The sequence below is a fragment of the Scyliorhinus canicula genome, chromosome 18 (genome assembly GCF_902713615.1).
Source record: "Scyliorhinus canicula chromosome 18, sScyCan1.1, whole genome shotgun sequence".
In the NCBI taxonomy this organism is placed as follows: domain Eukaryota; kingdom Metazoa; phylum Chordata; class Chondrichthyes; order Carcharhiniformes; family Scyliorhinidae; genus Scyliorhinus; species Scyliorhinus canicula.
In genome coordinates, this window is record NC_052163.1 from 116,614,694 (window position 1) to 116,686,296 (window position 71,603).

Sequence of the window (71,603 nt, forward strand, 5' to 3'; positions counted from 1 at the left end):
CTCTGCGCCAGTGTAAGGTACGGGTGATAGCAGTGGCGCCTCACTGGTGATCTCCACTCAACTCACTTCCAAGGTGATCTCTTGGGTGGCAGAGGGGGTACAACTCTGGGTTATCCGGCCTCATCAGGTGCAGATCCTGCGAGACATTGGACACCGTGGGCAGTGAGAGGGAAGGATCATTTTGTCTGACATGAACAACTCATTTGAGACGGATCATCTGGGTGAAGGGGCAATGGAGAAGGGTTAGCACTGCTGCCTCACAGCGCCAGGGATCCGGGTTCATTACCGGCCTTGGGTGAGCATCTGTGTGGCGCTTGTACGCTCTCCCAGTGTCTGCGTGGGTTTCCTCCGGGTGCTCCGGTTTCCTCTCATAGTCCAAAAGATGTGCAGGTTAGGTGAGGTTACGGGGAGAGGGTAGGGAAGTAGGCCTGGCTGAGGCGCTCCTTTGGATGGTCAGTGCAGACCTGATGGGCTGAATGGCCTCCTTCTGCATTGTACAGATTCTATGGATTCTACGGATCCTCATCTCTCTGGAGCTGGCCGACCTCGCTGCCGGTGACTGCTCTCTCCTCGGGCAACCTCACCATTTCCAGGGGCCGTTCCCCATAGGTGGTGCCGGGATTCCACCTGGGCCCTTTCTCATTTAGTTTGGGCTATCTTCTCCTGCGGGGACATAAAGAGGGCAATGTGATACCCATGCTTGATGGGTCAGGTGGCATGTGGGGGCACCGCACCTGGACATGAAGGGGTTGTGCTGCTGGGTGCCAGGGGGTTCTGAGGAACAAACATGAAGGCCGGACGTGGGGAGGGTGTGAGGTGTCAGCCAGTCGATTGGGGGGTGGGGGTGGGGGTAGAAGTGGGTTTGGGAATATGAGGGGTAGCAGGTGGAACTGATGCCAGGGGAGAGGTGGTCATTGGTCTTCACCCTACATTGGACGGCAGTCCTCCTGGTCACGCTGCCCGCACTGACGGCCGCTGCCACCCAGGCGGCATTGCTAACCCTGCTGCTGGTTCTCTGACCGCCTCGGGGGAACAGGGTGCCCCGCCTCTCATCCGCAGCGTTGAGGGGCCTGCCCAGGTCGGCATTCTCAAAGCGAGGAGCAGGTCTACGTGCTGCCATGCTTGTGTGTTGACTGGGAGTGAGTGGTGAGTGAACAGTAATGATACGTATAGCCCAAGTATAGTAAAGCGTTAAAACAATGATGTTCATGTATATCAGCACTAGATGGCACCACTGAGTGATCTCATAAAAGGCTGCGTCTCTAGGCATGCTGGGAGAAGCTGATGGAGATTTCGATGTAGAAGGATAGTGTGAGGTTGAGTATAGTTTATAAATTAGAGAGATTATTAATTACTGTATCACAGATTCAGTACTATTATTTTATTATCTGTTACTCAGTATGAGTGTACGAACCAAATCAAGTTAAGCAGTGTAAAATAAATTAGTTTTGATTCAAACATCTAGTTTTATGTTCTTTGTCAACATTACATCTTTGGCTATCTTGGAGAACAAGTCAAGGAACATAACAGGAACGTTTAAAAGCAGCTCCCCCTTGTTAGCGGCTGAGGCGCGAGTCGGGCGACTCAGACAGCGAGGCAACCATGTCGAGTATCTTGCGGAAGTTCATTTTTGGCACTAAGTGCCGTTGCATACGGGCTGCGATTCCGCCAACGGGTTGTGATTCTGTCATTTGAGTACGCTGAATTGCGCCCTACGTTTACGAACGAGGAGTATGTGAAATGAATCTGTGATAGACAGCAGCGTTGGGAATCACGTTGATAGCCATGGGTTGGGTACAGTTCAGTTTGATCTCCTGTCAGGAGGATTTTAATTCAAACACAGGTTTCTGTCAGTGAAGACAAATAAGTTTCATCCAGGATTGCGGAGCTGTTTTCACCCGTGAGTGCGTCCCAATAAGTGGATTCTTCGGGCTGGACTAGTAACTCCTCGCGACCTGCTTCGACCTGAGCCAGGAGAATTGATGTTGTGGAGCTTCTGCTTTTCAGCATGGGCCGGTTGCTCTGCGAAACAGGAACCTGCGGATAAGGAAGCAGGAGGAGAGTGAGACGAGGATGGAGTGCCGTCTCCACAATAAAGGAGTGTGTCAGGAATGGCGAATTGAGGGACGGTGGGGTGAAGAAAGAAGGACTTGCATTTAGGTGACGCCATGGCCCCATCCCCGAACAACAAAATATTGTTTGGGATCTAGCCACTGCTGTAATGCAGGAAAAGGCACAGTAAGATCCCACAAACAGCAAAGTGATCACGGCTAGCTCACCTGTTCCAGATGTTGGTTGAGGGATAAATATTGACCAGGGTGCCCTTTGGAATTGTGCTCCTAAAATTAATATGCATTCCTAGCAGAGCTAAGGACCCTGGACCCGACAGCCAGTTTTACCGTACATTTATGGATGGTGAAGTGGTCTCCCGAAAATCGATCTTCGCCTCAAGATCCATGACTATTTCACCTCGTCGCCAGTTTCGTCTTTCCACTGTTGTGTTTTAAGGGGTTTTACTTTTACTTCACAGTAGAGACAGAAGCATAACCAGGTTCCCACAGGTTACTTAGCCAGTTACCAAGGTTTATCTACAGAGTGTTTCTTGCTCTTATTCTGAGATGGAAGAGAGGGAAGATCTCCCAAGTGTCTCTGACGATGTCCCATGTAATCATGTGACGCACTACACAGAGGGCATTGGTTACAATGCACGACACACATCTCATCCAAAAGGCAGCACATCTGACAGTGCGGCAGTCCCTCCACACTGCACTCAAGTCTCAGCCCAGATTTGTGACAGGCTTCTTGTTTGTATGCACCATGTTGGAATCAGCTGTGAGGCAGTGATTCGCACTCATGTCTCAGTGACTGACCCCAACTCGAGTACCGGAGCACAAAGGTTCTGGCCGATGCTCCAGTGCTGTGCTGAGGGACTGCTACACTGTTCAAAGTGCTGTCTTTCAGACGGGGCTTTAATCTGAGGTCCTGTCAGTGCTCTCGTGTGGATGTCAATGATCCGGTGGCATTATTTCATAGAAGGCGAGGGAATACTCTCCCTGTGTTTTGGCCAATAGTTACCTCTCAATCAACACCACGATAAATATATTGTTTTGTCACATTGCTGTTAGTGGGAGCTTGCTGTGCACAAATTGGCTGCTTTGTTTCCTATATTACAGCAGTGACTACCCTTCATAACTGCTCCATTGCCCCAACGCACTTTGGGGTGTCCGCTGTTCATGAAAGGCACTACAGAAAGTCAGCCGTTCTTGTTTTGGTGGGAGAGATTTCCATAGGGTCAGTAACGAGGTGATCGTCTACATTTTGTGTCGATTGCATCAGGTGAATTGAAGAATTTATGATCAGCAGATCCATTGAAGAGATAGACACCCCTCCCCGACACCCCTCCCTCACACCTTTCCCCTCTTCCCCACCCCTACACGATTCGCCTAAACCCTGTAACTACACCCACATAGACCCCTACCCCTAGACCCCCACCCCTACACCCCTACCCTAAACTCCCACAACGACACCCCTCCCCTACACCCTCGTCCCTACACCCTGCCCCTTTCCTACACCCTTCCCCTATAACCTGCCCTTACACCCATCCCATACACTCCATCCCTACCTGACACCCCACCACTACTCCCCTCCCCTACACCCCTCCCCTACACTCCTACCTCCTGAGGAGGTTGGTCAAGGAGACAGGGCCGATATTGTTGGCCCCCCTCTGTTACGGTCAATTTAATATTGTTCAAACTTACCTCTCTGCTTTTCAATTGCTCAGTCTCCTCAGAAACTGCCTCCATTTTTGAAAGATCCCACCAGAGTAGACCTTTGGCAATCTCTTCTCTCTTAGTTGGCCCTAAGAAAATTAGAAACAATCATCAAATATCCATACTCACCTTTCATCGCCCTTTCCTCTGGTCTGAGGGATTTGACTTAGTTAAAACACACGCACATACAAACACACACACACACATATATATATACACACAAACAAACGCATATGCACACATGCACATGCACACAGACGCATCATGCATACATGCACACATATGCATCACGCATATATGCACACATACATGTAAACACGCTTGCAAACATGCATATATGCACGCACACACACATGCATACATACATGTACATGCACACATACATGCACGCACACACACACAGGCATGCACAGGGGGGATGGGACAGGAAAATCAGGGGTGGTAGGAAGATGCGGAGTGGAAGGCGGGATGGGGGGGTGCACAGGGTGGGAACGCGGGGGGGCGGGGGGGGGGGGGGGGGGGGACACCGAGGGAAACCTGGAGAGAACTGGGAAAATGCAAGGAGCACCGGGGGGGGGGGGGGGGGAGTGGCCAGGCCTGACCAACAGGAACTGGGGGGGAACCTTCAGAGCCACATAAATGTGTAGTGAATGTGGGCTTTGTGCATACGAGCACTCGAGAGTCTCAGTCCAGGTTCACATACTCACAGCCGACGGTGTTGTGGGCCATGTGCTGGACAAGCCTGTGCTATAATATACCTGTGAAGCACAGTGCGATCAGGTACCACACAAAAGGCTACTTCATAAGATAAGAACCCATGGTGTTGGGGGTACTATATTAGCATCGCGAGTGGATTGGTTCACTGATAGAAGACAGAGAGTTGGGATAAGAAGGGCATTTTCAGGATGGCAAGTTATAACTAGAGGAATGCCACAGGGATCAGTGCTGAGGCCACAATTATTTACAATATATATTAACGATTTGGACGAGGGAAGTGAATGTACTATTGTCAACTTTGCGGATGACACAAAAATAGGCAGGAAGTCAAGTGGTGAAGATGACAAACACGGGTCTACAGGGGCACCTAGACAGGTTAGGTGAGTGGGCAAATACTTGGCAGTTGGAATACAATAGCCGGGATTCTCTGCTGTCCGGCGGGGCGGGCCGTACCGGCGCCAAACAGTGGCGTGAACCACTCCGGCATCAGGCCGCACGGAAGGTGCGGAATCCTCAGCACCTTCAAGGGCTAGGCCGGCGGGATTGGCGCCGCTCCAACCGGCGCTGAAGGGCCTCCGCCAGCCGGTGCGAGTTGGAGCATGGGCGGGAGCGCCAGCTTGTTCTGGCGTGATACCAGCGCATGCACAGGGGGGGTTCTTCTCCACGCTGGGCATTGCGGACCGTTACAGCGGCCGGAGCAGAGGGAAAGAGTGCCCCCACGGCACAGGCCCGCCCGGGGATCGGTGGGCCCCGATCGCGGGCCAGGCCACCATGCCCCCCCCCCCCCCCCCCCCGGGCCAGATCCCCCCCCAGGCCCCCCTGAGGACCCCGCAGGCCGCCCGCAGAGCCAGGTCCCGCCGGTAAGGACCTTGTTTGATTTACGGCGGTGGGGCTGGGCGAAAATGGGCGGCCACTCGGCCCAACACAGAGCAGAGAATCGACAGGGGGGCCACTGCCAACAGCCCCCGACCAGCGCAACACGATTCCCGCCCCCGCTGAAAAACCAGCTCCGAAGAATCCGGCAGCCGCCGACGGGATGGAGGGGCGCAATTCACGCTGCCCTCCGGCGATTCTCCGGCCCAGCGGGGGGGGGGGTTGGAGAATCCCGCGCCCAATGTAGGAAAATGTGAAGTTATGCACTTTGGTAGGAAGAATAAGGGAGCAGAATATTATCTAAATGGAGAAAGACAGCAGGAAACTGCAGCATGGAGGGATTTGGGAGTCTGTGCATAAACCATAAAAGTGAGCATGCAGTCCAGCAGTAATTGGAAATGCAAATGGGATGTTGGCCTTTACTTCAAAGAGCATAGAGTGTAAAATAGGGAAGTCTTGCTAAAACTATCCAAGGGACTACACCAGGAATACTGTGAACAGCTTTTTTCTCCATATCTAACGAAAGATATACTGATCTTGGAGACAGCTCAGAGAAGGTTCACTGGGTTGATCCCGGGTATGGAGGGAGTTTCTTATTAGGAGAGGTTGAGTAGGTTGGGCCTATTCTCATTGAAGTTCAGAAGAATGAGAGGTGATCTTATTGAGATAGATAGGGTACTCAGGGAACATGACAGGGTAGATGCTGAGATTGATTCCCCATGTGGGAGAGTCTAGAACCAGAGGGCATCATCTCAGAGTACGCAATCACCCATTTAAGATAGAAATAAGGGGAAGTTTCTCCTCTCAGAGGGTAATGAATCAATGGAATTCTTTACCACAGAGAGCTGTAGAGGTTGGGTCGTTAAGTATGTTCAAGGCTGAGATAGACAGATTTTTAATCAGTAACAGTTATGGAGATTAGGCGGGAAAGTGGAGTTGAGGATTATCATATCAGATCAATCATGGAGCTCGTTGAATGACAGAGCGACTCGATGGGCCGAATGGCCCACTACTGCTCCAAAGTCTTACGGTCTCATGTTCCATAACTTTCGTTAGTGCAAAGCTTCCTGGGAGAGAGGACACTTTGCTTTAAAACCAAATCCATAGCTAGCATAGTTGAATTAAACTCTTCTGATGACTTAAAATCTCTTTCAGGTAAGAATTTAAACTGACAATGAACTTGACAGGTTCACCTCGTTGGGGGATGAAGATAGCGGAACCAAACACTGGCAGCCTAACTTCCACCAAAGTCCATCCCTCTCAGGCCCAATATAGATTAATGCAAGACTTCCTTTTTCATATTTTGTTTGAAAGTTTGCTAAAGGTTTGGGCCAGAATTCTCTGACCGTTGGGATTCCTGTTCTCTGTAGTGTCGGGTGGCTTGAACGGGAAATCCCATTGACAAGCGGTGGGAGGTGCGAATTCCCCCGCCACGGAATGGCGCACCGCCAAGAAACACGCAGCTAGGAGGACCGGAGAATCCCACCGCCAGGATTCAGAAAATAATAAAACTGTTTTATGACCAAAACCTTCTGGTCAGAATCCAGCCTGAAGCTCGACACAGATACCTGTTAAATAACTGACTCCAATTCCAACCACCACAGTGGTTAACGTTCCCAGAATTCCATAGTAAAGGTAAGACAAGGCATAGAACTCATCAGCGATGCCGGGCCTGCAAAGGAAATGACAGGAGAACAGTCAGAGGTATCATGGGGCCAAACGTGCAGCCTCCTCCCCTCCGGCTGAACCCAGATTGTTTCTCTGGGCTGGGTATTATGTGCTCCCCCCCCCTTCCCCCCCACCCCACCCCTAGGTGTGTGAATAGATGGGGGCCAACACCCCACCACAATGCAGCCCGCCAACCATGTTTAAAGAAATTATCAAGGGTCCACTGACCTTATTATGGGCTAGTAATCCGAAGACCCAGGTTAATGCTCTGGGACAGGCTTAAAATCGCACCCGAGCAGAAGGTGATATTGAATTCAATACAAATCTGGAATGAAAAGCCTTTCGATGATCATGCAACCATTGTCGATTCGGGTAAAATCCCATCTGGGGTTCACTAATGTCCTTTAGGGAAGGAAATCTGCCGTCCTTACCCGGTCTGGCCTACATGTAACTCCAGATTCACAGCAATGTGGTTGACTCTTAAATGCCCCCTGAAGGGCTGAGCAAATCACTCAGTTGAAGGGCCATTAGGGACGGGCAATAAATGCTGGTCCAGCCAGTGACACCCATGAACAAATAAAAAAAATTGAGCTTGTTAACAAGCTAATTGCCTGAATAATACAATGACCACTTCACTATACGGTTAACGTGGGCAATCTGACAGGAGTTGGTCGGCCATTTCACAAAAAGCTTTAAAAAAGGACAGGAAGGAAGGAGGGGGTATTTTATCTTTGGGGGGGTGGCCTTTGTCATCAAGGGGTTGCCCCCTAAGGTAATAACCCCCCCTTTCATCCTATCCATCCGCTTGCCAAAATCCATAATTCCAAAACCCTGCCCTTGTTCCCTAAACTTCCCCGCCCAATATCTAAGATAACCTTGCCCTGGGATCCATTGAGCCTTCTTCTTGGGACTGCTTGCAGTACTGTCAGCGGCCACTAATGAGGTATTGGTGCTGTGGAGACTGGTGGAGCATTGAGGCTGGAGGTCCCACTGGCAGGCAATATATACTGCCCGCACCGCCAGGCAGGCAGGCGTGCAACTAGTTGGCTTCCTGATGACCTTTCCTCTGGTGGGATTGGGTCAGACATCTGCCACCCACCCCTGCCTGCCAGCCCCCTGTAATATCCAGCCCTGAGGTTTTGCAGCCAATTCTGGATCTTGACTGAAAACAATTCCAAGTCTGGATTGGCTCGAGGGCAGAGTGAGGAAGGTGAGTAAGATACAAAGATGGCGGCGTGTGACTGGGGACATGTGCTAATGTCAACGTTATAGAGAGTGTGTTGAACTTTGTTATGTAGCGGAGTTCATTCTCACCTTGAGCCAGAGGTCGATGCTCCCATCTCAGGAAGCCAAGCACTGCCATTGACTGTGGCGTTGGAATTGGACAAAGGCTGACAGCTGCCTGTGTTGAATGGCAGGATTCCCATTATCTCAGGGCTGGGCGGGTACAGAATGCCCCCAACAGACACCCAGAGAGAAATTACAAATCCAGCTGCTAAGCCTGAAAATACACCCTGGAAAAGAGATGGCATGGATCGGGATTAATTAATCCAAATGAAACCCTGGTTAATGAACTTCAAGAAACACTTAAATAACAGGAGGCCAGTGACTTACTTTAGAGAAATGAAAGATTGACAGGTCAGTTTGAAGGAAGGACGGGATTCTCCAACCTTTTCCACCAATGGGGTCTTTCACTCTCACCAAAGTCAATGGCGATTTACATTCCTCGCCTGTGTCACCACCAAGGAGCCCACAGCCGGGGCCTACTTAAGATCATAGAATCATCGTGCTCAAGGATGCCATTCGGCCCATCGAGTTTGCACCGACTCTCTGAAGGACACTCGGGGCGGGATTCTGCGGGAATCGGCGGGTCGGGCAACTCCGGCGCCGAGGAGTGACGTGAACAGCCCAACTCCGGCGCCGAGGAGTGACGTGAACCGCTCCGGCGTTGGGCTGCCCCAAAAGGTGTGGAATCCGCCGCACCTTCAGGGTCTAGGCCGGCGTCGGGGTGGTTTGCGCCACGCCGGCCGGCGGGGAAGGGGCTTGGCGGCACACCAACCGGCGCCAAAGGGCCTCCGCCGGCCGGCGCGAGATGGCGCATGCGCGGGAGCGCCAGCATGTGCTGGTGTCATCCCAGCGCATGCGCTGAGGGCGGGTTCATCAACGCGTCGGCCATAGCGGAGGACCACAACGGCCGACGCGGAAGAATAGAGTGCCCCCACGGCACAGGCCCGCCCGCAGATCAGTGGGCCCAGATCAAGGGCCAGGCCACCGTGGGGGCACCTCCCAGAGCCAGATCCCCCCCGTTCCCCCTCCCCACCCCCTCCCCCCGAGGACCCCAGAGGCCACCCGCGCAGCCAGGTCCCGCTGGTAAGTACCTACTCCAATTTACGATGGCGGGACTGGCCGAAAATGGGCGGCCACATGGCCCTTTGAGGACCGGAGAATCGCCGGTGGGGGGGGGGGGGGGGGGGGGGGGCGCGCTGCTTGCGGCCGCCGGCCGGCGCGGCGTGATTCCCGCCCCCACCAAATCCCCGGTGCTGGAGAATTCGTCGTCAGCCAGTGGGGGCGGGATTCACGCCGCCTCCCCCTGGCGATTCCCGGCGGGGGACTCAGAGAATCCCACCCCCAATCACCGTAATCCCTTAACGCCATCTAACCTGCATATTTTGGACACGAACGGACAATTTAGCATGGCCAATCTACCTAACCTGCACATCTTTGGAAACAAGAGCACACAGTGAAAACCCACGTACACACGGGGAGGACGTGCAAACTTCGCACAGACTGTGACTCAAGGCCGGGATTAACCCCTGGCACTGTGATGCAACAGCGCTGACCACTGTGCCACCATGCCACCCACCACACTTCGCTGGGATCAGAAGATAGCGTCAACGGGAGTGGCTGGAGAATTCTGCCCATAGAATTGACAGAAACAGGCCATTCAGCCCAACTCGTCCATGCTGGTGTTTGACATGAGTCTCCTCCCACCCTTCCTCACCTCACCGTATTTGCAAATTCTTCTATTCCTTTTCCTACCTCGTGTTTACTTAGCCTCCCCTTAATCCTTCACATCGTTGATTTTGTTGGGTCTTCAACCTGAGTAAAACTCAAGCTTGAAGCTGCTCCTGCCTTCAAGTCGACAGGATTTCAGTCCAGTTTAAAACTGTGCCTCAGAGAGTGATGGTCGCACGGGATGGGAGGGGTGAGGCCATGGGAGAGATTAGTAAAAGAGGATGATTTAAAATTGAGGGGCCTGTGAACAGGGAACCAAAGCGGGTCATCAAACACAAGGGAGAAGTGGACCTGGTGTGATTTGGGTGGCAGAGCTATGAATGAGCTCACGTCTTTGGAATGTGTGCAAGCTGGGTGGCCAACGTTATCTGGAAATATAATGGGACTCGCCCTCATATAGACTTGCTGCAAGAGCTCCCACCAAAGGAACCTCCGAGCAGCTCAAGAACCAGATCATGATTCTGGTGGGTGTCTGAGCCATCTAGAAAAAAACAACTTGGCGAATAGTTTTAAATTGGACTTACCGTGGTGTTAGCAGCAGGTATAAATATGCCGAGAATAAATGCTCCCAATAAAGGGTTACTGATGACACTCATCACTGTGAAGGAACCCTAGAGAAAAGTTTGAATACTTGATGTTAGACTTTGTATGGAGACCAATTGTTGGGTCATTTTGAGTTTGAATGCTGGTATGAAGTGAATACTGTCTGATCAAATTAGCTTGGGATACTCGTTAAACATCTCTCTCAATTTTTGTTTCCCCTGGAAGGTGAAATCGGTCACGGTGTTCATCGCTAATAACATTAATACCGCCAATTTACAGTATTACCCCAAGTCAAAATTGGCTCCCGCCAGGTGTGAACATTTTTAAGCACCCTTCTCACCGCCATTCCTCCTTTCTCCTTCACATTCCCTGCCCATCCCTCACCTCCAACCTAACCCCTTTCCAAATCACTCCATCCCCATGTGCAACCTGCATACACAGAGAGCTGACTGCGTCACCCAGGCATTCACCTCTGAGCCTGGACGGCAAGTGTGGGCAAGTCAACTGAAAATGAAAAAAAAATGAAAATCGCTTATTGTCACGAGTAGGCTTTAATGAAGTTACTGTGAAAAGCCCCTAGTCGCTGCATTCCGGCGCCTGTCCGGGGAGGCTGGTACGGGAATCAAACCGTGCTGCTGGCCTACTTGGTCTGCTTTAAAAGTCAGATTTAGCCCAGTGAGCTAAACCAGCCCCAATGAAAATCACTTATTGTCACAAGTAGGCTTCAAATGAAGTTACTGTGAAAAGCCCCTAGTCGCCACATTCCGGCGCCTGTCCGGGGAGGCTGGTACGGGAATTGAACCGTGCTGCTGGCCTACTTTGGTCTGCTTTCAAAGCCAGCGATTTAGCCCAGTGAGCTAAACAGCCGCTGTGGTGGTGTGGTGGTGGTGGTGGTGGTGGTGGGAGGGGGGGAGGGGGGGGGGGGGGGGGTGAAATCATGTTCTCTCTGGATTGGCATTGACTATTTTCTAAATGGGGAAGTACTTCGGAAATCAGAAGCACAAAGGAGATTGCGAGTCCTTGTTCATGATTCTCTTAAAGTTAACATGCAGGTTCAGTCGGCAGTTAGGAATGTCAACATTCATGTCAAGAGCGCTAAAATACAGCACCAGGGATGTACTGTATAAGGCTCTGGTCAGACCCCATATGGAGTATTGTGAGCAGTTTTGGGCCCTGTATCTAAGGAAGGATGTACTGGCCTTGGAAAGGGTCCAGAGGAGGTTCACAAGAATGATTGTCGTATGAGGAATGGTTGAGGACTCTGAGTCTGTACACAGAGTTTAGAAGGATTCGGGGGGATCTTATTGAAACTTACAGGATTCTGCGAGGCCTGGATAGAGTGGACGTGGAGAGGATGTTTCCACTTGTAGGAAAAACTAGAACCTGAGGACACAATCTCAGACTAAAGGGACGATCCTTTAAACAAAAGATGGGGAGGAATTTCTACAGCCAGAGGGTGGTGAATCTCTGGAACTCTTTGCCACAAAAGGCTGTGGAGGCCAAATCACCGTGTCCATAAGACAGAGATAGATAGGTTCTTGATTAATAATGGGATCAGGGGTTATGGGGAGAAGGCAGGAGAATGGGGATGAGAAAGATATCAGCCATGATTGATTGGCGGAGCAGACTCGATGGGCCGAGTGGTCTAATTCTGCTCCAATGTCATGGTCTTATGATCCTGGATCCCATCCATCCAGCTTGCGAGGGCTCAGGAATGGAAACATTGACTCGAACATCAGCACTCAATGACTCCAGAAAAATTAATCATCTTCAGCACAGGTCCCTGGATTGGGCCCTAGTGTCTTTCCAGTTCTGTATAACTCACTAGCACACTGGACCCTGCAGGCATGTGCTAAAGCATTGGGAACCAAAACAACATCAAATCACACCAGTGCTGGGAGAAACAGGGGGCTGGATTGTCCGCTCCCCGATATCAAAGTCACGTTCGATGACGGGGCGGAGAATCGGTTTTTGCGGCGAAATCGGGAGCTGGCTTTTCGATTATCCGTCCCTGAAAATCGGCGTACTCTAGGTGTACGCCACGCCGTGTATCCACCCCCTCAGGCCATTGCCTGAGACCCGCCCCGCGATGCTCTGTCCCCAATCAACCAAATTTCCGACGGCGTGGGACTCTCACGGTCCAGCTGTTCGGGAACCTCGCGAGGCGACTGCGGGCTCAGTCCGGGGCCGCCAGAGTCGGGGAGAGCCGATCGGCGGGCAGGGGGGCTTCATTCAGGGCTGGAGGCAATTTGATCAGGCTGTCCAGGGCGCGCGAGCGGCCAATGCGGGGCACTATTTCAACGGTCCAGGTCCGTGGGCAGAATCCACCATGGAGCACGGCGCCGTCGTTGCAGGCCGATCTGCAGCCGATCTGCGCATGCGCGGCCTCTGACCTGGAGGTGCTGGGGGCCCTAACAGCAGCTAGAGATGCGAGATCTATGATGGCTCCATGCTAGCCCCAAGCAAAACGGGAAATCTATGGCCTATTGACACGAGTTTTCCTGGCGTAAAAGACCTCCGTTTTCCCGACAGCGCGGGGACTTAGTCTCCAAAACAGAGAATGCAGCCCAGGGTTAACAGATGGCAATAATAATAATAATCACTTATTGTCACAAGTCGGCATCACAGTTACTGTGAAAAGCCCCTAGTCGCCACATTCCGGCACCTGTTCGGGGAGGCCGGAATGGGAATTGAACCGGCACTGCTGCCTTGTTCTGCATTACAAGCCAGCTGTTTAGTTCACTGTGCTAAACCAGCCCCCTGTGCCAAATCAACTCCCTGTGTGGGAGAGCTTGCAACATTTGAGTTTATATCGAGCACAGAGGCATTCGGAACTCCACACCTGACTCTCCCCCCCCCCCCCCCACCCCCAAATTGACAACCTCCCTCCCCCACCTCCAGCCAAATCTGAAGCTGTCCCATCTCCAATAATGGCGGCACATCCCTGACCCACATTGATGGCAACGTACCTGCAAGACCCCTCCTCCAAGCAGGGAGGCCAATGCGGCAAATATAACACAGGCGGTGCCATACAGCAGGGCTGCACAAAACACAGAGAAGGTGTTGACAACAATAATAACAACAAGTTGCATTTATTTAGCACCCTTAATGTCGTTGAAAAAATACCAAGCGGCTTTAGAGGAGCATTGCCCAATAAAATGTAACTTTAAGCCACAAAAGGAACTATTAAGACAGCTGAGCAAAAGCTTGGCCACAGGTGAAGACTGAAGGAGTGTCTCTCAGGAGGGGAAAGAGGTAAAGAGGCTGAGGAGGGAATTGTAGAGATTTGGACTTGGAAAGCTGATCAACACCATTGCGATTGGTGGAGTGATTAAAACTGGGGATGCTCAGGATTCTCGAATTGGAGAAGTGCATAGATCCTGGAGGGTTTTCAGGCTGGAGGAAGTTACAGAGATAGGGAGGGGCAGAACCAGAAGACAGGGTCCCACCTCATTAAATTAGACTGATTTTTTTTTTTCTTATTCCTTAATGGGCATCATTGGCAAGGAATTCATTTATTGCCCATCTCTAATTGCCCTTGAGAAGATGGTGATTCACCACATTCCTGAGTTGCTGCAGTCCATACGGTGTAGATACACCCACAGTGCTGCTGGGGAGGGAGTGAATCAGGTTGGCTGAAGACTGCCAGCTATGACCCTGGAGTCAGTGGAGACAAGATGGTTCACCTACTTGGCTCTTCTGGCTGAAGTGATTCAACCTTGACCTTTGCTCTGCCACCATTGAGAAGGGCCTTTGAACCTGGAGCCTGGTCCTTGCTTAAACTACTTTGTTGTTTCATCGTTGACTTTACCTAACTCACTGTAATCTTGTGAGACAGCTGAATGGGTGGAGGGAATGTGTGTCCAATGAGATAAAGCCATATCAAACCTTCAGGGTAAACGGTGCAAAGAACCGAGGATTTCAATCACACGTGACGTTGTAATATTCAACCGGGGCCAGTCACATGACACAGATATGGCTCCCAAAAGAAACTTAATCATCTCCTACACTCGCCCTGATGGCCTGTAATCCTGGTGTTAACTAATTATTTCTCCACTCTTACCGTGCAAGTTGCATGGAAGACAAGCGGGATTCTCCACCCATTCCCACCAGCGGGATTCTCCACCCATTCGCACCAGTGTGATTCCCCGCCCTTTCCCACCGGCGGGATTCTCCACCCATTCCCACCAGCGGGATTCTCCACCCATTCCCACCAGTGGGATTCCCCGCCCTTTCCCACCAGCGGGATTCCCCGCCCATTCATACCAGTGTGATTCTCCGCCCCTTCCCACCAGCGGGATTCTCCGCCCCTTCCCACCAGCGGGATTCACCGCCTGTTCGCACCCCGCCCTTTCCCACCAGCGGCATTTTCTGCCCATTCCCACCAGCGGGATTCTCCGCCCTTTCCCACCAGTGGGATTCTCCGCCCTTTCCCACCAGCGGGATTCTCCGCTCTTTCCCACCAGCGGGATTCCCCGCCCTTTCCCACCAGTGGGATTCTCTGCCCTTTCCCACCAGCGGGATTCTCCGCCCTTTCCCGCCAGCGGGATTCCCCACCCTTTCCCGCCAGCGGGATTCTCCGCCCTTTCCCACCAGCGGGATGCCCTGCCCGTTCCCACCAGCGGGATTCTCTGCTCGTTACCAACAGCGAGATTCCCTGCCCATTCCCATCAGCGGGATTCTCCCACCGTTGCCACCATTCCTCGCCTGTTCCCACCAGCCGGATTCCCTGCCCATTCCCACCAGCGGATTTTCTGCCCATTCCCACCATGGGGATTCTCCGCCCGTTCCCACCAGCGGGATTCTCCGCCCATTCCCACCAGCGGAATTCCCCACCTATTCCCACCAGCGGGATTCTCCGCCCATTCCCACCAGCGGGATTCCCCACCTATTCCCACCAGCCGGATTCCCTGCCCGTTCCCACCAGCGGGATTTTCCGCCCATTCGCACCAGCCGGATTTACTGCCCATTCCCACCAGCGGGATTCTCCGCCATTTCCCACCAGCAGGATTCTCCGCCCTTTCCCACCAGCGGGATTCTCCGCCCTTTCCCGCCAGCGGGATTCTCCGCCCTTTCCCACCAGCGGGATGCCCTGCCCGTTCCCACCAGCCGGATTCACCGCCTGTTTGCACCCCGCCCTTTCCCACCAGCCGGATTCCCTGCCCGTTCCCACCAGCGGAATTCCCCACTCATTCCCACCAGCGGGATTCTCTGCTCGTCACCAACAGCGAGATTCCCTGCCCATTCCCATCAGCGGGATTCTCCCACCGTTGCCACCATTCCTCGCCTGTTCCCACCAGCCGGATTCCCTGCCCATTCCCACCAGCGGGATTTTCTGCCCATTCCCACCAGCGGGATTCTCCGCCCATTCCCACCAGCCGGATTCCCTGCCCATTCCCACCAGCGGGATTCTCCGCCCGTTCCCACCAGCGGGATTCCCCACCTATTCCCACCAGCCGGATTTCCTGCCCATTCCCACCAGCGGGATTCCCCACCTATTCCCACCAGTGGGATTCCCCACCTATTCTCACCAGCGGGATTCTCCGCCATTTCCCACCAGCAGGATTCTCCGCCATTTCCCACCAGCGGGATTCTCCGCCATTTCCCACCAGCGGGATTCTCCACCTATTCCCACCAGCGGGATTCTCCGCCCATTCCCACCAGCGGGATTCCCCACCTATTCCCACCAGCGGGATTCTCCGCCCATTCGCACCAGCGGAATTCTGCACTCATTCCCACCAGCGGGATTCCCTGCCCGTTACCAACAGCGGGATTCTCCGCCCATTCCCACTAGCGGGATTCTCCTCCTGTTCGCATCAGGGGGATTCTCGGGTCCCGCTGCAGTGAATAGCGTTTCGGCCGAGCGCCAAATTCTCCCCTCTCGCTGGCAGCAGTGATGGAGCGATCCCAGATCGGAGAAACCGCCCAAGGAATTTACAGCACAATTGGTCCAAGTGACTTGCTGTGGGTGGGCCAGACAAGTTCTGAAAGTGAGGGTCTCAGCGCATGAGGGAAATGTCTGCTTTGAATATTGATGAGAATATTTGGAACCTTGGTTCTCTAATGCCATTTGTCTGCGCTGGAAAATGGGAAACATTTCCATTTCAGTCAGGTGTTGTCAGAACCAGTTTCATGCGGCACAGATGCGGCATGGTGTTAGATACAGAGTAAAGCTCCATCTACACTGTCCGCATCAAACACTCCCAGGACAGGTACAGCACGGGGTTAGATACAGAGTAAAGCTCCCTCTACACTGTCCCAATCAAACACTCCCAGGACAGGTACAGCACGGGGTTAGATACAGAGTAAAGCTCCCTCTACACTGTCCCCATCAAACACTCCCAGGACAGGTACAGCACGGGGTTAGATACAGAGTAAAGCTCCCTCTACACTGTCCCCATCAAACACTCCCAGGACAGGTACAGCACGGGGTTAGATACAGAGTAAAGCTCCCCCTGCACTGTCCCCATCAAACAGTCCCAGGACAGGTACAGCACAGGGTTAGATACAGAGTAAAGCTCCCTCTACACTGTCCCCATCAAACACTCCCAGGACAGGTACAGCACGGGGTTAGATAAAAAGTAAAGCTATCTCTAAACTGTCCCCATCAAATACTCCCAGGACAGGTACAGCGCGGGGTTAGATACAGAGTAAAGCTCTCTCTACACTGTCCCCATCAAACACTCCCAGGACAGGTACAGCACGGGGTTAGATACAGAGTAAAGCTCTCTCTACACTGTCCCCATCAAACACTCCCAGGACAGGTACAGCACGGGGTTAGATACAGAATGAAGCTCCCTCTACACTGTCCCCATCAAACACTCCCAGGACAGGTACAACACGGTGTTAGATACAGAGTGAAGCTCCCTCTACCCTGTCCCCATCAAACACTCCCAGGACAGGTACAGCACAGGGTTAGATACAGAATAAAGCTCCCTCTACACTGTCCCCATCAAACACTCCCAGGACAGGTACAGCACGGGGTTAAATACAGAGTAAAGCTCCCTCTACACTGTCCCCATCAAACACTCCCACGACAGGTACAGCATGGGGTTAGATACAGAGTAAAGCTCCCTCTACACTGTCTCCGTCAAACACTCCCAGAACAGGTACACACGGGGTTAGATACAGAGTAAAGCTCCCCCTACACTGTCCCCATCAAACACTCCCAGGACAGATACAGCACGGGGTTAGATACAGAGTAAAGCTCCCTCTGCACTGACCAGGTGTTCAAATTATGCCCCGAGGCAGAACAAGAGTTCAACCATTTAGGATTGGGTGTGGAAGAAAGTTCTTCATAGGTTTGTGAATCTTTGCAATTCTTTATTCCAGAGGTCTTTGCCGACTCAGTTATTAAATTTGATCAAATCTAAAAGAACTATGGGTCAGAGGGATGGTGTGGGTCAGTGGAGTTCAAGTCGATGAGTAAGAGTTAGAGGGATGGTGTGGGTCAGTGGAGTTCAGGTCGATGAGTAAGAGTTAGAGGGATGGTGTGGGTCAGTGGAGTTCAGGTCGATGAGTAAGAGTTAGAGGGATGGTGTGGGTCAGTGGAGTTCAGGTCGATGAGTCAGAGTTAGAGGGATGGTGTGGGTCAGTGGAGCTAAGGTAGATGATCAGCCATGACCATATTAATGGTCCATGGTCCACATGACCCATTCCCGTTCTTATTCATTGTGTTCTTCTGCTGCAGGCTGTAATACAGGGTGATGGAAAGTTGATCTGTCAAACCTAACAGTCATTGTTCTATATTGGTGTTATCCAGGATCCTGCAGATTGGAGACATGGAAATATACGGACAGATACTTGCACAATCCCTTTGATATTAGGATCAGCTTCTTCTCAGACTGCATTTTCATTCTGGGTTTGATGATGTCCTCCACAGTGACTGCAGCCATGGCATTGATACTGGTGGACACTGTGCTGGAAAAGAAACAGCATTTGAAGCTATGGTCCGCACACAGCATTGACCTGAATTGACTGATCGCTCTTAACCATTGGCTAGGATCTTTTGGGCTTTGAAACCGCATATAAGTAAAATAGGTTAATGTTCCAGTGCAAGAATGTGGGAATATTGGAGAAACTGACCTTCAGATGTGAAATGTGAACCTTTCTGCTTGTCAGGTGGATGCTAAATGTCAGATTGGGAAAGAAGAAGATGAAGAAGGCAACCTGGCCAACATTCATCCCTCAATCAGCAATGCTAGAATTGTCATTTACTGGCTGCCGAAAGCAACACATTTTGTGCTTCAACTAAAGCAGGATGTCATTAGGAGACATTAATATCTCACACCTTTCCCAATCTCAGAACGTCTCATAGAAATTTACAGATAGTGAATTACTTTTGAATTGCTGCCAATGTACGCAGAGCAAGATCCTGCAAACAGCAATGGAATGAATGACCAGTTAAGCTGTGATTGATAATGGTGGTTGAGGGAGACATTGTTGAGAATGGACACTGGGACACCTCCCTTTTATCTTTGTATAACATGTCACAGGATCTTTAACATACACCGGAACGGGCAAGTGTGAGCAGAAAGGGCAGGTGAGACCGGAACGGGCAGGTGTGACCAGAACGGCAGGTGTGACCGGAACGGGCAGGTGTGACAGGAACGGGCAGGTGTGACCATAACAGGCAGGTGTGAGCATAACAGGCAGGTGTGACCAGAACGGGCAGGTGTGACCGGAACGGGCAGGTGTGACCGGAACGGGCAGGTGTGACCAGAACAGGCAGGTGTGACCGGAACGGGCAGGTGAGACGGAACGGGCAGGTGAGACGGAATGGGCAGGCGTGACCGGAACGGGCAGAACGGGCAGGTGTGACCAGAACGGGCAGGTGTGACCGGAATAGGCAAGTGTGACTGGAATGGGCAGGTGTTTGCAGAATGAGCAGGTGTGACCGGAAAATAGACAGGTGTGACAAGAATGGGCAGGTGTGGCCAGAATGGGCAGGTGTGAGCAGAATGAGCAGGTGTGACCGGAAAATAGGCAGGTGTGACAGGAATGGGCAGGTGTGACCGGAATGGGCTGGTGTGACCAGAATGGGCAGGTGTGACCGGAATGGGCAGGTGTGACCAGAATGGGCAGGTGACACCAGAATGGGCAGGTGTGAGCAGAATGGACAGGTGTGAGCATAACAGGCAGGTGTGACCAGAAGGGGCAGGTGTGACCAGAATGGGCAGAACTGGCAGGTGTGACTGGAATGGGCAGAACGGGCAGGTGTGACTGGAATAGGCAGGTGTGAGCAGAATGGGCAGGTTTAACCTGAATGGGCAGGTGTGACCAGAATAGGCTGATGTGACCTTAACAGGCAGGTGTGACAGGAATGGGCAGGTGTGACCGGAATGGGCAGGTGTGACTGATATGGGCAGGTGTGACAGGAATGGGCAGGTGTGACCGGAATGGGCAGGTGTGACTGATATGGGCAGGTGTGACCGGAATAGGCAAGTGTGACATGAATGTGCAGGTGTGAGCAGAATGGGCAGATGTGAGAAGAATGAGCAGGTGTGTCCGGAAAATAGGCAGGTGTGACAGGAACGGGCAGGTGTGACCAGAATGGGCAGGTGTGACCGGAATGGACAGGTGTGACCGGAATGGGCAGGTGTGACAGGAACGGGCAGGTGTGACCAGAAGGGGCAGGTGTGACCGGAATGGACAGGTGTGACCGGAATGGGCAGGTGTGACCGGAATGGGCAGGTGTGACAGGAACGGGCAGGTGTGACCAGAATGGGCAGGTGTGACAGGAACGGGCAGGTGTGACCAGAATGGGCAGGTGTGACCAGAACGTGCTGGTGTGACCAGAATGGGCAGGTGTGAGCAGAATGGGAATGTGTGACCAGAATGGGCAGGTTTGACCTGAATGGGCAGGTGTGACCAAAAGGGGCAGGTGTGACCAGAACGTGCTGGTGTGACCAGAATGGGCAGGTGTGAGCGGAATGGGCAGGTGTGACCAGAACGTGCTGGTGTGACCAGAATGGGCAGGTGTGACCGGAATGGACAGGTGTGACCGGAATGGACAGGTGTGACCGGAATGGACAGGTGTGACCGGAATGGACAGGTGTGACCGGAATGGACAGGTGTGACCGGAATGGGCAGGTGTGACCGGAATGGACAGGTGTGACAGGAATGGGCAGGTGTGACCAGAATGGGCAGGTGTGACCAGAACGTGCTGGTGTGACCAGAATGGGCAGGTGTGACCAGAAGGGGCAGGTGTGACCAGAACGTGCTGGTGTGACCAGAATGGGCAGGTGTGACCGGAATGGGCAGGTGTGACCAGAATGGGCAGGTGTGACCAGAAGGGGCAGGTGAGACCAGAACGGGCAGGTGAGACCAGAACGGGCAGGCGTGACCGGAATGGGCAGAACGGGCAGGTGTGACTAGAATGGGCAGAACGGGCAGGTGTGACTGGAATAGGCAGGTGTGACCTTAACAGGCAGGTGTGATGAGAATGGGCAGGTGTGACTGAAATGGGCAGGTGTGACCAGAATGGGCAGGTGTGACTGGAATGGGTAGGTGTGAGCAGATTGGGCAGGTGTGACCAGAGCGGGCAGGTGTGACCGGAACGGGCAGGTGAAACCAGAATGGGCAGGTGTGACCAGAATAGGCAGATGTGACCTTAACAGGCAGGTGTGACTAGAATGGGCAGGTGTGACCAGAATGGGCAGGTGTGACCAGAATGGGCAGGTGTGACCAGAATGGGCAGGTGTGGCCAGAATGGGCAGGTGTGGCCAGAACATGCTGGTTTGACCAGTATGGGGTGGTGTGACCAGAATGGGCAGGTGTGACCAGAATGGGCAGGTGTGACCAGAATGGGCAGGTGTGGCCAGAATGGGCAGGTGTGGCCAGAACATGCTGGTTTGACCAGTATGGGCAGGTGTGACCAGAATGGGCAGGTGTGACCAGAACAGGCAGGCGTGGCCAGAACGTGCTGGTGTGACCAGAATGAGGAGGTGTGACCAGAATGGGCAGGTGTGACCAGAACGTGCTGGTGTGACCAGAACGGGCAGGTGTGACCGGAACGGGCAGGTGAGACCAGAATGGGCAGGTGTGACCAGAATGGGCAGGTGTGACCAGAACAGGCAGGTGTGACCAGAACGTGCAAGTGTGACCAGAACGGGCAGGTGTGACCAGAATGGGCAGGTGTGACCTGAACGTTGATGTGAGACGAGACTGGGCAGGTGAGACAAGAATGGGCAGGTGTGACCGGAACGGGCAGGTGTGACCGGAACGGGCAGGTGTGACCAGAACGGGTAGGTGTGACCAGAATGGGCAGGTGTGACCAGAATGGGCAGGTGTGACCAAAATGGGCAGGTGTGACCAGAACGGGCAGGTGTGACCAGAACAGGCAGGTGTGACCAGAATGGGCAGGTGTGACCAGAACGGGCAGGTGTGACCGGAATGGGCAGGTGTGACCAGAACAGGCAGGTGTGACCAGAACAGGCAGGTGTGACCAGAACGTGCTGGTGTGACCAGAACAGGCAGGTGTGACCAGAATGGGCAAGTGAGACCAGAACGGGCAGGTGTGACCAGAATGGGCAGGTGTGACCGGAATGGGCAGGTGTGACCAGAACAGGCAGGTGTGATCCGAACGGGCAGGTGTGACCAGAACGGGCAGGTGTGACCAGAACGGGCAGGTGTGACCAGAACGGGCAGGTGTGACCAGAACAGGCAGGTGTGACCAGAATGGGCAAGTGAGACCAGAACGGGCAGGTGTGACCAGAGCGGGCAGGTGTGACCGGAATGGGCAGGTGTGACCAGAACAGGCAGGTGTGACCAGAACGGGCAGGTGTGACCAGAACGGGCAGGTGTGACCAGAATGGGCAGGTGTGACCAGAGTGGGCAGGTGTGACTGGAATGGGCAGGTGTGACCAGAACGTTGAGGTGTGACCAGAACAGGCAGGTGTGACCAGAACAGGCAGGTGTGACCAGAATGGGCAGGTGTGACCAGAACAGGCAGGTGTGACCAGAATGGGCAGGTGTGACCAGAACGGGCAGGTGTGACCAGAGCGGGCAGGTGTGACCAGAACGGGCAGGTGTGACCAGAACGGGCAGGTGTGACCAGAATGGGCAGGTGTGACCAGAGCGGGCAGGTGTGACCGGAATGGGCAGGTGTGACCAGAACAGGCAGGTGTGACCAGAACGGGCAGGTGTGACCAGAACGGGCAGGTGTGACCAGAATGGGCAGGTGTGACCAGAGTGGGCAGGTGTGACTGGAATGGGCAGGTGTAACTGGAATGGGCAGGTGTGACCAGAACGTGCCGGTGTGACCAGAACGTTGAGGTGTGACCAGAATGGGCAGCTGTGACCAGAACAGGCAGGTGTGACCAGAATGGGCAGGTGTGACCAGAACGTTGAGGTGTGACCAGAACAGGCAGGTGTGACCAGAACAGGCAGGTGTGACCAGAATGGGCAGGTGTGACCAGAACAGGCAGGTGTGACCAGAATGGGCAGGTGTGACCAGAACAGGCAGGTGTGACCAGAATGGGCAGGTGTGACCAGAATGGGCAGGTGTGACCAGAACGGGCAGGTGTGGCTGTAGATAATGTACACCTCCAATGGTGTCATGCTATCTCAGTATGTCACTGCGCTGTCATCTTACATTCTGTGTTCAAACTGGGAGTGGGGCTTGAGCAGGACAATTGCTTTCTAATTCATCGTTGTGAGTGTTACCAACTCACTCCTCTTCCTTCAAAGACTTAATCACCATAGAGAAAAAGCAAAAAATGTGTAAATGCATTAGAAGCAGTTCAGAGAAGGTTGACCAGACTAATACCTGTAATGGGCAAGTTGTCTAATGAGGAAAGGTTCGAGGGGCTAGTCTTGTATCTGCTGGAGTTCAGAAGAGTGAGAGGCGACATGGAACATACAAGGTCCTGAGTGGTCTTGACAGGGTGGACATGAAGAGGATGGGCACGTTCTGATGGCCATGCCGGATAAAAGCCAGGAGATCCCTCTCCTGGGATCTACCCAACTTGCAACGCCTCATGAGATCTAACGTAATCTCGCGAGACGTTGCGATGTAAATCCCGCCCAGTATGGGCGGGATCACTTTTTAGCAAATCTGAATATTAGACTGAGACAGCTAGTCTCTCTTTAATATGTAGATTCCCGAGGCACCCAAGGCATGGGATTTAGCCTATTGCCTTGGAGACTTCAGGCAAGCACCATTTAGCACTGGTCCCTCCCAGGGGATTCTCCCAGATTGGAGGTTGCCAGGTGCATGCCCTTTGGGAAGGTGGTACCCTGGCACTGCCAGCCTGGCACTGCCAGCCTGGCACCTTGATGGTGCCACTGGGGACTCTCCCATAGTGCATTGAAGCTTGGGGGGGGGAAGGTCTGGGGTTGTGTCGGGGACCTTGGTGAGTGTGATGCCATTTCAAAATGGTGTCCTGATCTCACTATACTGTGGAATTCTGGCGAGTGGAGCTCCTCGGTGTAGAAAACGAGGCTCTGTGCGGCCTAGGCCGCATGTTTCCTGCTGAGGCTCCTTATTTTACACGAATGGTGTTGTATAACTACTTGGCGTTGCAAGGGCTGGGAAACACGCGCCTAAATGCGCTCACTATGGGACTTTGTTCCCATATAGTTGAATCGCACCCATTGTTTCCACTTGTGGAAGAATCTAGAACTAGGCGGTCACAGTTGAAAAATAAACAGTCTCCAATTTGAAATAAAAGTTGATTCACTCCAGAATGTCATGGGTTTTGGAGCTCTCTTCCTGAAGCACAGTCTTTATTTTACATAGCAGTGACGGGTAGATTCTTGGTAAACAAGGGGGTGAGAGGTTCTCGGGCTTAAACGGAATGCTGACTTGAGCTTAATTTTAGATCAGCCATGATCTTATGAAACGGCGAAGCAGGCTTGAAGAGCTGAATGGCCTACGCCTGCTTCGTACGTTTGTAAACCAGTGGGTCAATAAATCCCTTCCAAGTCTTTAATAATAATAATCATAATAATAATCTTTATTAGTGTCACAAGTCGGCTTACATCAACACTGCAATGAATTTACTGTGAAAAATCCCCTAATCGCCACACTCCGGCGCCTGTTCGTGTACACTGAGGGAGAATTCAGAATGTCCAATTTACTTAACAAGCTCATCTTTTGGGACTTGTGGGAGGAAACTGGAGCACCCGGAGGAAACCCACGCAGACATGGGGTTCTTTGAGTTCTTTGAGGAGGTAACAAGCAAGTTAGACAAAGGAGAACCCGCAGACGTGATATATTTAAATTTCCAGAAGGCCTTTGAGAAGATGCCGCATAGGAGACTGTTAAATAAGTTAAGAGCTCATGATGTTCGGGGTAAGGTCCTGGCATGGATAGAGGATTGGCTGACTGGGAGAGTGAGAATATAGGGGTCTTTTTCAAGATGGCAGCCGGTGACTAGTGGTGTGCCTCAGGGGTCAGTGCTGGGACCACAACTTTTCACGAAATACATTAATGATCTGGAAGAAGGTACTGAAAGCACTGTTGCTAAGTTTGCAGATGATACAAAGATCTGCAGAGGGACAGATAGCATTGAGGAAGCATGGGGGCTGCAGAAGGATTTGGACTAGCCAGGAGAGTGGGCAATGAAGTGGCAAATGAAATACAAAGTGGAAAAGTGTGAGGTTATGCACTTTGGAAGGAGGAATTTAGGTTTAGACTATTTTCTAAATAGGGAAATGCTTCGGAAATCAGAAGCACAAAGGGACTTGGGAGTCATTGTTCACGATTCTCTTAAGGTTAACGTGCAGGTTCAGTCGGCAGTTAAGAAGGCAAATGCAATGTTAGCATTCATGTCAAGAGGGCTAGAATACAAGATCAGGTATGTACTGCTGAGGCTGTATAAGGCTCTGGTCAGACCCCATTTGGAGTATTGTGAGCAGTTTTGGACCCCGTATCTAAGGAAGGATGTGCTGGCCTTGGAAAGGGTCCAGAGGAGGTTCACAAGAATGATCCCTGGAATGAACAGCTTGTCGTATGAGCAATGGTTGAGGACTCTGGGTCTGTACTCATTAGAGTTTAGAAGGATTAGGGGGGATCTTATTGAAACTTGCAGGATACTGCGAGGCCTGGATAGTGTGGACGTGGAGAGGATGTTTCCACTTGAAGGAAAAACTAGAAGAAGAGGACACCATCTCAGACTAAAGGGACGATCCTTTAAAACAGAGATGAGGAGGAACGTGCCGACTCTGCACAGACAGTGACCCAAGCCGGGAATCGAACCGGGGTCCCTGGCGCTGTGAAGCAACTGTGCGAACCACTGTGCCGTCGAACGATTGGGTGACTATCCGGGAATTGTCTGCACAACACCATTGCTGGGGCAACACCACCAAGGACAGCAGAGGTTCAAGAAGAATTGGCATCTTCTCAAGGTAACTGGCGATGGTAAACCCAAACCAGCCTTGCCAACATCAGCCACAATGAATTGCAAAACAGACGGACACCGTGAGGCACAAGCAAAACTCTTTCACATATTTTCAAATCATTTTAGCATCCCCTCCAACCCACAGCGAGTACCTCAGTGTCCCACTGAAAGCAGCAGAGAGGAACAATCCGGGAACTCCAGGGTACGTCTGAAATATGTCCAGCACCATGTACGGCATCATCTGAAAGTGGAAAGACAATCTGACAGAAACCAAAACCAAGGATCACAATTTGTCAAAGCGAGCAGCAGCAACTCATATTTCGAGAGTGTCTTTGACGCATTAAAATGCCCCACAGGCTCTTCACAGGAGCATGAATGATCAAAACGTATCAGCGATGTCCACAGGGAGATTGTTAGGGAAGATAAGCAAATACCTTTGATCAAAGGGATGGAATGTTTTGCAGGAGGCGAGTGTGTGAGGGAGGCAGAGACGTATCGGTTGGAAATTCCAGGACCTGGGAGCTGGGCGACAGAAAGCAGTGACAAATGAAATGAAAATCGCTTATCGTCACGAGTAGGCTTCAAATGAAGTTACTGTGAAAAGCCCCGAGTCGTCACATTCCGGCGTCTGTCCGGGGAGGCTGGTACGGGAATCGAACCGTGCTGCTGGCCTGCCTTGGTCTGCTTTAAAAGACAGCGATTTAGCCGAGTGAGCTAAACCAGCCCCTGGGCCAGCATTTTCTTTGCACGACTTAACTTAAAGAAAGTGAGAGTGGGATGGCGGGGCGGGGGAGGGGGTGTGTGATTAGAGAAGACGTTTGGCAGCAGAGTTGGGCGGGGGGTGGGGGGGGGGGGGGGCAGTGGGCGCGACGTTGTTCTGTGTTTGCCTCACCTGATCCGGTGCGGAGACATGCCCGGCTTTGACAGGGTCGCACCCCCTGTACAAGGCAAACATAATAATCCCGCACGCTGCTGCGCTGGTTACTATCACCCACAGACCCAGTTGGTTGACCAAGATGGCCCTGTAAACAAACACAAGCAAGGGGGTGTCAGGCACTCAAAACCTTCCACACTTGACGTGTTCTTCATTTCCCTCTCAAACACGAGGAGACAAAGGGAAATGGAGAGTCACGTTTCATTGAAGAGACAGAATGTTTCCCTCCGCTCCGCCAGGCTTCTAAACCTTAACCCGAGGTAATGGTTGAAAAAGCAGCAAGGATTCTCTCAGAGAATTGAAGGAGAGCGCGGTCCGCTGAGACAGGCAAGAGCTTTTAACGTCTCATTTCCCTTCACTAATTTCAGTGTTCAGTCTTTGTCCGACACTTGTTGCAGAGGTCAAAGGTTATCCCCCTTTAGAAAGCTTCTCCCACACACGGTCCATGACCCTACTCACTGAGAGATCACAAGAAAAGCCACTTAAAGAGGAAAAGCCCTGTCAGCCTTTCAGTGAATCAGTCAGCATTTTATACAGAGACTGGGTAACGCCTGGTGTCACAAGGCAACGTGTTGCTGCTGTTTCCGCTTAAAAGAACAGAAGTAATAGGAGCAGGAGTAGGCCATTCGGCCCCTCGATCCTGCCCCCCCCATATTCAATATGATCAGGACTGATCTGCCTCAACTCCACATTCCCGCCCTACCTCCATTTCCCTCGATTCTCACAGTGCCAGAAATCTACCGACCTCAGTCTCAAACATTCCCAATGAAGGAGCATCCATTGGAAGCCCCCTCCTAACTTTGGGCGCCCTTCCCCCCTCAACATCTTCATGTCTGGTGACCAGTGGACCTTCATTTCCACCCTGACCTCTCCCTCAATGCCCCAATCGTCCTTTAGCAACATCCCACTGCCCCATTCTCCCAGTCTCCTTACTTCTCCGGGGAATCTGTTGAATTTACCTGAAGTCTATGATAATGGGTCAGGAGGATCCCTGTTGGGATTCTTCACTGAAACGTGACTCAGCCTCAACAGCTTTGTTGTGGGGGGAGTCCCAGATTTCCACTCCCCAGTACTTGAGGAACTCTGTTAACGTGTCTTAGGTTTCCTACAAACCGGTTAATCTCAGGAGTGCAGGGGACTTGCCATTCCATTCCCTGAATCACAATCCCAGTTAAAATTCCCAGCTACAGTTCCCGGAGAGAACCCAGAGGAAAAACTGCGGCCGATTCATCTCCTTCTTGTCCCAGAGCCACACAGTTACCACCCAAGCTGAGATTCCTTCTCTTAATTTATTCAGAGGATGTGGCTTCATTACCCATCCCTAATTGCCCTTGAGAAGGTAGTGGCGAGCTGCTTTCATGAACCGCTGCAGCCCCTGAGGTGTAGGTACAGCCACAGTGCTGATAGAGAGGGAGTTCCAGGATTTTGACCCAGCGATAGTGAAGGAACGGCGATGTAATTCCAAGTCAGGATGGTGAGTGACTTGGAGGGGAAATGCCAGCTGATGGTGTTGCTATGTATCTGCTGCTCTGTCCTTCTAGATGGTAGTGGCCGTGGGCTTGGAAGCTGCTGCCTAAGGAGCCTTTGTGAATTGCTGCAGTGCATCTTGTAGATGGTCCACGCTGTTGACCTATTATCTTAACAAATGTGGTTGCTTCCCCATCCAACCTTTCTAGAATTTTCTTCCAATGCACAGGACATCTTTTGTGAAGTCGTGGGATTTTAAAATGCCAACTATGAACTTAAATGTTCAGCCTGCGAAAGAACTGGGGGAAATGAATTTGATTGGCACCAGTTTCCCCTCACAATCTGTTTGATGAGTGTAAGAGGGATCCTCCTGCCACCTCGTACTCCAATATGTATTTTCCTTCACCTCCTCAGCCGAGACAGTCAGCAGCTCCTCTCAGCTCAGTTTGGCTTTTACTCACTCAAACTTACAGTCGTGCTTGAGACTCGGTTTTGCAGGCGACGTAACGTTGGACTTGGGCCTGGTTCACTCCATACATGGACAACCACAGGATAGTTCCCCCGACAACAAATGTCCAGAAGGTGTAGCGTCTCCTAGGATCTGGATCAAAACTGAACAGAGAACTTCCATCAATGAACAATCCAAAAATAAATCAACACAATAGAGTTTTTCAACAGCAACATCAGCTTGGACTGTTACACCCAGTAAGACCATAAGACCAGACTTACTTTCTTTGCACTTTTTAAGGGAAAGGCCAAATCTCCCAGAACAGGATCTCTCTAGGGTTTTTTAATTCATTCATGGGATGCGGACTTTTCAGACTAGGCCAGCGTTCATTGCCCACGCCTAATTGTCCTTGAGGAGGGGGTGGTGAGCCGCCTTCTTGAACCACTGCTGTCCATGTGGTGTAGGTACACCCACAGTGCTGTTAGGAAGGCAGTTGAGGGATTTTGACCCAGCGACAGTGAAGGAATGGTGATAAACTGCCAAGTAAACATGGTGAGTCTTGGAGGGGAGCCTCCAGGTGGTGGTGTTTCCCATGTGCCTGCTGTTCTTGTCCTTCTGGATGGTGAATGACGTGGGTTCAGAAGGTGCTAACTAAGTAGCCTTGGTGAGTTTGTTTCAACCATTCTCAGTGCGCGGGTATCTCTGACAAGGTTGGCGTTTATTGCCCATCCCGAGTTGTCACTTGAGAAGGTGATGGTGAGCCACCTTCTTGAGCCAAGGTCAATTAGGAATGGACAATAAATGCTGATCTTATTGAAACATGTAAGATCCTGAGGGTCCTTGACAAGGTAGATGCTGGGAGGATGTTTCCCACGTGACGGAGGGTCTAGACCGAGTGGACACAGTTTAAAAATACGGGCTTCCCCATTTACGAGGGAGATAAGAATTTTTTCTTTCAGAGGATGGTGACTCATTGGAACTCTCTTCCCCAGAGAGCAGTGGAAGCAGGGTCATTGAATATTTGCAAGGCAGAGTTTGATATATTCTTGACTAACAAGGGAGTGTAAGGTTAGCGGGGATAGGCAGAATGTGGAGTTGAATCACTATCGGGTCCGCAATGGTCTGATTGGATGGTAGAGCCCCTAGTCTCGAGGGGCTGAATGGCCAATTTCTGCTCCTAATTCATATGTTCAAATATGTTCATTCAGACATTTCTCTTTATTTCCACATTGAATTTATTAGTAATTATCCAGGTTCGGACTGAATTGGAAACATTTCTTTTGAAATCTACCCTGTTGAAACATTTGTAATTTAAAGATCACTAAATTCACTTTTAAACATTTGCCTTTCTAATTAAAAAGCCCTAACATTCTCCGACCCCCCGCCGGACCGGAGAAATTCCAGCGCCAGTTTTTCGGCGGGGGGGGGAATCGCGTCACGCCGGTCGGGGGCCGTTGGCAGTGCCCCCCCCCCCGGCTATCCTCCGCTCTGCGATGGGCCGAGTGGCCGCCCGTTTTTGGCCAGTCCCAGCGTAAATCAAACAAGGTCCTTACCGGCGGGACCGGGCTCTGCGGGCGGCCTGCGGGGTCCTCGGGGGGAGGCGTGGGGGGGGGGGGATCTGGCCCCTGGGGGGGGGGGGGGACCCCCACGGTGGCCTGGCCCGCGATCGGGGCCCACCGATCCACGGGCGGGCCTGTGCCGTTGGAGCGCTCTTTTCCCTCCGTGCCGGCCGCTGTAACGGTCCGCCATGGCCGGCGTGGAGAAGAAACCCCCTGCGCATGCGCAGGGATCACACCAGCACATGCTGGCACTCCCGTGCATGTGCCGGCCAGCAGAGGCCCTTCGGCGCTGGTTGGCGCGGCGGCAACCCCGCCAGCGCTGGCCTAGCCCCTGAAGGTGCGGAGGATTCTGTACCTTCCGGGCGGCCCGACACCGGAGTGGTTCACACCATCCCTCGGCGCCGATACGGTCCGCCCCGCTGGATAGAGGAGAATCCCGGCCCATGTCCTTCGGGACTTGTGGGAGGAAACCGGAGCACCCGGAGGAAGCCCACGCAGACACGGAGAGAACGTGCAGACTCCGCACAGACAGTCACCCAAGCCAGGAATCGAACCCGGGTCCCTGGTGCGGTGAAACAACAGTGCTAACCACTGTGCTACCATGCCACCCTAATGATGGCCATGAAACTATTTACCATTGTGATAAAAACCCATCTGGTTCACTAATGCTGTTCAGGGAAGGAAATCTGCTGTCCTTACTTGGTCTGGACTTCAGATCCACAGCAATGTGGCTGACTCTTAACTGCCCTCTGAAATGGTGCGGCAAGCCACTTGACTCATGAGCAATTAAGGATGGGCAATAAATGCTGGCCTTTCCAGTATTGTCCATGCAATTTCTCTGGGCTTTCTAAGAATTTTACACAGTATAAAGGCCAGAACTGTGCATAAAATGCCATGCGTGGTCTGACCAGGGACCTATATAAGTTTAACATGACTTTCAAATGCTGCACTTCGATTAATGAATGCAAATGCTTTGTTGACTCAGAGCAAGGGATGCTACCCACTGCACCACAAGACCTTCCTTTTCAATCCATTCAGCTTTTTGTTCTGTAAGGTGCAGTTGGTGTTTGTATTTTTCTACCAAAGTTCATCAACTTTCATCAGTCTATCTTCAACTTAATTTACCACTTAACTGCTCTTGTCTTCAAGTTTCTTTCTGTCTCCTAACATTATGTTGTATTCTTCCTCAGTGTTACCTATAGCACCCAGTTTGGTATCATTTGTAAATGTTGTTGCTGAGTTATTTATTCTTATCATTTGATTGTTGTGCTTTCCAGCTTCTTTCAATCTGAATAACTCCACTTTCCTGTTACATGACTATGGGGAAAAGGTAGAGGAGGCGGAACTAATAACGTTGTTCTTGCAGAAGATGGCAGGTCATGATGGGCTGAATGGCCTTCTTTCTGTCCTGTAACCATTCGATGACACAAATTTCTCGTCAGTTTGTTCTGGGTCAATTATTTGACCCCTGAAACGGCAGACCCTGACCGTATTGTGTGGGAATTTATCACTTGCTTGAGGGACTGCAGGTTTCCTGGGTAAGTTGGTTGCCTTCAAATCTTGAAAAGAGCAAATTAATCAAATCAATTCTTCAAAGAAAAGCACCCAGTGCCAGAAGAGGATTGTTTGCAGCAACTTCTCCCCTAACCTTTGAGTTCTGCACCAGTCAAGGAGTGGATACATTGGCTTATTATGGGCCAGGGTTTAGAGAACCCCAAAGTGTATCATGGAGTTCACCTGACCCACAACTTTTAATAGATTGTGGTATGGGGAGCACACGGTTCACTCTACAGGTATGGTGCAAACAGAGCTTTACAGTACTTTTAAATTAAAACAATGTTTATTCTATGAACTCAAGTTAACCTTTTAAAAACATAATGAACATCTTAGCAACCATCAATTCAAATTCAACCCCCAGAGACTACAACGCTAAGTAATCCTTAATAACTTCCCAAATAACACCCAGAAGACAAAAGAAACACCTTTTAACAGAAACACATCAGGTTTACGTTCACTACTGAGAACATTTATAATTCTGAATTCACCAAATGATCAAGAGATAGTCTTTTCATGGCAGAGAGATCAAAGGTGCACCTGCTTGGTCTGGCTTCAGCTCCAACACGGAAAACGAAACTTAAACACACCCTGCAGCAAACAGCTTAAAACGAAAGTATAAAGCTGACAGACAGCCCAGCTCCACCCACACTCTGACATCACTGCAGTCATATGAGCAGCCAAACATTTCTTAAAGCGACATTCTCACGACAGGCTCAGTAAGGCTCAGTGACGATGGAGATTTGGGATTCACTGGGGTGAAAGGTGCGCCATTGAGGAACATCGATAGCAAAGACATTTTCTTACTCTCCAAAATTGATCCTGGACCCATTGTATGCAGTCTCCAAAACTCTTTCAGTTCCTCCAACTAAATAGATTCCCCGGATCATGATAGCAATGAATCCAGACATCATTGTGATGATCTGAAAGACATCAGTCCAGATGACAGCTTTCAACCCTCCCTGGAAACACAGGAGTGAAAATCATTAAACAAGGAAACATGGCGAGGGACAAAGTAACACCTCTCCAAACCTCGACAGCTGTGAGAGTTCAGCATCAGTAAAAACTATTGAAAACCGTTTCCATCGGCAGAAGGGTCGGTAACTTGACGACATGAAGTTTAAACTATTGGAAGGAAAGCCAGAGGGGAAAGATACAGTAGGTTTTATTTATGATCTGGAATGTGCTGCCTGAAAGAGCGGCAGAAGCAGATACAATCGTAATTTTTCACAAAGGAATTGGAGAAACGCTCATCATAGAATCGTAGAGTTTTCAGTGTAGTAGGAGGCCATTCGGCCCATTGAGCCTACACCAGCCCTTGGAAAGAGCACCCTGCTTAAGCTCAGACTTCTACCCTATCCCCGTAACCCAGTAACCCAGCCTATCCTTTTGGACACTGAGGGCCAATTTGGCGCGGCCAATCCACCTAGCCCGCACATCTTTGGACTGTGGGACGAAACCGGAGCGTCCGGAGGAAACCCAGGCAGACACGGGGAGAACGTGCAGACTCCGCACAGGCAGTGACCCAGCGGGGAAATCGAACCTGGAACCCTGGAGCTGCAAAGCACCAGTGCTAACCACGTGCCACCCGCTTGGAGGGGAGCAAATTGCAAGGTTCCATGGAAAGTGCGGAAAGATACATCCAATAGTCATATCACAGTAACGGGTGTTAATTTAGAATCCATTGTGCGATTGGTTGAGGAATAGACGATGCTGCTTCCTTTACAGACTATCTGGAGGGAGCCTGTATCGTACAGAGTCAACCATGAAGGAACCGGGTTATACCAGAATCTAAAAGTGTGAGCATTGTAGAATATCAGGATTTGTAACAGGGCGCTAGTCATTTCTGAATCAATGTTCTGTACTCACCACGGTGGTGTAGAATGTGCAGATGATTCCAGTGGACAACAGAGATGCCCAGATGTTCAGGCCAGTAACTGAAAGACAACAAACCACATCAGGATAATATGATACCACATATTAATGGTTCCACAAAGTCCATTAAACAAAACATCCTTGTAGAGAACCTTGCAGATAACGGCCTTCCATTCCAGATTTTTTAAAAATGCATTTCTGGGTGTCACTGGCTGAGACAACATTTGTTGCCATCCTAATTGCCCATTGAGAAGGTGGATGTGAGCCGCCTTCTTGAACTGCTGCAGTCCATGTGGTGTAGGTATACCCGCAGTGCTGTTAGGGAGGGAATTCCAGGATTCTGACCTAGTGAAGGAAAGGCGATGGTTGGGGGGATTTGCCCGCCCAGTGTTGCGAGCGGGAGGGGGTGGATTCATTGGGAAATCCCATTGTCTGCGGCGGGATCAGAAAATCCTGCTGCCGGCCAACGATTTGGAGGTGTTCCCAAGTGTCTGCTGCCTTGTCCTTCGACACGGTAGTGGCCGTGGGTTTGGAAGCTGCTCTCTGAAAACACTTGCTGAGTTCCTGCTGTGCATCTTGTCGATGATGCAAACTGCTGCCCCCGTTTGTCGGTGGTGGAAGAAATGAATGTTTGCGGAAGAGGTGCCAATCAAATGGACTGCTTTTTCCTGGATGGCATTGAGCTTCTTAAGTGTTGTTGGAGCTGTCATTCCAGCTTTGTTCCCTTAAAGATGGAAATTACCCTTGTAAAAGTCAATCTCAAGTAAAAGCCGACCAATTAACTTAATGGCTTACAAGTTTGTACTTTTTCAGATATAAAGTCAGCATTTATTTTTCAGGCATCAAAGCCAAAGAACATTCCTCGAGATGTTTTGGTTAGTTTAGGATGCTGAAATCCTCAGCGTATACAATCCGAATTCCAAATGCGGAAGTCACATATCGGCATTGAAGAGCAAGAGAGTGGTTACCGCTTGTTAATTTCACGAATTGTGTTTGTTTTTGCCATTTTGACTGAAATTGTTGGTTTTTAGGGTGCGATTCTCTGGCCCGGCGCGGTGGACAGGCTTTGGGGGGGTGGGTGACGGTCAGGAGGTGAGTTACTCGCCGTATGATTCCTAGCCTTTGACCTGCCCTGGTAGCCACAGTATTAATGTGGCTAGTCCAGTTCAGTTTCTGATCAATTCTAACCCCCCAGGATGTTGGTTGTGGGGGATTCAGCGATGATAATGACTTTGAATGTCAAAGGGATTGGATTTGTGTCACAGTTTCCATTTATAAAGCACCTTTAACGTATATTGGACAGAAGACGATGCTGAGACATAGGAGATATTGGAGGGGTGATCAGAAATCTTGGTGAAAAAGATAGGCTCTGTGGTGGGTCTTAGAGGAGGATAGGGAGGTCTAAAGAGGTGGAGGGAGTTTAGGGCAGATACTCCAAACTAACACCAGCTGATTAGAAAAGGGTTTGAACTGCCCAGTCCAGCTCGCACGTAATTGCAATTCTACAAAAAGGGAAACAAAAGATTGGCTACTTGCCTTGGTTTAGTATTAGTGATGGTGCATAAATGACGATCCCAGTGTACAGGACCTACAGTGTTAATCAGAACATCAAGAATCAATCAATGGAGTTACAGGGCAAAGATTGGTCTTTCAACAGATTAACAAATGTGCAGTCCTGTTAAGCAGGAGCTTGTTTTAAGAACATGGAGAGAAAATGGCATTTGGTAGAAATGGCAGCACGGTGGCATAGTGGTTAGCACTGCTGCCTCACAGCACCGGGGACCCGGGTCGATTCCGGCGTTGGGTGACTGTCCGTGCGGAGTTTGCACTTTTCCCCGTGTCTGCATGGGTTCCGTCTGTGCACGCCGGTTTCCTCCCACAGTTCAAAGGTGTGCAGGTTAGGTGGATTGGCCATGATAAAATCGACACTTAGTGTCTGAAGGGACTGGTGGGGTTATGGGGATAGGGTGGGGTGCTCTTTCAGAGGGTCGGTGCAGACTCGATGGGCCCAATGGCCTCCTTCTGCACTGTAGGGATTCTATGATTCCATTGCTGGACTAGTGACCCAGAGATGAGGGCGGGGATTCTCTGTTGTGTGTCCGCCCCTCTGCCGCTGCTAGCGAGGTTGGGGAACCTTGCGCTTGACCAAATATCCCATTTACTGCAGGTGGACCGGGGAATCCGGCTGCTGTTAAGGCACCGAGGATCCAGCCCCTGGTCAAATGATGCATGAAACATAAATTCAAACCTCACTTTAGCAGCTGGTGGAATTGAAATTTGATTAAATAAACCTGGATTAAAATCCTCGTTGCTCCTTTCAGTAATAGTGACCATGAAGCTATCTGATTATTTTTTAAAAACCTACTGGCATCAATAACTTATTTTAGGGAAAAAAAAGGAGGGGGGATGGTGCAGTGCCATTCTTGCTGGATTAGTAATCCTGAGACCCAGGGTAATTCTCTGGGGGGGCACGGTTCGAACCCCACCACAGAAGATAATTAAATTTGAATTCACCAGATGACCATTATTGTCGTAAAGAGCCATCTGGTTCACTAATGTCCTTTAGCCAAGGAAATCTGTGTCCTCACCTGGACTGGTCTACATGGGACCCTCTGAAATGGCTTAGCAAGCCTTTCAGTTGAAGGGCATTTAGGGACGGGCAATAAATGTCAGCCAGCAACGCACAGGTCCCATGAATGAATGAAAATAAAATCTACTCAACCGAGAAGTAACTCCAGACTCACAGCAATATGGTTGACTCTTAACTACTTTCTGAAATTGCCTAGAAAGCCACTTTATTATATTCAAGGGCAAATCATAGATCATAGAATTTACAATGCAGAAGGAGGCCATTCGGCCCATCGAGTCTGCACCGGCTCTTGGAAAGAGCACCCTACCCAAGCCCACACCTCCACCCTATCCCCATAACCCAGTAACCCCACCCAACACTAAGGGCAATTTTGGACACTAAGGGCAATTTAGCATGGCCAATCCACCTAACCTGCACATCTTTGGACTGTGGGAGGAAACCGGAGCACCCGGAGGAAACCCACGCACACACGGGGAGGATGTGCAGACTCCGCACAGGTGGGATGGGATGGGCAACATGTGATGACCTTGCCAGTGACAGCCACATCCTATGAATAAATAAATCAGCGATGAGAAAGAGGCCATGAAGCTTTATCATTGCAAAACTCAGCTTTCTGTTCCCACCTAACGGGATCAGGGGCAGTCCCCTTCTCAGCCTCTATTCATCCACTGCGTCAATATTCTTCAAACTTGTGCTTCCCTATCCCGCTGTGGGGAAGAGTTTGCCTTCTGTTCCCACGCTCCCGGAGCATCACAGCTGAGAACGGAATTTCACAACGGGAAGACTTTGGGCAGGAACCGGATTGTAACCAGTTTGTGACGCTTGTGCAAAGCTCTGCGGTTCTGGTAACTTCACGGCCCGTTCTGTGGCCTGTTTGCCCCAGGGACAGGACAGCATTTAGACCACGCTGGTAAGTAGAAGGTGACATTTGCACCACACAAATGCCAGGCAATGGGCGGACTTTTCGGCCAGAAATTCTAAGTGCGGCCTATGGCGGGAAACGATGTGCGATTCCTGTCAGGTTGATTGGCACGATCCAGATTGAATTCCACCCACACTTAGAGATTGTTCTGGAGCGAGTGGTGATTTGCACCATGGGCCCTGAAGGAGGCGGCAAGGCTGGATCCTCAGAGGCAGAGGCGTCGTTTTTAAAGGGCGTCCCTATTTCAGAATAACACCACTGCAGCCCACCAGAATCGCTGGCAAGCTGCCCCCTCCCAATTACTGGCAAAGACCACCCCCCATTCACTGCCAAGGCTCCCCTTCCGAATCATTGGCAAGGCCACCCCCACCCCCCCTACAATCGCTGGCAAGGGCCATCTTCGAAGGGAAGGCAAAGCGGTGGCGCGTCCGTTAGGATCGGCGAGTAGAGGGTGCAATCTCACTGTGACCCCAAAAGCAGAGGTCACTGCTGCCCATCAGGAAGCCGAAGCTTCTGCAGCAGCGTGGGTTCAACAGGTCACCAGCCTACCGCCCCCTCTGAGAGAGGCCCTGCTTACCGGGACCGGCAGCCCCCAAACACTCAGGGAGCGATAGAAGGGCAGGCATCTAGGCAAATCTCTGAAGACTGTAAGAAAAATTGGGTAATAATAGTAGAGATTTCAACTTCCCCAATTTTAATTGGGATAGTCAAAGAGTGAAATGCTTAGAGAGGGCAGAACTGATAAAATGCATCCAGAAGAGCTTTTTATGCCAATACTTAAATAATCCTACAAGGGAGGAGGAGATGCTGGATCTAGTTTTAGGGAATGAAGCCGTACAAGTGGATTAAGTTTCAGTGGGGGAGCATTTTGGAAACAGTGACCATAAATCAGTTGAATTTATGGTGGTTAAGGAAAGGGACAAAGATAGACCGGAAATTAATGTTCTTAATTGGGAAAGGGTCAATTTTAATAAATAAGACACAATCTGTACAAAGTTAGCTGGGAGCAGCTACCTGTAGGAAAATCTACATCAGAACAGTGGGATTCATTCAAAAAGGAAATAGAGAGAGTACATGGCCAATACGTTGCCATGATAGTCAAGTGTGGGGCTGATTTGGTGAACCCATAGCAGAATGTCGCTCACTTGGCGGGGGGAACTGCCAATTGCGGGGTGGCCTTGCCAGTGATTAGTCACAGAGTTTTACAACACAGAAAGAGGCCCTTCGGCCCACCACGTCCATGCTGACCATCAAGCACGTACCTATTCTAATCCCATTTTCCAGCACTTGCTCTGTCGCCTTGTTTGCAAAGGCATTTCAAATGCTGATCTAAATGCTTTTTGAATGCTGTGAGGGTTCCCGCCTCTACTACCCTTCCAGGCCGAGAGTTCCAGATTCCAACCATCCTCTGGGCGAAAAAGCTTTTCCTCACATCTCGTCTAAACCTCCTGCCCATTACCTTAAATCCATGCCCCTGGTATTGACCCCTCCACTAAGGGGAAAAGTACCTTTCTGTCCATTTTCTCTATGTAACCTCATAATTTTATACACCTCAAACAGGTTTGCGTGATTGCTCCCAATGGCCATCTTGCCTTGATGTGTAACTGCATTTCCACTGCTAAATCCCCCACTATCAAGATCCTGCACAGCACCATTGACCAGACAATTAAGTGGACCAGCCATATAAATACTCTGGCTGCAAGGACCGTTGGAGATGTGGGAATTTTGCAGTGAGTAATTTACCTCCTAATTTCCCAAAGCATGTCTCTTGTCCACCAGGTACGTTCATAAGTGAGATGGAGTGTTGCCTGAATGAGTGCGTCTCTGACAACATTCTGCAAGCTTGAACCACTCAAGACAAAGCAGCCAGCTTGAAAAATAACCCATCCACCACCATAAACATACATTCTCTCTTCCTGTGCACAGTGGCAGCAGTAATTTACCATCTATAAGATGCACTGCAGCAACTCGCAAAGGCCCCTTTGGCACCACCTTCCAAAGCTGCAACCTCTGCCCCCATCAGCACCCCACCCCCACCCCCCCCCCCCCCCACCCCACCCCGCAGAAGGACGGTCGATACATTAAAACACCATCACCTGCAAGTTCTCCTCCAAGCCACACACCATCCTGACGTGGAAATATATCGGCCGTTCCTTCCCCGTCACTGGGTCAAAATCCTGGAACTCCCTCCCTAACAGCACTGTGGGTGTACCTACATCACATTCACTGTAGCAGTTCGAGGAGGCATCTCACCACCACCTTCTCACAGGACAATTAGGGATGGGAAATATATGTTGCCCGAGCCAATGATGATCACAAACCAAGAACTCTCTGTTTTCATTTGAATAGAATGATTGCTTTGTTATTCAATATGAGCCAAATTGTGATTGACACATTCTGATCTGGTTACACCTTGAGTTAAAATTGCGCTTTGTCATTTCTGTGTACAGAACTCAGAATGAGAATCAATCATTCCCAGATCAGGTCGAGCAGGAGTCAACCTGTGAAAGTGTACCTCACCTAACTCCAAAAGAAATGATCCACCAATGAAACGGTCAAACACTGTCAACTCTAGTCGGTTAATGCCAAATGCATTTACATAATCAGTTCATTGTAAGACTGGAAAACCACTGCGAAGAAGGGTGGGGCGCACGTACCATTCGACCGAACCTACCCTGAAGGAGAGGGGAAATGGCTAAGCCTGAAATTCTTCATTCTGTGATCCCAAAGGGTCATATCAGGATTGAGCCCAATAGTCACCCAGCACTGATCCCATTAAAGATTGAGTTGGGGCCAACCCACGGGCACTGGGAAAAGCACTTGTGTGGTTACATCAGGCTGTAGGGAGATCAGAAGGGTTGGGAGGGGGGTGGGGGTGGTTAGCTTACAGTGGGTGAAGCAGATTAACTGGATCCAGCATGTTAAAATGGCGACTGGGCAGGTTTGCGAAGATTTCACTTCGTACACATTTTCACCTCTCCCCCCCCCCCCCCCCCCGACCCAAACCCATTGTTGTGATGGGTTAAAATCCAACTCCCCCTTTGGGTGTAAATTTGGGAGAAAATGTGAAAAAGGAGGAGAATAAAAAAATATTTTTAAAAAATCCAACACCCCACCACACCCCCTCCGCCCCCAACGCAGAGTCTCACAAAGGTTTCTCCACCAATGCTTCCAGCCGTTTGGAGGAGCGATGCTGTGATTGGTAGGAGTGAACCCCGAATTTCTCAGCCCCAGCCCCAATTCCCCAGCAGAGAATGCGTTGAAATTCTTACCGTGGCTGCTGTGAATTGCAAGGTCCCACACAGTCGGACGCCTTTGCTGAAACGCAGTTCCAGGTACTGTAAAAGTAAACCATTATTTCCAGATACACACGTTAGCTTTTTTTAAATAAATTATAGAGTACCCAATTCATTTTTTTTTCCAATTTAGGGGCAATTTAGTGTGGCCAATCCACCTGGCCTGCACATTTTTGGGTTGTGGGGGCGAAACCCAGGCAAACACGGGGAGAATGTGCAAACTCTACACAGACAGTGACCCAGAGCCGGGATCGAACCTGGGACCTCGGCGCCGTGAGGCAACAGGGCTAACCCACTGTGCCATCGTGCTGCTCCCACATTAACTTTTTTAACACTATGGGAGGAGTCTTGTGCCCTTCCCCATGGCGCATTTGCCGGTGAGGGGGTCATCTAATCAGCTGGGAAGGTGGCACGTAGAGACACTGCCAACCCCATGCCCCCATTCTCATTATGTCTGGGGCTGAGAGGCTCAAGGACAGCTTCCCTGCCCCCGCTGTCAACCGAGACAAGAAGGTGGATAATTAATGGCCACTTAAGGGCCTCATCCCGCCCTCAATTAAACCAGCAATAGTGCCTGATCAAGGGGCCGAACATGAGAAAGAGGACGGGAGCCTGCTGAGGCCCAGGCCCCTGCCTTTGCTGCCAAACTGCCCACCCCAACCACCCCTCACTGCACAAACCCCCTCCTGCCATCACTCACCTGGGAACCAATACAGTAATATTTATCATCACAAGTGGGCTTACATTAACACTCCAATGAAGTTACCGTGTAAAGCCCCTAGGCGCCACACTCCGGCGCCTGTTCGGATACACAGGCGGAGAATTCAGAATGTCCAATTCACCTAACAGCACGTCTTTCTGGACTTGTGGGAGGGAATCGGAGCGCCCGGAGGAAACCCACGCAGACACGGGGAGAACGTGCAGACTCCACACAGACAGTGGCCCAAGCCAGGAATCGAACCTGGGACCCTGGAGCTGTGAAGCCACAGTGCTACCGTGCTACCCAATAAGAATCCTAGCCTCAGACGGGTGTCATACCGGCAATGGGCACTCTTGCCCCTTGGCACTACAATTCAGTCAATTTATCTGTGGCTCCGATTGGCCGGAAGCACATTTGGTGGTCGGGGGAGGGGTTGGGGGGGGGGGGGGGGGGGGGCGGTGGTGAGAGGCTGGACTGCCACTCGTCCCCCGAGGCATGAATTCTTAGGGAAGGGTCCGCCACTAGTTTGGCGTGAATAGAACAAGAGGTGACCTGGGTGAAGGATTCGAAGTTTAAAGTTGAAGTTTCAACTCCCCACAGTGAGAAGGCCTGGGGCCTCAGAGCGGGATAACTGATAAGGGAAACTGATGTTCTGCATTTTCAGATGTTCTGGCCTCAGCCGGTTGAGGGGGGTGTTAGTTGCCATAAATTCCCCCTCAGCAGTTTCAAAGGACTCTCAGGTTAACAGACGTGTCGACCAGTTATCATTTCTATAGGTCACAGGAGAGTCCTTTTTGATTAATAATCTTTATTGTGGGGACTTCTGGTGGCGGCGGTGAGCGAGTAAGCCGCGCATTCGGTGGCTCTCATACCGGCGGGAGTTGTGGACCTGGTTCCCCGGTTTTTTCGGGACTGCTGAGCGCTGGAAAGATGTCCACGGAGGGGCTGAGTAACGGGCAGAGCTGCATGGAACCGCTGGAGAGCAGGAAGCAGCGAAAACGGGAAAGGAAAGGACAAAGGCAAGGTGCAGGGTAAGCTGACCCGGGAGCAAAGATGGCGGACCCGGCGATCCAGCAAGCGCTGGAAAACATGCTGCAGGTGATTCAGAGCAGTTTTGAAGAGTTGAAGCGGGATAACTTGGACCCACTTCAGAAGGCAGTGGACCAATTGAACCAGAGATTGGATGCACAGGACAAAAAAGTTAAGGAGCTGGGAGAGGCGGTGGAGGAGCAGGCGGACGCGCAGACGATTGCGGCGCTAGAAGTGGATGGGTTGAAGGAGAGGCAGAGGAGACGGCTGGACAGAGTAGAGGAGCTGGAAAATAGAGCCCGCAGACAAAATCTGAGGATCATCGGCCTCCCGGAGGGGGCTGAGGGAGCAGATGCCACAGCGTTTGTGGCTGACCTGTTGATGCAGCTGATGGGGGCTAACGCCTTTCCGCGACCTCCGGAGCTGCAGGGGGCACACAGGGTGCAGGCAAGGCAGATGCCCCCCCCCCCCCCCCCCCCTCCCCCCCGTCCGATGGTGATCAGGTTCCACAGGTTCACGGATAAGGAGCGGGTGTTGAAGTGGGCAAAGAGCGCTAAGAGCAGCACGTGGAATAACTGTTCTTCGCATCTACCAGGACCTAAGCCAGGAGTTGGCCAGGCGTCGAGCAGCCTTTAAACAAGTTAAGGAGGTTTTGTTTAAAAAGCACGTGAAGTTTGGCCTGCTCTTCCCGGCTCGTCTTTGGGTTACGCACCAGGGCCAACACCACTACTTCTCCGAGCCCGAAGAAGCGATGGACTTCGCGAGGGATCAGGGGCTGGCCCCCCAAAAAGGCCCCACGGGCTCAAGCTCGAGTCTGAGAGTTATTGTCTGGGTGGTGCCTACTGTGCCTGGACTGACGGCCGATTGTTTACTGCTTTAAAGATGCCTTGGGTTGTATTTCTGGCAGCTTTTGCCTACGGGGTGTGTGGGGGGGGGGGGGGGTAGGAGATCCCCCTCTCGCTTTCTTTTACCTTTTGTCGTGCTCTTTGTGTTTGTTGGAGCCTTCACTGTAACATAGAGGTAGCCGGTAAGCAAAGGGGATTAAAGTTTTTGGTTGTGGTTTTTAATGTTTGTTTTGGGTGGGTGTTATACAGGTACTGTGTTACTGCGTTGTTACTTTATTAATTCTCAGAAAGGGACCTGTGTTAACACTTACCTGTTTACACAGCTGGAACTGTATTACACCTGAGGCAGCTTCACTTTGCTGTTTGATGTCTCCATCTCGTTTGATCTTTCCCATTTTAGTGTGACTGCTCCGGTGGGTCAGATCGGGGGGGGGGGGGGTGTATTGATGAGTGGGGGGGATGAGGTCGGGGAAACAATGGGAGTGAGACAAGTGGGCGCCGGAGGGATGAGTTATTGGGCTAGCAGATTGGCTAGTCAAGGGAGTCAGGTGGGGGGGTGTATACAGCCAGTAGATGGCAGGGGTGGGGTTATTGGGAGATGTTGCTAGCGGGGTAAGGGGGGGGGAAGGGGGGAAGTTATTCTGCTGATGTGGGAGGGGCCTGAAGTAGGTAATGGAGAGGAGGTCAGGGGTGGAAACTGCCAAGAGGCGAACCAAGAGATTCACGGCACATGGGCCGGGGGCAGGCCCAAGAAGGGTTATGATTGACTGGCAGGGGGGGGGGGGGGGGGGGGCGTGTGCGTGTGTCCCCCAACCAGGCTGATTACCTGGAATGTCAGAGGACTAAACGGGCCAGTCAAAAGGACACTTGTGTTCGCGCACCTGCAGGCTCTGAAGGCGGATGTGATTATGCTGCAGGAGACACGTTTGAAAGTGTCTGACCAGATTTGACTAAGGAAGGGCTGGATAAGCCAGGTCTTCCACTCGGGCTTGGACTCTAAGTCCAGGGGGGGGGTAGCAATTATGATCAATAAGTGGGTTCAATTTGAGGCGGAGGGTGTAATCGCAGACGGCGGGGGCAGATTCCTTATGGTAAGGGGCAAGCTGGAGGGGAGGAGAGTGGTGCTGGTGAATATATATGCTTCGAATTGGGATGACGCTGACTTTATTAAAAGAGTGCTGGGGAAAATCCCAGACCTAGACTCACACAAGTTGATTATGGTGGGGGGGACTTCAATATGGTCCTCGACCAGGGTCTAGACCGGTCATGTCCCAGAACGGGTAGTCTCCCAGCAATGGCAAGGGAGCTGAAAGGGTTCATGGAGCAAATGGGGGCAGTGGACCCATGGTTTAGCACACTGGGCTAAATCACTGGCTTTTAAAGCAGGCCAAGGCAGGCCAGCAGCACGGTTCAATTCCCGTACCAGCCTCCCCGAACAGGCGCCGGAATGTGGCGACTAGGGGCTTTTCACAGTAACTTCATTGAAGCCTACTCGTGACAATAAGCGATTTTCATTTTCATTTTCATTTCATTTCATTTCATGGAGAGCCAGACGGCCGACGGGAAGGGGATTCGTTTTACTCATATGTTTACGTAGAATAATCTAGGATCGATTTCTTTATCATGAGCAGGGAATGTGTAGGGGAGGTAAAAAATACAGAATTCCCGGCAACCATGCCCCACATTGGGTGGACCTGCAGGTCTGCAGGGAGAATTACCAACGCCTGCAATGGAGGTTAGACGTAGGATTGTTGTCGGAGGAGGGGATATGTGAGAGACTGCGGAAGTGTATGCAAAATTACCTGCAGGTGAACGATACGGGGGAGGTTTCAGCAGCGACCCTGTGGGAGGCGCTGAAGGCAGTAGAGAGGGGGGGAGCTGATCTCAATTCAGGCTCACAGGGTCAGGGCGGACAGAGCAGAAATGGATAGATTGGTTAAGGAGATCCACCGGATAGACGAGGAGCATGCGGGGTCCTTGGGGAGGACCTACTCGGGGAGAGACGGAGACTGCAGGCGGAACTGGGAGTGCTATCCATGAGTAGAGCCGTGGAACAACTTAGGAAGGCAAGGGGAGTGGTGTATGAGCATGGGGAGAAGGCTAGCAGGGTGGAGCACAAGGTCTCTCTCTATGCGGACGACCTGCTCCCGTACGTGTCGGACCCACTGGACGGGATGGACAACATACTGGAAACATTGAGAAAGTTTGGCCGGTTCTCAGGGTACAAATTAAGTATGACCAAGAGTGGGATGTTTGTAGCGCAGGCAAGGGGCCAGGAGAATAGGCTGAAGGAGCTGCCATTTAGGCTGGTTGGGGAACGATTCCGATACTTGGGGATACAGGTGGCACGAGACTGGGGCAGGTTACATAAGTTAAATTTGACTAGAGTGGTGGAACAAATGAAGAGGGAGTTTCGGAGATGGGATGCACTCCCGCTATCACTTGCGGGGAGGGTGCTTATGGTAAAGATGGCAATCCTCCCAAGATTCCTGTTCATTTTTCAGTGCCTCCCGATCTTTATCCCGTGGTCCTTCTTCAAAAAGACCAGCAAAATCATTATGAGCTTTGTCTGGGCGGCAAAATCCTCGCGGGTGAGGAAGGCGATGCTGGAAAGGAGCCGCAGCGAGGGAGGGCTGGCGTTGCAGAATCTGATTAACTATTACTGGGTGGCTAACATGGCCATGATAAGGAAATGGATGGTGGGTACGGGGTCTATTTGGGAGCGGGTGGAGGCGGCTTCGTGCAGGGACACCAGCTTGGCAGCCCTGGTCACTCTCGCCGGCCAGATACTCCACCAGCCCGGTAGTGGGGGCGGCCCTGTGGATTTGGGGCCAGTGGAGGAAGCATGTAGGGGAGGTGGGTGCATCTGTCTGGGTTCCAATATGTGATAACCATCGATTTGCCCCCGGGAACATGGATGGTGGGTTTCGAACATGGCGGCGGGCGGGGGTGAGGAGGGTGAGCGATATGTTCCTGGAGGGGAGCTTTGCGAGCTTGAAGGCGTTGGAGGAGAAATTTGGGCTGGTAAGGGGAAATTACTTTAGGTACTTACAGGTGCGGGACTTTGTACGCAGACAGGTCCCATCCTTCCCACGCCTCCCGCCAATAGGGACCCAGGACAGAATAGTCTCTAGAGGAGAAGGAGGCGAGGGTAGAGTCTCGGATATCTACGAGGTGCTCATGAAGAGGGACGAGTCCCAGACGGAGGAACTGAAACTCAAATGGGAGGAGGAACTTGGCGGGGAGATGGAGGACGGGGTATGGGCGGAAGCCCTGAGTAGGGTAAACTCAACCGCAACATGTGCCAGGCTCAGCCAGATTCAGTTTAAGGTCATTCACCCGGCCCACATGACGGTGGCTCGGATGAGCAAATTCTTTGGGGTAGAGGACAAGTTCGCTAGATGCGCGTGAGGACCAGCGAACCACATTCACATTTTCTGGGCATGCCCCTAAGCTTAAGTGGTACTGGGAGGGATTTGCGTGTGTCATGTCCCGGGCACTGAAAACAAGGGTGGTGATGAGTTCAGAGGTGGCAATTTTCGGGGTTTCGGAAGACCCGGGAGTCCAGGAGAAGAAAGAAGCCGATGTTCTGGCCTTTGCTTCCCTGATAGCCCGGCGACGAATACTGCTGGCATGGAGGGACTCAAAACCCCCAAAGACTGAGCTATGGCTTTCGGACATGTCGAGTTTTCTGGGTATGGAAAAAATCAAGTTCGCCTTGAGGGGATCTGTACTGGGGTTCGCCTGAAGGTGGCAACCATTCATTGACTTCTTTGCGGGAGAGTGAACGTCAGCAGGGGGGGTGGGGAGGGTGGGGGGGGGGGGGATAGGGGGAGGGGGGATATTAGAGTAGAGTAGGAGGAATAAATAGGCGCGTAGTGTTTATGGGAGAGGAGCGGTTATGTGCACTATGGTTTGGTTGAAGTGTTGGTTTTTCAATTGTTTGCATATTTCTGAAATCTGTAACTGTTTACAATGCCAAAAAATACCTTAATAAGATTGTTTGTTAAAAAAAATAATAATCTTTATTGTCACAAGTAGGCTTACATTAACACTCCGCACAGACAGTGACCCAACCTTCTATTGAACCTGGGACCCTGGCACTATGAAGCTGTAGTGCTAACCACTGTGCTACCATACTCGGTCATTTGGAATAATAACGTCATCAGTCAGAGCCCTGAGGGTCTAACACAGGTTGCTTGTTTGAGAAAGACAGGGATACAGAACGGCGGGAGGGGTAATGAGAGTCTTTAAAAAAGTACAAAACTCTGCTTTTGTGTTTGTGTAGCCAAGCTAAGGCGAGACTGACATACTCCGAGAGTGGAGGACTGCAGGCTCCTCTCCTTGCCGTGAAAGATTTTCACTAAAGCTCATGTTCGGAACTATCCACACCTGATCCTTGACTATGTTTTCGAGTCTAACAGCTAGTGTCAGGAGTGGGACACTGCAGGTAAGGACCTTCTGTCTTTTTGAAAGTCACTGGACGGTGGGGTGGCATGGAGTATTAGACAATAATGACCCTTTAAGGTTTTGACAAATTGTCCAATGCCACAACTCTGACCATTCAACCTGAGGCTGGTGTAGTCAGTCATTGACAAACCTAACAAGCCACACGTAAATTTATTTATAAGGATCAGTATGTTCATGCACTTTTAGAGTATAAGATTAGATCTAAGAGTATAAAATCAGATATGCGTTTTCAGATTATAAGATTAGGTCTGCACCTTTAGAGTGTAAGGTTAGATGCAACAGTACCCGGTATGGTATAGAGGTGAAAATACTGACGGTAGGGACGCTCAAACTGAGTCATCCCAAGAGGGAGCACAGGGGAGTGCCAACCAGTAGGGAGTTGGTAGGATCAGGCAAATTGATTGGACAGAACAACTCCGGTGCCCCGGTTTGAGGTTGGCGTGGACAGACCGCCAGCCATGGATACCGTACCTGACAACGGTATGAGGAGCCCTGAGAATTGAGGTGTCGTCATCTTTTTTACCCGGTGATGTCTCAAAAGGGTGGGAGAGTCAGGAGAACGGGGGAATTTACTGAGTCGACAAGCCTCAGAATTATCCAAAATGCTCAAAAGACATATCTGCTACGGTAACATTCGGCTGGAAAGAAACAGGGCCAATTGGTGTGGATCACAACATGGCAAAAAAAAACAACCTAAATTCGGAGTGGTTCTATGTTGTAGTTGGATGGGACAAACGATAGCCCAAGTGGATATCCCAAGGGCAGTAACACTCGAACGCATGTGCTAAAAATGTTGCACCCCTACATCGCCAGACTCATGGGCTTATTAACTAGCCGCTTTCCACAAAATGATCTTCCAAAGGGAGGTGGAATAAGGGTTTTCTCCATCCACCCAACACATGGAGCTGGTATTGCACTCACTGGAAAGTCAAAGAAACAGGGTCTATAAATGTTCGGAGTACAACAGAGATTCCACATTCCCACTTCCGGCATGAATTGAACTATATTTTTAAAAATTATTTTCTTTTTCCAATTAAGGGGCAATTTAGCGAGGCCAATCCACCTACCCTGCACATCTTTGGATTTGTGGGGGTGAGCCCACGCAGACATGTGGGGCGGGATTCTTCGGAAAGCGGCGGGGCGGGCAACTCCGGCGGGAAGGAGTGGCGTGAACCACTCCGGCGTCGGGCCGCCCCCAAGGTGCGGAATCCTCCGCACCTTCAGGGGCTAGGCCGGCGCCGGAGTGGTTTGCGCTGCGCCGGCCGGTGCGGAAGGGGCTTGGCGCCACGCCAACCGGCGCCCAAGGGCCTCTGCCGGCCAGCGGGAGTTGGCGCAAGCGCGGGAGCGCCAGCGTGTGCTGGTGTCATCCCAGTGCATGCGCAGGTGGGGTTCATCTCTGCGCCGGCCATCGCAGACCAATACACCAGCCGGTGCGCAGGAATAGAGTGCCCACACGGCACAGGCCCGCCCGCGGATCGGTGGGCTATATCGTGGGCCAGGCCACCATGGGGGCACCCCCCCTCCCCGGGGCCAGATCCCCCACGCCCCCCCCCCCCCCCCACCCCCGAGGACCCCGGAGGCCACCCACAGAGCTAGGTGCCGCCGGTAAGTACCTGTCGTAACATACGCCGGCGGGACCCTCTGAAAAGGGGCGGCCACTCGGCCCATCATGGGCTGGAGAATCGCCGGGGGACCGAAGCGGCGCGATTCCCGGCGGGTGGTTGGAGAATCCCACCCGTGGAGAATGTGCAAACTCCATGTGGACAGTGACCCTGGGCCTGGATGGAACCCGGGTCCTCGCCGCCGTGAGGCAGCGGTGCTAACCACTGCGCCACCGTGCCGCCCCGAATTGAGCTAATAAAACAACCCTCACAAACCAATTCTGCAGACTGGCTGGGATAGCTCTTTTCAGCCCCTTCTAACAACCACCACCTCGGTTTGTGTTAAAGAAAAACTGGACAACTGGGGGCAAGCCTACTTTTTGCACTAATAAAGATTAGAAAACCAAACCAGTGGAGCCCCCGAGCCCTGGGAGGTAAAATGGCCATGGCTGTTCTTTCCGTCATGGGAAGGTACACGGTGAAGGTAAAGGTTACCCCGACAAGACTGGGCTTACTATTTCCTTCTTTCAGACCTGTACCCGGACCAGCGCTGGGACCCCAACCTTTCCCAGACCACAACTCTGTCATTCCCAGGTACCGACTCCTCCTGCCTACCATCAGGAAACTGTTGTTTCTTTCAGGAATATTTGGGGCTGCTGACTGTTATCACAAAATTGATACAATAATAAAATGAAGAACTAGTTGTAAATTAAGTACCGGCTCTTGTTGAGCAAATCTTGAATTCAGTTCTGCGCCAAGGTTAGATAAAGCTTGTAGCTTGACAGCCTTCCAGTTCAAACATTCAAATATTTGAATTTAATAAACTGTTAAAGGTCCTTTCAAACTTGGTGAAGTGACAAAATTAAAATGGTTTTAAAGAGGAAGGACATAAAAGTTTTTGGATCTGAAAAAATAACTATTAAATTGCCCAGAAACCTGGGGCTGAATTCTTCCCGACGGAGTAGGGCTGCCCCATAATGAGAAACCCCATTGACCAGCCGGCGAAACGGAGTATCGCGACGGATGTCCGCACCCGAAATCTGGCGCTGGGGGACGGAGAAACCCGCCCACAATGTTTACATTACTGGTACAGGCTTGGAGGGCCGAAGGGCGTGTTCCTGTGCTGTATTGTTCTTTGTTTTTTGTACTTGGTATAAGGTTTAATTGTGGATTGAGGAGAACTCAGTGACACCAGTTAAAAGTGGAAATTTTAAGCGTATTCGAGAGGAATTTGGAACAAATGTGAGAATTCTATTGTGCTATCACATCACCCCCATTAGAGAACCGTAGGTCATAATGCATCTGGGTGCGAATGCTTCTGAGAATTGTATTTAACAAAGAATAATAGTTGAAGCCTATGAAATTAGTTGCTGGAAATTGGCTGAAATGAAACCCCAAAAAATGAATTAAATAAATAATTTCAGTTTTATAGTGAAGGAGAATGGAGGATCTTGTTCATTATTTTAACCAAGAGAGTGTGAGCTTGCAGGACTCTGTCTCTTTAAGAATCTGTAGCCACGAGAGAAGGCTGATGGTTAACTGGGCATGATTTTATGGCAACCCTGCGCCCGAAAAGTAGCTCGCTGCGGCGGGGTGTGGCCGATAGAAGCCGGGAGACCCCACTCCCAGGATTTACCCAGCTTGCAACGCCTCGTGAGATCTAAAATTCACATATGCAAGAATGAGATCATTTCAATTCAATAGGGTTGATTAGAATTTGGGACATCTAAAGTGGGCAGCACGGTGGCACAGTGGTTAGCACTGCTGCCTCACAGCTCCAGGGTCCCGGGTTCAATTCCAGCCTCGGGTGACAGTCTGTGCGGAGTTTGCACGTTCGCTCCGTGTCTACGTGGGTTTCCTCCGGGTGCTCCGGTTTCTTCCTGCACTCCAACGATGTGCAGGGTAGGTGGATTGGCCATGATAAATTACCCTTAGTGTCCAGAAAGTTATGTGGGGTTACTGGGTTACGGGGATCGGGTGGAGGCGTGGGCTTAAGTAGGGTTCTCTTTCCAAGGGTCGGTGTAGACTCGATTGGCCGAATGGCCTCCTTCTGCACTGTAAATTCCATGGTGAAGGCCAATTATGGCCCTTGCCTTTCTAACAGCTGAAGATGTATTTATATTTTTACTGGAATTGGGAATTACAACATTTTAAGTTTGAATTGTCAGATATGTTCAGATTAATTAACCCATTTTGCCCCAAGCAGAATGGGTCATTGTGGTTTATTTTGCAGGTAGTTCAAAGATTTTAGAAGTTTTTTGTTGACTTTCAATATTGCAGCAATAATCGGCCCAATTCCCAGGGACATAAGGACAAAACGTCTTTTGAAGAAGAGATGAACTCAACATGAATGAATATCTGAAAGGCCAACAACGCTGTTGTTTGAATTTGGGGAACTTCTCAGATGTGAAAGTGCAATGTAATTTTGCAAGTTACCTTTACAAAGAAAATGTCCTTCAAGACAAAGAGCGAGCAATCAAAATGTTACTGCCTGGGATCAAATAGAAATGTTTGATTTCTGTTTCAAAGATGTGATGAAAATATTTAATTGAACTGCAGGAATTCTCCAGGGCTCGTGATTGGGATTGGATTCAGTAACTGAGAGTCGAAGATAGAGACAGGAAAATAAAACAGCAAATGGGATTCGGAATATTCTGTACAATTCACTGGAATATTTCAGTCTGGCTTTGAAATATCTATATAGAAGGGGAAAGTCTAGAGGAGGCGAGTAAATTGATAAACGTTCTCTTGGTAATGCTTGTGTCCTTGTCAATGTTTTTATTTAAGCAAACAAAGTTTATTGGTCTGGCCACCACCCAAGGCATCTGAAGATAAGCAAACGTTTTGAGATCTTTCGATCAGATCACAAAAAGTTCAACAATGTGTGGCATGACGTTTGGGGCACTGCATGAATGTGCAGATGGGTTACATGTGAAGCAGCTAATAGACAGGCAACCAGCTCAAAACAGAGCCTTTTAAGGTTTGAAACTCCTTGCCAGTATGCATTGAAGAGCAGGTCCCAAGCATGCACACTACTTGACAAACAGTGTCATGTGAGAAATGGGTGGTTATAAATGGGTGCGTATATGAATATCTGTAGTGAGAGTACCTTTAAGAAATGTACCTTTAAGAAATAGATGTTTAAGAAATGTACCTTTAAGAAATAGGTGTTTAAGAAATGTACCTTTAAGAAATGGGTGTTTATCAGTGATGCCACGGTGTGTGTGGAGCTGGGCTGTCTGTCCGCTTTTTACTTTCATTTTAGGCTGTTTGCTGCAGGGTGTGTTTTAGTTTTGTTTTCAGTGTTGGAACTGAAGCCAGACAGAACAGGTGTACTGTTGATCTCTCTGCCATGAAAAGACGATTTTGTGATAATTTGGTGAATTCAGAATTATAAATGCTCTCAGTAGTGAATGTAAAATTAATGTGCTTCTGGTAAAAGGTGTTTTAAGTCGTAAGGATGTTAAAAGGAAAGCTTAAAGGATTACTTGGTGTTGTATTCTTTGGGGGTTGTATTTGAATTAATGGTTGCTAAGATGTCCACTGTATGTTTTTAAAAGGTTAACTTGAGTTCATAGAATGAACATTGTTTTGCTTTAAAAAATACTTTTCCATTTCTGCTGTACCACACCTGTAGAGTGGGCCGTGTGCTCCCCACACCACAATCTATTAAAAGTTGTGGGTCAGGTGAACTCCATGATACACTTTGGGGTTCTCTAAACCCTGGCCCATAACAACAGCGTAGCATGAAATGGTTAATGGGGCCAATCGAGTGAAACAACGCCATTAAGTGATCAAAGCGCTGACACATACTTCATAGAGAAATTGGCTTTGAAATAAGTGAGAGAGAATTAAACACACATTGCACCATCACCTGTCAAGAATGAGTAAAGTTCTTGTGAAAGGGTAAATCGCTTGGATAGGAATAATTAAGGGCCTGGTAGCAAATAGACCTGGTGAAAAGTATCCGCAAGATGGATACAAATGAATGGAGAGCTGGAGAATATTTTTGTCCATGCATGATGTTGATTTCGATGATATTGAATGAGGGTGATTTTCAAGGGGGAGGGGGATTATCAGAGAGAAAGATGTATCAATCTCATTATTCAGAGATCACACTCGAGTTACAATAGATTATGGAATAAAATAGAATTGAATACAAGTCACGCGAAGAGAGAACCAAAAACAAAGAAGTGGATTTTCTCCCTGCATAGGTCATCCCACTCAAGGGCGAGAGGAAAGAATAATAATGAGATAAGGGATGAAGGAGTAAGATCTCACCCTGTGAAAACTGGAATCTTGTACATGACTCGTGTGGTGAATTTAACATGGTAATTCACACTGTATCTTTGTAAGCGCAGTAGCGTTATCCGACCACTAGGGGGAGTAGCTCTGGGAATGCTCAGGAGCTTGTACAGGGCTCCACCCTTGGCTCCGCCCATGACTCCCCCCCCTTGTGCTGCTGTATAAATACCATTGTCCAGAGTCAGCCTGCAGTTCACCGAGAGTTCATCAACAGGTAACAGGCTGGCTCTGTAGTAAGTAGATTAAATTGATGGTTCCATCAACTCGCAAGTTGAACAGACATTTAATCGACAGAGGAAGCAATGAATGAAATTAATACGGGCTCAAGTCCCATGTTGAGAGTAGGAGTTGGAAGGGGGGGGGACTGAAGGATTCAAAGTTTAAAGTTTAAGCCCCCCCCCCCCCCACGCCATTCCTTGAACTAGTCAGAACAGACTGAGGGTCTGCCAATTTGACAAGTCTCCACTTTGGACAATACATGAAAACCAGATGTAATCTGAGGAGATTTGCCGCTAATCTGCCGTGCTCACTCCCAGACATTACACATGGCTCTCTGACAGAAACGTCATTAACCTCTGCTCATAGACAACGGACCTGAGACCCCCCCTGGCATAACAGGACCATAGGGTCTGCGTGAACCACGTTCTTCAAATGGCTTGGCGAAATTAGGCCTCCTCAAAACCAAAATATGGTTTTGGTAATCATTGACTTAAGGCCTGAGACCACCGCACTGCACCACAGGACTCTCAATCCTTCAAGGTGACTGGACAGCTCACATTCGTTATTAGCAGAAGGAATAATCAACAGGAGACGGTGGGTGCCAGGGGCAAAGCAGAACCACAGATGTTCATTATACTAATTTACTTCATAAGAGTTCAGAAGAAGTAAATACGTTTAACCTTGTATTAGAACAGACTTTGTAACAGAATGTGATTAGTTATAATAGTACAATTCTCTAGATCATTATCATTCAACGCTATGTATTATCTAAATGTGCACAGAGACTGGTTTAAAATGTCACATTTTAAACAGTGACCATTGCTATACACTGACATATATACTCACTCTGTATTATTTTAAGTATAACTTGCATTGTATTCTTTCTGTACCAGTACCAGTGAGCGAGTGCCCCTAGTGGGAGGGGGGAAAGGGTCGGTGGATGGCGAGCCAGCCTGGAGGCTCCCGGTCGGTGCCAGGAGCCCAGGACCTCCGGCAGAGAGGCCCGAGAGCGGTAGGCCGTCTGCGGACGGGTGACGTAGTTCCCCAGGGGTCTCACCCCTTGTCTGGGATTCTTGTTTCGCTTCTCATCTCAACCTGCTGCTGACTCAGTCTGTTCCTGGACACCACCCCCACTCACCCACCCACCGTTGAACAATTCTCAGGGCGGTATTTTTATTCAAAATAAGGGGCAGCACAGTGGTTAGCACTGTTGCTTCACAGCGCCAGGGTCCCAGGTTCGATTCCCGGTTTGGATCACTGTCTGTGCGGAGTGTGCACATTCTCCTCGTGTCTGCATGGGTTCCTCCGGGTGCTCTGGTTTCGTCCCACAAGTCCTGAAAGACGTGCTTGTTGGGTGAATTGGACATTCTGAATTCTCCCTCCGTGTACCCAAACAGGCGCCGGAATGTGGTGACTAGGGGCTTTTCACGGTAACTTCACTGCAGTGTTAATGGAAGCCGACTCGTGAAAACAAAGATTATTATTATTATCACAAGTTGGTGCAAAGTAACCACTGGCTGCACTTTGTTTCCCCGACTTGCTGTTTCCCGACTTTGCAGCCATGGGCAACTGGTCTCTCTCGGGACTTGAGTGGCCCAAGGGGAAGTTACTACCAAAACCAAGTGCATTTTCCCTCGTGCCTGGTGATTTCTGAGTCGGTAGATGGGTTTGCTTCTTTTATTTCTCAATTCCATCTTGCTTTCTTTCCCAATCTCTATTTCATTTCCTGTGCATAGAAAGGGTAGGTTTAAGCTTCCTGTTTTGGACCCTGCCCAAGGGAGGATCTTCAATTTGGTTGGAGACCCTCGCTTTTGGCTTGGCCTGCTTATAGACCCCTGTAGAGGACACAACATTGGATCAGATGCACAATGGTTAAAAGCCCATGAGCATCTGTCACTGCAGTGAATGATGAGTTACTGCTGACTGTAACATTTAGACCAGTATTCTCACAAAGAATTCCAAGAGAGGTGGGGTTACTGGGTTGCGGGGATAAGGTGGAAGTGTGGGCTCAGGCAGGGTGGTCTTTCCAAGGGCTTGTGCAGACTCGATAGGCCCACTGGCCTCCTTCTGCACTGTAAAGTCTATGATACTCTGTACAAGCTTTTGCCACATTATCATTTTTTCCAGAATCATAGAATTTACAGTGCAGAAAATGTTCTAAAAGTAAAGTGACCCATTTTAGATTTTAACGCCCACAGTGAGAAGGCCTGGGGCCTCAGGGCGAGATAGCTGATCAGGGAAACCGGTGCTCTCTGTTTTCATGAACCTAATAATAATAATAATCTTTATTGTCACAAGTAGGCTTACATTAACACTTCAATTAAGTTACTGTGAAAATCCCCTCGTCGACACATTCCGGCGCCTGTTCGGGTACACAGAGGGAGAATTCAGAATGTCCAAATTACCTAACAGCACGTCTCTCGGGACTTATTTGGGATGAAACCGGAGCACCCGGAGGAAACCCACGCAGACACGGGTAGATCGTGCAGACTCCGCACAGACAGTGACCCAAGCGGGGAATCGGACCTGGGACCCTGGCGCTGTGAAGCCACAGTGCTAACCACTATACTACCATGCTGCCCTAGGCGGCTGGTCTCAGCTGGCTAGGGGGTTGGGGGGGGGGGGAGCGCTTAGCAGCCATTAATTCCCCCTGAGCAGTTTTGAAGGTGTCTCAGGTTAACAGACATGTCTAATATGTGGGACCCGTTATCAATTCTAAAGGTCACAGGAGATTCCTCGGACATTTGGAATAATAACGTCACCAGTCTGAGAAACGGGATACAGAATGGCGGGAGGGGTAATGGGAGGTTTAAAAAGTATGTAACCTCTGCTTTTGCGCTTGTGTGGCCGAGCTGAGATGAGACTGACATACTGCAAGAGTGGAGGACTGCAGGCTCCTCTCCTTGCCGTGAAAGATCTTCAGTAAAGCTCATGTACAGAACTATCCACGCCTGATCCTTGACTACAATTTTGAGTCTAATATGGGGATTCCACTGTCTCGCCAGTCAGCAGCTGCGGCCTCCATCGTCTCCCCGAGATTATGCCCTTTACCTTATCGAAACATGCACGAAAGAGATTAGAACATTTAAAAAAATTATATATTATAAGCGGCTCACTTTGATGGAAATGCTATAGTTGGGGAAATTGGATTTTATTTATAAGTTGGATCTCATTTAGGTTGGCAGAAACAATTGCAGCTTTGATTGAGCAGGTTGTGGGGTCAAATCCCACCCCGGAGACGAGCACTTAACCCAGGTTAATCCCTCTGAGAGAGCACTGCACTGTCGGACATTACATATTTTTTTTTCGAAATTTATAGGACCCAATTCATTTTTTCCAATTCAGGGGCAATTTAGTGTGGCCAGTCCACCAACCCTGCATATTTTTGGGTTTTGGGGGCGAAATCCACGCAGGCACGGGGAGAATGTGCAAACTCCACACGGGCATGACCAAGGGCCAGGATCGAACCTGCGAACTCATGAGGCAGTAGGGCTAACCCACTGCACCACCGTCCTGCCCATCTTGGACATTAGATTAAGTTTGCCCTTCCAGGTGGACATATTATAATTCAACGAAAACGGGGGAGTTGCCCCCTCTGTCCTGACTAGCATTCATCCCTCAGCCTCTGAGAGACCAGGGCTCCCAGCGAATCGCGCCACGCCTCTCTGAGGCCAGGACGCGATTCTCCACAGAGCGAAGCATCGGGGCCATTCTCACCGCCATGGTCGGATCGGCGCTGGTCGAGCGCCCCCCCCCCCCGCTCGATTCTCCGGCCGTAGCAAAAAACCCCAGTCCCGCCGGCGCCGTTCACACCTGCTCTCAGCCGGCGGGACCTCGGGGTTGAAGGGTTCGGGGGTGGCCTGTCGGGGGGGAGTGGGGGGCCTCCGTTGTGGCCTGGCCCGCAATCGGGGCCCACCGATCGGCAGGTCAGCCTCTCGGGCTGGGGACATCCTTTCTTCCTGTAGCCCTCGGGGCCGGCGCGGAGAAGAAAGCCGCTGTGCATGCGCGCATTGGTGCCGGTGCCACTGTGCGTGCGCGGACCCCGCGGTGCCCAGTTGATGCCAGGATTTGCAGCTGGAGTGGCGAGGGCCGTGTTGGCCCCCTGTAGCCCGGAGAATCGGGCGCTGGAAGGCCTGGTGACGCCGGAGTAAAACACTCCCGTTTTTACACCGGTGTCAACACATAGCCGCCCGATGGGAGAATCCCGCCCAGTGTTCTCCCACCGGAGATGAATCACAACTGATTTGCGCTCACGTTAGGGTTTTCCTCCCCCACCGGCGATGGGTTACCGCCCCATCGGGATCACCGCTGCCGGCGATGAGCGGCCGAGAATCCAGCCTATTTATTCCACTGCTGCCTGCCGGAACATTCTCCTCGCAAATTGGCTGCTGTGTTATAATTACAATGGTGACCATTTGAAAGTCCTCCATTGACTGTGAACATATTTGAGACATTGTGGGCTGGACTCTCCGGTCACCGACGCCGAAACCGCGTTCGGTGAACGGCCGGAGAATCACCTTTCCCGACCGGATCGGGGGCGGTCCGGGGCACGAGCCGGCCGAAGGTAGGGGCTATTTCACGGGCTGGGTCCGCGAGCGGCCTCCGCCATGAATCACGGCGTGGCTGCTGCAGGCCGCTGCCGTGTAAATGCGCGGCCACGGAATCGGCAATTCTCCGGGGTGTATCGACAGCCAGAACCGGGTACTCCACGCTGCCGTCCTGCTAACCCCCAGCAAAATGGGGAATCGGAGACCGTTTAGCGGCAGTTTTCCTGCCGTGTGGACATAGCCTCAGAATTGGGGAATCCAGCCGCATGAGTCCAAGATAATTTCTGTGTGACTGCAAATTCCGGCTTTCGTTTATGCCAATGGTTTGTATGCTGGATTCAAATCGAGGGACGCAATCGGCAGGTGCTTACCTCATAGGTGCTGGTCAATCTCAAGCGATAAAAAATCGGCAGGAAGAGATAAGCAGTGAGGACAGCATTCAGCGTTTGCCCCAAACACATCTGTATGAACTTCGCCCCGTATGTGTAGGCTTCAACTGGAACTCCCAGCACCTGAACTGCAGACATGAAGCTGGCCGAGAGGGATAGACCCACAGGCAGAGCCGGCATCTGTCGACCCCCCGTGAAAAAGTCATCTGCCTTCTTCTGCCTGTCCCCACGGCGAGCAGCAAAGAATATCCCAATCCCGGTGGAAATCAGGAGCATCACTGCAAAGATGACATAATCCCAGGGTGAAAATGTTATCCTTGTTGATTCAGTCGCGGTTGTGTCCATGATCTGCACTTCGCTGAAGACCTCACATCAAGAATGCAAATTGCACGGGAAACAAATGTCAGAACCAGGTTTGGAATTACGTCAGGAACTTATGCAAACCATCCAAAGGATTAAAGGAGAGCCGGAACTGTTCTTTTTTTTTTGCACTTTGGAAATCGACAAAATAATTCACCTGAATTTTCGGAACAGGCATCTGTCCCAGTGTCGATAAAGCAGAAAAAACTTTTGAGAACTCGAGAGCCCTTTGCAAGCTTCCCACAAAAGTGCTTCTGGAACTTAAAACAAACTGTACTGGGTCCGAGCTGTCACGATGCTATTGTAGCTAAATAATCTACTTCAGTTTTGTGTTCCCTTTAGCCCAGAAGTGTTGGAGAGGCACCTAGTGAATGAAAGGTAGGTGATTAGGATGAGGGAGGTGTGTTTATTAAACTTGGCAGTCATTTGTTTTTGTCAAAGTAGGAAACTCCTTGGAGGTATTTAACCCATTAAAAGGAGCAAAAATATGAGGGGCGGGATTCTCCGTTAGCCGGAATCGGGGCGTGCGATCGGGCGGAGAATCATTCCCGATGCCGAAATCGGGGCGTGCGATCGGGCGGAGAATCATTCCCGATGCCAAAATCGGGGCGTGCGATCGGGCGGAGAATCGTTCCCGATGCCGAAATCGGGGCGTGCGATCGGGCGGAGAATCGTTCCCGATGCCAAAATCGGGGCGTGCGATCGGGCGAAGACTAGTTCCCGATGCCAAAATCGGGGCGTGCGATCGGGCGGAGAATCATTCCCGATGCCGAAATCGGGGCGTGCGATCGGGCGGAGAATCGGTCCCGATGCCGAAATCGGGGCGGGCGATCGGGCGGAGAATCGTTCCCGATGCCGAAATCGGGGCGTGCGATCGGGCGGAGAATCGTTCCCGATGCCGAAATCGGGGCGTGCGATCCGGCGGAGAATCACTCCCGATGCCGAAATCGGGGCGTGCGATCGGGCGGAGAATCATTCCCGATGCCGAAATCGGGGCGTGCGATCCGGCGGAGAATCATTCCCGATGCCGAAATCGGGGCGTGCGATCGGGTGGAGAATCACTCCTGATGCCGAAATCGGGGCGTGCGATCGGTCGGAGAATCACTCCCGATGCAGAAATCGGGGCGTGCGATCGGGTGGAGAATCACTCCTGATGCCGAAATCGGGGCGTGCGATCGTGCGGAGAATCACTCCCGATGCCGAAATCGGGGCGTGCGATCGGGCGGAGAATCGTTCCCGATGCCGAAATCGGGGCGTGCGATCGGGCGGAGAATCGTTCCCGATGCCGAAATCGGGGCGTGCGATCGGGCGGAGAATCACTCCCGATGCAGAAATAGGGGCGTGCGATCGGGCGGAGAATCGTTCCCGATGCCGAAATCGGGGCGTGCGATCGGGCGGAGAATCGTTCCTGATGCCGAAACCGGGGCGTGCGATCGGGTGGAGAATCGTTCCTGATGCCGAAATCGGGCCAGGTGCCGGTTTGGCACTGAATTGCGATGATCCACCTCCCCGAAAACGTTGTCAATGCGACGCACACCGCGCCTACTCTTTTTTAAATTCAGAGTATCCAACTTTTTCCAATTAAGGGGCAATTTAGCGTGACCAACCCATCTAGCCTGGGTCCCATATCCCCCATATCCCCTCTTCCCCCATAATCCCCTCTTCCCCCATATCCTCTTCCATATATCCCCATATCCCCTCTTTCGCCATATCCCCTCTTCCACCATATTCCCTCTTCCCCCGTATCCCCCTTCCCCAAATCCCCTCTTCTGCCATATCCCCTTCCCCCATATCCCCTGTTCCCCATAGCCCCTCTTCCCCCATATCCCCATATCCCCTCTTCCACATATCCCCCTTCCCCATAACTCCTCTTCCCCCATATCCCCTCTTCCCCATATCCCCTCTTCCCCATATCCCCTCTTCCCCATATCCCCTCTTCCCCCATATCCCCTCTTCCCCATATCCCCTCTTCCCCATATCCCAATAACCCCTCTTCCCCCATATCCACTCCCCCCATATCCCCATATCCCCTCTTCCCCATATCCCGTCTTCCCCCATATCCGCTCTTCCCCATATCCCCGCTTCTCCCATATCCCCCATATCCCCATATCCCCCCTTCCCCCATATCCCCTCTTCCCCATATCCCCCCTTCCCCATATCCCCCCTTCCCCCATATCCCCTCCCCCCATATTCCCCCTTCCCCCATATCCCCTCTTCCTCCATATCCCCATATCCCCTCTTCCACATATCCCCCTTCCCCCATATCCCCTTATCCCCTCTTCCACATATCCCCCTTCAACCATATCCCCTCTTCCCCCATGTCCCCATATGGGGAAAGGGTGATATGGGGGAAGGGATGATATGGGGAAGGGGGGATAGGGGATATGGGGAATATGGGGGAGGGGGATATGGGGGGAGTGGGGGAAGGGGGATATGGGGGATGGGGGATATGGGGGGAGGGGGGATATGGGGGAGGGGGGATATAGAGGAAGGGGGGATAGGGCGAACTGGTGGGGCGGGCAACTCCGGCGCGAAGGAGCGCCGTGAACCACTCCGGCGTCGTGCAGCACCGAAGGTGCGGAATCCTCCACATGTTCAGGGGCTCGGCCGGCGCTGGAGTGGTTAGAGCCACGCCGGCCGGCACGGAAGGGGCTTGGCGCCACGCCAACAGGCGGCGAAGGGCCTCCGCCGTCCGGCGCAAGTTGCCGCATGCGTGGGAGTGCCAACGTCTGCTGCCGTCATCCCAGCGTATGCACAGGGGGATCATCTCCACGTCAGCCACCGCGGACTGTTACAGCGGCCGACATGGAGGAATAGAGTTCCCCCACGGCACAGGCCGGTCCGCGGATCGGTGGGCTCCGATCGCGGACCCGGAGGCTGCCCACGGAGCCAGGTCCCGCCGGCAAGTACCTGTTGTAATTCACGCCGGCGGGCCCGGCCGTAAATGGGTGGCCACTCGGCCCATCGCGGGCTGGAGAATCGCCGGGGTTAGGGGGGGTGTTACCAACGGCCCCCGACCGGCACGGTGCGTATCCCGCCCCTGCCGAATCCCCGGCGCCGGAGAATTTGGCAGCCAGCGGGGGATGGATTCATGCCGCCCCCCCCCCCCCCCCTCGGCGATTCTCCGACCAGGCGGGGGGTCGGAGAAAACTGCCCCACAGTTTTAGGTCTGCCTGATGTTGCTCTTGGCATTCCCTAATGCTCTTCATTGAACCAGGTTTCATCCCCTGGCTTGGTGGTAACGGTAGTTTGGGCGACATGGCCGGGCCATGAGGTTACAGATTCTGCTGCTGATGGCGCCTCATGGATGTGCACCCTTGGGTTAATAGACCTGTTCAAAATCTATCCCATTTTGTACGGTCGTCGTGCCGCACACCATGATGGACGGTGTCCTTCACCTGATGATGGAACGCCGTCTTCGCAAGGGCTGGACAGTGGTCACTCCTGATGATATGCCATGAGGGATCTGCAGCAGCCAGTTTGGTGAGGATGAGGTGAAGGATGAGGGAAAGCCTTTCGGGAAAGGAAATCTAGCATCCTACCTGGGTCTGGCCTACAAGTGACTCCAGACGCACAGCAATATGGTTGACTCTTCAATCCCCTCTGAAATGGCCCAGCAAAGCCACTCAGTTGAAGGGCAATTAGGAATGGGCAACAAACGCTGCCCTTGCCAGCGACACCCACAGCCCATGAAAGAGTAAACAAACCACTCACCATTCTGGCTGATGATCAAAATGAAAGTTTACACAGGAGGACGTGTTATACATCATTTTTCATCAGCTGAGTTTCCGGAGCTGTTTGGCAGGGTATTATTGACACACATATCCTGGTGCTGGGCTCAATCCTCTGTTGGACATTGATCAAACCAAGTGAACATTGCCATAATTGTTCTGATGGCGGTAGCTCACACCTGGAATGCTAAATGACAGGCTGAGCTATGCTTCTAAGGTTACAAAATAAATCATTTTTTCCACTGTAGAATGACAAATACACGCTGAAATGCAGGAAGGTGCACGCGAAATAGCAACCTTACCTGTAGCCCCAACAAAAATATTTTTTTCTCCTCGTCCCTGGGTAGCGAGGTAGCATAGTGGTTAGCACTGTTCCCTCACAGCACCAGGGTCCCAGGTTCAATTCCCGGCTCGGGTCACTGTCTGTGCGGAGTCTGCACGTTCCCCCCGTGTCTGCGTGGGTTTCCTCCGGGTGCTCCGGTTCCCTCTCTCGTCCCGAAAGACGTGCTTGTTAGGTGAATTGGACATTCTGAATTCTCCCTCTGTGTACCCGAACAGGAACCCGAGTGTGGCGACTAGGGGATTTTCACAGTAACTTCATTGCAGTGTTAATGTAAGCCTGCTTGTGACAATAAAGATTATTATTATCATTTCAAAGTTTCGCTTGTGGGAACTTCCACCCTTTTCCACAATGTTACAATTGATGGACCCTTGCACTATGAATTTTAGGGGGTTTGTGTTTTGGAAAATATAATCTGGATTGAAACCCAGCCCAAACTCTCCTCTCTCGACACTGGACATCTCAGACTGAAGTGAATTGGGGTTTGAAGCGGCCTCAGGCAGCTCCGTGCCATCACACAGCTGATTAGAACCCAGCGTGGAATGCCATTAAATTGGCAACCGTGCTCAATAAGTCCAAAAGAATGGTTGTTGTGAGAAACAAAGATAAAGAAAAGGTGATTGTAATTTTGTTCGAAGAGATTTCTTGGCTGCGGTTCAAGCTTTTCAGAATATTTCTTCCAGTTGATCAAAGGTTTTTTTTTTAGCTTTTTTGGGTTTGATCTTGAAGTGTTTTGGCCGTTTAGATCAGTGCTCGGTTTGAAACGGAGCAGCAAATATACTGCAGTCTGGATCAAGCAATAATTGAGTCTATCAGAGACAGTCACAGGATTTCACTCCAACAACGAGACTGTTCTTTCACCGTCCCTCAGCCCGGCAACCTGCTTTGGGCGGCACGGTACCACAGTGGTTAGCACTGTTGCTTCACACGCCAGGGTCCTAGGTTCGATCCCAGCTTGGGCCACTGTCTGTGCGGGGTCTGCATGTTCTCTCCGTGCCTGCGTGGGTTTCCTCCGGGTGCTCCGCGGAGTTCCCTCTCTCTAGTCCCAAGAAATGTGCTTGTTAGGTGAATTGGACATTCTGAATTCTCCCTCCGTGTACCCGAACAGGCGTCATAGTGTGGCGACGAGGGGATTTTCACAGTAACTTCATAAGACTGTAGCCACCTAAAATGGACACTGGGCTAACAAGATGGAGAATTGCTAAGACTGCAGGGAAAAAGCAGTTTAGCCAAGACAGCAGTCTGCAAAGACTGATTAGCATTTTGCAAGCAGCAAAACCAGTTTCTGGCCAGGTGGAAGATCTCAAACCAAAGGTGTTAATAGTAAAACGCTTTGCATATTAATGAGGCAATCCAGATCTGGGCACACACAATGGCAACATTTGGGTTTTGAATAGATACTTTAAGTGGATGTCCAGACAGAGCGGCACCAGAAGTATCCACCATAGAGACCGCCCCCTCCATCGAGGAAAGACCCTCACATTGGGGGAATTCAAAAGATATCGATTAGGATCTGATCCAATCGATACCTGAAGGTGAAAGCCCGCCCCAAAAGAGGCACGGACATTGGGGCCCTATAAAGATAGACCCCCACACATGGTCCTGTCTGTTGTTTTCGTGCTCCGGCTTTGACTTCGACCCAGAACTTCGAGTTGTATCCTGACTCCAGCCGTTGAGCACCAGCCGCCGAACCGTAAGTGACAATACGACGCTCGCTACGCGAACCAGCCCCACTAGACCCCCAGCGACCAGCACACTCTCTGAAGGTTGCAGACCAAGATCGGAACGAAGGCCTCGCTCCCTGACCTTGCCTGTTCCTGTTTAGTTAAGTATTCTGATCGCTTAGTTTAGTTGTAGCTTAGTCCCTTAGCGTGTGCATGTGTATTTATTATATTTGTAATAATAAATACTAATCGTTTGGAACTTACTAATCGGTGTATCGTGTTATTACTTTGAACCTGACCTTGGAATATTTGTGAGGTGTCTAGATACGGCACCTGGCGACTCCCGAGCTGAAAATACATACATAGAGCCTAGCAGTGTTAAGCACACGGCCTTTAAACGGAGGCGTGTTAATACACTCCAATAGACGCGAATTACACTCAAGTAAAACGTGCAACAAGACCATAAGACATAGGAGCAGAATTAGGCCACTCGGCCCATCGAGTCTGCACCGCCATTCAATCATGATATTTTCTCATCCCCATTCTGAGGGATTGCCCACCCTGGCCGCTCTTACCTCATTTCCTACACTGATTAGATCAGCTTGTCAGTGCAGCAAGAGATCGGGTGCCATTTTTACATGCCGCCTCGATCTCTCGACTGCCCTTCTGCCAAACGAATCCTTTAATGACATCCCTGATATCCCAAATCTTGCTCATTTAGGGTTAATTTTCTCTGAGCTGAGATCAGCATGTTCGCACAGCTCATCTCTTGATACCGCCCCGACTCTGCACTAACTACACCCAGATAATGGCTGGTGTGGGATAATCATCCTCCAGGAGTTGCTATTCTGACACACAATTTGCATTTTTCAAACAATAAAATTGAATCCCTTGGGGCAGCACGGTAGCATGGTGGTTAGCATAAATGCTTCACAGCTCCAGGGTCCCAGGTTCGATTCCTGGCTGGGTCACTGTCTGTGTGGAGTCTGCACGTCCTCCCCGTGTGTGCGTGGGTTTCCTCCGGGTGCTCCGGTTTCCTCCCACAGTCCAAAGATGTGCGGGTTAGGTGGATTGGCCATGCTAAATTGCCCGTAGTGTCCTAAAAAGTAAGGTTAAGGGGGGGGTTGTTGGGTTACGGGTATAGGGTGGATACGTGGGTTTGAGTAGGGTGATCATTGCTCGGCACAACATCGAGGGCCGAAGGGCCTGTTCTGTGCTGTACTGTTCTATGTTTTATGTTCTATGTATTGACAAGAAGCACACAACGCTGTCACACATCGCCAACATCACAATATCCATTGCACCTCAATAAATATTGATTCAAAAGCCAAGTACTGCAGGTGCAGGAGATCTGACATTGCAATGGGGAGACTTGGCAGCATCTGCGTAGAGAGGAGCGGAGTTAACGAGCAGAGTTTTCTATCCCCGCCCGCCACCAGGAGCATCGGGAACCCACCGGAAGTCAATGGACATTTGGCTGAGCGGTCGCATTCCCCTCGGCGAGGCCGGAAAATCCCGGCCCGCGATATTCCAGTCAAATGGGACTTTGCCGGAATTGGAGGGGGTAGAAATGTAACGCATTTTATGCTGTTGAAAAGGAGGGGGGAAAGGTGAAAGGGGGTCAAAGAAGAACAAAAGGAAGAGAAGCGACGAACTTCAAAAATACTTCATTGGCTCCAAAGCACTTCAGGTGACCTGAAGTCAGGAAAGGTGCTATATAAATGCAAATCTTCTTTTGTTTCTATCTACATGGCCTCTGTGATTGTGGCTTTACCTTGTGATTAGTTGACTATTTTTAGATCTTGCTGGAGGCCTTTCATTCCAAAACATTTAGATACATGCTAACTTAGTATAAAGATTAAATAATACCAAGGCATAACGAGCTAATCTCTCAGGTCCACGTGAGTGGCGTCATTGTGACATAACACCCCTTGTGCACATGCTCAGTAGTTATCAGAATTAACTCTACATCTACATCTTTACTCTACATCTTTCCCGCCCTGCACCACGACTTAACCTCCATACACACATTCTCCTGTACCTCCCCACCCCTCACAGTCTCTGGCACCAGTGGTGTTAATCTCCGACTGCATCCTTGGCTCTCTTTGAGACCATGTAGGACGTATGCTCTCCAGAATCCTCTCCTCGACGGGCAACAACCTCCTCGGGCAAAGGTTTCTGCTTCTGGCCCATGGTGCGCAGGCGATGAACAGAGATTTTGCTCTGTACTTCTTCCCCTCCTTGGCGCGCTGGGGAAAGGTCGAACTTCTGGCTGCTCTTACCCGAAAGGAAGCAACTCATTCAGCTCCTGTGAAGATTGGTGCAGCTGTAGAGAGTCCACAAAACACCCACGCTGTAACTGTCATGTGAGAGTACCTTGAAGAAATGGGTGTTTATAAATGGGTATGTATTTCAATATCTGTAGTGAGAGTACCTTTACGAAATGGGTGTTTACTACTGCAGTGATGTCAGAGAGTGGGTGGAGCTGGCCTGTCTGTCAGCTTTTTACTTTTGTTTTTGAGCAGGCTGCAGGATGTGTTTTCGTTTCATTTTCAGTGTTGGAGCTGAAGCCAGACAAAGCAGGTGTACTGCTGTTCTCTCTGCCATCAAAAGACTATCTCTGGATCATTTGGTGAATTCAGAATTATAAATATTCTCAGTAGTGAAGTTAAGCCTGATGTCTTTCTGTTTTGAAGGGCTTTCAAGTCTTATGATGTTAAAAGGAAAGCTTAAAGGTTTACTTAGTGTTGTAGTCTTTGGGGATTGTATTTGGATTAATGGTTGCTAAGACGTTCACTGTACGTTTTAAAAAGGTTAACTTGAGTTCATAGAATAAACATTGTTTTGCTTTAAAAAATACTTTTCCATTTCTGCTGTACCACACCTGTAGAGTGGGCCGTGTGCTCCCCATACCACAATCTATTAAAAGTTGTGGGTCAGGTGAACTCCATGATACACTTTGGGGTTCTCTAAACCCTGGCCCATAACAGTAATAAAAAAGCGCTATTTAATCCCTCATCCATGGACAAAGAGAAGGATGAAGAATATCCCAAAGAAATTATTTTCTTGCTAATACTTTTGGAATTCATTTTTCTATCAGTAGTGGCTAAGCTTGCACACTCTCTTCACTCTGATTTTCGTCCTGCGTGTGTCTGAACATCTCTGTAACTTCATCAGAATGTATGTCGCCTGCAAAAAAATAAAGCAAGATTCAGGATCTCCTCCCGCAACAAATCATCAACATCAGAGGTTATCATCCTCATCCTACTCCCCGCAAAGAGCAAATTCATTTCTGGAATGGCATCTTACAACTGGTTACCCTCATCCTCGATACACCTGTCTAATCTCAAAGAGAAATGAAAGATCCTCGTTGTGATCGTGAGGGTGGAGCTTTGTTCATGAAGACTGATTCACTGCATTCTGAGTGTTACAATCCCGTTTAATGCTACAGCTGGACGGGAAGGTTCCAGAACAGAACCCTGGCTCAAAAGGCCGTGGCTTTTACTTGTTTTGAATAAAACAGGGCGGAACGGAGTGACAGGACCGCTAATTAGTATTAACAACAAGAACATACATTTATTGAACATGTAAAGTTAGATTATTATACAATACTCATTTACTCCCCCCTTAGCTTCACAAATGTACATGTACCTCTTCCATCGGGCAGAAGATATAAACAAAAACAGCTTCTTCTCCGCATTTACCAGACTCCTGAATTGCCCTCCGATAGACTGAACTGATCTCTCTAATAATAATAATAATAATTGTTGGCTTACATTAACACTGCAATTCTGGCCCCTACAGGGGGCCAGCACGGCACTGGAGCGACCCTTGCTGCTCCAGCTGCTGATCCCAGCGTTAACTAGGCGCCACGGGATCCACGCATGCGCAGTGGCACTGGCACCAACGCGCGCATGGGCAGTGACTCCCTTCTCTGCACCGGCCCTGACGCAGCATGGCGTGGGGCTACAGGGGCCGTCGCGGAAGAAGGGAGGCCCCCAGCCCGAATGGCCAACCCACCGATTGGTGACCTTTACGTTAGTGATGGAAAGGGATAAGTATACCCCGCAGGGCAAGAGTTATAGCTGGGGGAAGGGCAATTATGATGCCATTAGACATGACTTAGGATGTGTTGGTTGGAGAAGTAGGCTGCAAGGGTTGGGCACACTGGATATGTGGAGCTTGTTCAAGGAACAGCTATTGCATGTTCTTGATAAGTACGTACCAGTCAGGCAGGGAGGAAGGGGTCGAGCGAGGGAACCGTGGTTTACCAAAGAAGTGGAATCTCTTGTTAAGAGGAAGAAGGAGGCCTATGTGAAGATGAGGCGTGAAGTTTCAGTTGGGGCGCTTGATAGTTACAAGGAAGCGAGGAAGGATCTAAAGAGAGAGCTGAGACGAGCAAGGAGGGGACATGAGAAGTCTTTGGCAGGTAGGATCAAGGAAAACCCAAAAGCTTTCTATAGGTATGTCAGGAATAAAAGAATGACTAGGGTAAGAGTAGGGCCAGTCAAGGACAGTGGTGGGAAGTTGTGTGTGGAGGCTGAGGAGATAAGCGAGATACTAAATGAATACTTTTCGTCAGTATTCACTCAAGAAAAAGATAATATTGTGGAGGAGAATGCTGAGACCCAGGCTATTAGAATAGATGGCATTGAGGTGCGTAGGGAAGAAGTGTTGGCAATTCTGGACAAGGTGAAAATAGATAAGTCCCCGGGGCCGGATGGGATTTATCCTAGGATTCTCTGGGAAGCCAGGGAAGAGATTGCTGAGCCTTTGGCTTTGATTTTTAGGTCATCATTGGCTACAGGAATAGTGCCAGAGGACTGGAGGATAGCAAATGTGGTCCCTTTGTTCAAGAAGGGGAGTAGAGATAACCCCGGTAACTATAGGCCGGTGAGCCTAACGTCTGTGGTGGGTAAAGTCTTGGAGAGGATTATAAAAGATACGATTTATAATCATCTAGATAGGAATAATATGATTAGGGACAGTCAGCATGGTTTTGTGAAGGGTAGGTCATGCCTCACAAACCTTATCGAGTTCTTTGAGAAGGTGACTGAACAGGTAGACGAGGGTAGAGCAGTTGATGTGGTGTATATGGATTTCAGTAAAACGTTTGATAAGGTTCCCCACGGTCGGTTATTGCAGAAAATACGGAGGCTGGGGATTGAGGGTGATTTAGAGATGTGGATCAGAAATTGGCTAGTTGAAAGAAGACAGAGAGTGGTAGTTGATGGGAAATGTTCAGAATGGAGTTCAGTTACGAGTGGCGTACCACAAGGATCTGTTCTGGGGCCGTTGCTGTTTGTCATTTTTATAAATGACCTAGAGGAGGGCGCAGAAGGATGGGTGAGTAAATTTGCAGACGACACTAAAGTCGGTGGAGTTGTAGACAGTGCGGAAGGATGTTGCAGGTTACAGAGGGACATAGATAAGCTGCAGAGCTGGGCTGAGAGGTGGCAAATGGAGTTTAATGTGGAGAAGTGTGAGGTGATTCACTTTGGAAAGAATAACAGAAATGCGGAATATTTGGCTAATGGTAAAATTCTTGGTAGTGTGGATGAGCAGAGGGATCTCGGTGTCCATGTACATAGATCCCTGAAAGTTGCCACCCAGGTTGATAGGGTTGTGAAGAAGGCCTATGGTGTGTTGGCCTTTATTGGTAGAGGGATTGAGTTCCGGAGCCATGAGGTCATGTTGCAGTTGTACAAAACTCTAGTACGGCCGCATTTGGAGTATTGCGTACAGTTCTGGTCGCCTCATTATAGGAAGGACGTGGAAGCTTTGGAACGGGTGCAGAGGAGATTTACCAGGATGTTGCCTGGTATGGAGGGAAAATCTTATGAGGAAAGGCTGATGGACTTGAGGTTGTTTTCGTTAAAGAGAAGAAGGTTAAGAGGTGACTTAATAGAGGCATACAAAATGATCAGAGGGTTAGATAGGGTGGACAGCGAGAGCCTTCTCCCGCGGATGGAGGTGGCTAGCACGAGGGGACATAGCCTTAAATTGAGGGGTAATAGATATAGGACAGAGGTCAGAGGTGGGTTTTTTACGCAAAGAGTGGTGAGGCCGTGGAATGCCCTACCTGCAACAGTAGTGAACACGCCAACATTGAGGGCATTTAAAAATTTATTGGATAAGCATATGGATGATAAGGGCATAGTGTAGGTTAGATGGCCTTTAGATTTATTCCATGTCGGTGCAACATCGAGGGCCGAAGGGCCTGTACTGCGCTGTATTGTTCTATGTTCTATGTTCTATGGTGGGCCCCAATCGCAGGCCAGGGACGTCCCCCCCCCCCCCCCCCCCCCCCCCCAGCACGCTAAGGTCGCCGGCCAGGAGCAGGTTAGAACAGCGCCGGTGGGACTCGGGATTAATGTTGCGGCCGCTCGGCCCATCCCGGGCTGAGAATCGGCGGGGGGGGGGGGGGCGGGGGCGCCGCGTAGAGCATCCCCCAACCAGCGCCGCGCAAACCACGGCGCGCCAATGGCGCCGATTTTCCACTCTGCGGGGAATTGCGTCCCCACGTCGGGGAGGCGTGGCACGATTCGCGCCGGTCACGGCGATTCTCCGGCCCGGCCCTGGGCTGAGAGAATTCCGCCCAATATTTTTCTCTGTACCTCGGTACATGTGACAATAAATCTAAATCTAAAATGTATTTTACAATTACCACAGGTGACATAGAATATTTTAGGCTACAATGGTCGCAGTAACACACAATCCCTTTAAACACACGGGCTGCCCGTGGTAAGAACCATTCCGTTCTGTACCAAACTGAATATCAGGGAATTTTCCCTCAAAATCCCCCCCCGGATGATTCTGATACGGTGA

General features: G+C 50.7%; 1 protein-coding gene across 3 annotated transcripts; it reads right to left on the bottom strand.

The window, feature by feature from the left end:
- Nucleotides 1-1,446: 1,446 nt before the first annotated feature.
- On the bottom strand, nt 1,447-59,362 carry slc5a5 (solute carrier family 5 member 5). 3 transcript variants are annotated; one of them, XM_038777948.1, is made up of 15 exons: nt 58,663-59,362; nt 40,552-40,617; nt 35,304-35,355; nt 33,762-33,829; nt 32,700-32,815; nt 28,803-28,943; nt 26,823-26,952; nt 26,083-26,171; nt 18,394-18,506; nt 13,556-13,626; nt 10,568-10,654; nt 8,343-8,542; nt 6,929-7,032; nt 3,759-3,859; nt 1,447-2,037 (listed from the first exon to the last, which is right to left on the bottom strand). In XM_038777948.1, the coding sequence occupies exons 1-15, from the start codon at nt 59,023-59,025 to the stop codon at nt 1,834-1,836; spliced, it is 1,905 nt and encodes a 634-aa protein (XP_038633876.1). In that variant the 5' UTR covers nt 59,026-59,362; the 3' UTR covers nt 1,447-1,833. The 3 variants fall into 3 exon arrangements, with proteins under 3 accessions (XP_038633876.1, XP_038633875.1, XP_038633877.1); XM_038777947.1 differs by having other exon boundaries at nt 32,700-32,854; XM_038777949.1 differs by lacking the exon at nt 40,552-40,617 and having other exon boundaries at nt 32,700-32,854.
- Nucleotides 59,363-71,603: the final 12,241 nt, after the last annotated feature.

Excerpts from the sequence above, each read along its gene's own strand:
- slc5a5 (XM_038777947.1), bottom strand. The coding sequence starts at position 59,025 with ATGGACACAACCGCGACTGAATCAACAAGGATAACATTTTCACCCTGG. Across the intron at positions 10,655-13,555 it reads TTGGAGGAGGGGTCTTGCAG|GGTTCCTTCACAGTGATGAG; the intron begins GTACGTTGCCAT and ends ACTTTTCTCTAG. Across the intron at positions 7,033-8,342 it reads GCATCGACCTCTGGCTCAAG|GCCCGGCATCGCTGATGAGT; the intron begins GTGAGAATGAAC and ends TTTCCTTTGCAG.